Source organism: Vombatus ursinus, unplaced genomic scaffold (genome assembly GCF_900497805.2).
Source record: "Vombatus ursinus unplaced genomic scaffold, bare-nosed wombat genome assembly UNPS02014802.1, whole genome shotgun sequence".
In the NCBI taxonomy this organism is placed as follows: domain Eukaryota; kingdom Metazoa; phylum Chordata; class Mammalia; order Diprotodontia; family Vombatidae; genus Vombatus; species Vombatus ursinus.
This window is the reverse complement of record NW_020954580.1, coordinates 30,838,833-30,895,267: the sequence shown is the minus strand read 5'-3', so window position 1 is coordinate 30,895,267 and position 56,435 is coordinate 30,838,833. Positions and strand designations below refer to the sequence as shown.

Here is a 56,435-nt window from a genome sequence, read left to right as displayed (position 1 = left end):
GATGACACTTTCATATATTCACTACTGACCTCAAATGGCTATTTTCCCTCAGTCCTTATTCCCCTGTCCACTTCAAAAGAGATAGGGAAACTGATCTTCATAGACTTTGACCCTAATCTCTAAAAGCATTACAATAAAACGATAACCCACAGGTATGAACCCCCTACTTATATCCCAGAGTTGTTGTGAGTATCAGATGATATAAAAAACGTGAAGCTGGAACTCTGAAAACTCTACTGGTATCAACAAGAAAGAAAACATGTATAGAATGCTGGTCAATGCAGTGACCAGTGTGGACTCTAGAGGTCTGACAGAGAAACTTATTTTCCTTCTCTTGGCAGGGACTTTGGTAGATTACAGGTGGTTAATGTAGCTTACATTTTCATACATAAACATAAAGATTTCATGCAAGGTTGACCATAGTTTATATTTATTTGCACAGTCAAGGTTGTTAAGCCAGCTGTGGCTGAATAAGTCTATTATTTGCTTTTTTGTTATTGTTCCTGCTTGCTTTGGAACAAAACCATTTAATGCCACACCCTAGTGACTAATATGTGGTGTATTTAGTGATTTTCTTTTTTTTTTTTAATTAAGGGAGAAAAATAAAAAAGCTGTAGATGTCTAGTTGAGTTTGCTGGGATTTGACCTATTTGAAGAGTTCAGTAGGATTCAGTTACCTCCTGAAATAAATAATGTAAAATGCTACATTTCTGTTAAAGCTGAAAAAGAAGATAGTTCCACAGACAATGCTATAAATGTCTTTGGGTACTTTCATAGAAATGTGAACATAAGCCAAGAAAACAGAATAGAATCAGGTTAGAGAATATAATATGTAAATCTCTTCTTGAAACTTACTAGAACTAACAGTTTACAGGGTCTTCTTTTCTGAATTAGCCTTTGGAGAAAAAAAAAACAACTCCTCCAACGGAAACTTTTTTTGCTTATCATTGTCAAATACAGTTGCTAAAATCCTTTCTCTGTTTTCCTTTAAAACACATTAATATAGTGAAGTAAGAGTTTGTGTGTTTTTTTTCTAGTACACCAGGATGCTGTGATTAACCTGAAGTCAGTTCAAGAACTATGCAAACAACTGGGCTTTGAATGGACAATTGTTGCTAATGAGCTGGGATTCAGCAGAGTGGAAATAAGTGAATTTCACGCAACTAGTGCTCAGAAGAAGATTCAAGCAAGAAAGATGTTGGAATGCTGGTATGTTGTCTAAGAAGAATAAAAGATAACTTCTTCCTTTCTCCATTTTCATTTTTATCTTTACCTCAATCATTCTGATGGCTTTTAGTTATAAAACTATATTTCATTTTCTTTTCATAACTGGAAAAATTGGTGTTTAAAATCCATTCAATTTTTCTAACCAAAACTATACTTATAAAAAAGAGATACTATTTTAAAAGAGATAGGTATTAAAATGTAATAAATTGTAATGTCTTACACTTTTATGCTATGTTTCTCTGGCAGGTTTTAAATACAATAGCTCTAATTTTGTTTTGTTTTGTTTTTTACTAATTGAACTCCAGAAATAAATATGAGGCACACATAAATGCAATCACTCATAGCTAACAAGTGTCAGAATTTAAAGTCAGACTTAGGTCCCTTGGCTTCAAGTCCAATGCTTTGAAAACAAAAATTCACTATACAGGGATGAAAACATACCCTCTCTTTCACCAATGTCACTGGCTAGTTGAGCTGTCAGTCACAGAGTGACAAATGTAATTAGTTGTTAAAGCATCACTGATATTGATTGACAGCTCATCCACCCAGGCATAGAAAATTTAAAAAGCTGCTCTCCAGGCCCCACTCACCCCTCTTTTGATTTATAACAGGAAGGTGCCAGGGGAAAATCTGAGGATGCAGCATCTAATGCTTCTCTAAATCTGCTGTTAATGTCTCCCTCAGCTACTACTAAGTGGGCAAGGGAGATGCCCAGAGGAGATTTCAGCATCTAGAAATGCCCCCAGCATCGTAATGACTATGCCCTACATAAAATAATTGACATTGGAACTGCAAATTCTAGAACATAAAAGTGCATGTATATAGGGCAGGCAACTTTTTATTTTTATTCGAAAGCCAAGTTACTAAATAATGATCCTAAGGACAACCCACAGGTGTGAACGATCTCGAAATGAGCTGAACAAAACAAAGCTTCTTTGAAATGCCCTAGAACATGCTGGAAGGAGAGACCTAGCTGACAAGCTCAGCTGCCTCCACTGGGGATATCAGAAGTTGAGTAACAGAGTGGAGCTACCCTCGGCTTTCCCCTTTCTCATTATTGTACACAAAACCATTAATAACAAAGAAGGGCTGAAAAAGATTAATGAACTTCGCTGAAATTTTGACCAAATACAGCTGGATAATTGGTTTTTAATGACTCAATAAACTCACCACTCTAAAAAAAAGTTAGCATCAAGGAAAATCCGTATTATTCCATTACAAAATCATTTGGCCTTCTTAATTTCATGTCATGTTATCTAATATTTCAACCAAAATAACCCAGGTATGATCTAGGCATTGATTTTCAAAAATATGGTGTGCCCTTATTTTGCTTCAATAACTGTCCTCGGAGAGATCACACATTAGAAGAAGTCTTATTTTATAGTATAGTTTCCATATTTAATTAGCTAAAGTTATTGCTACAGCCAGATCTTAATTACTTATTATAATGAGATATAATAAATAGTTGCAGATATCAGCCCACAGATACCTAGAATCAATCAACTTCATTTCAGAGGTATGTGTTTTGCCCATAGAAGTTTATGTGTGCCTGTGTGTGGGTCTGTCTAGATTAAAAGGGAGGGATGAACAGATACCTGTCTTTACAGGTACTCACTCTAGTCTATTCCAAGGGAGTTTGATTCCTAACAACATGGAAAGTAGGAAGTTGGAGGCAGAGGCTGGTCACTCTTTTCTCCTCAGAGAAAAGGTACTGGGCTGGAATTATATCTATCTCTTTTATTATATCTAGGAAAATAATTTTTAGGTTCAAGCTGCACTCCCAATGTTATCCCCCTTAATGGTGAAGAAGTATCCCCAAGCTATACATAGAAAGCTTGACTCCCTTCCCACAAAACTACAGTTTCACAATGAACAAAAATAACAAATAAATACACCATTTATCCAAACTGATAGCAAACAGAAATCAGAGAAGGTATACAGATGAGAATAAACCAGACAATATAGAGTGAATGAGTTCTTCTGGGAGCAAGTTACCTCAGCTCAACCTAGAGAGTGTTCCAGATCTTAGGCAAGGAAAAATTTCCTAAAATCTCTAGCTGAGCACAAGAATGTGACTGAAGCACCAGTTCCTTTCCATAATGGTTTCTTCTCAGTCTTTCTTTCCCTTTAAAAATCTTTCCCTGAAGAGAATCTGGAACTGCTGGTCTTTTCCTCAAAGCTGTAAGCCAGTAGATGAAAATCTTTCTCCTCTCTCAAACTCTGGTCAACACCAACCCTCTCCTTTCCATGGAGGACTGAGTAATCAGACTTCACCAATGAGAAAAGTCTTATACAAATGGGCTTTAAGCTGGGGGTTCCAGATATGCATTGATTGGCCAACAGTAGGACCCTGGCCAAGCCCTATTTGGGCTTATTTGGGCCCTGATTGACTCAGTTCTGTTTTGGCCAGAAACCCTGAGGATCTTCCCCTCCCAGATGGATTTTTTTTTTTTTTGAGTAGGTAAAGAAGCCATTCTCTGCCTCATTTTTTTTTTTTTTTTGGTGAGGCAATCAGGGTTAAGTGACTTGCCCAAGGTCACACAGCTAGTATGTGTCAAGTGTTTGGTCTGCGGCCCGATTTGAACTCAGGTCCTCCTGACTTCAGGGCCGTTGCTCTATTGCCTCATTTCTTATTAAGCCTTAATCACTGAATGGGCATTCCCTTAGTCAAACTGAGACCTGTTAAAGACCTTAGATTGAAAAGGCGAAGGTCTTTCATTGCATCAGGACAACTCCAGTTGTCCTGATCTATGTAGAAAGTGAGGCTGTTGACTTTCCACAGCCCTCCCTCATTTAAATCCAATTCACTTGCATGTCATGGCGTCACCTACCTGATGTCATGGTCCTCTTTGAGAATGAAGGACAAACAACAACAGATTTGTATGTAGGAAATATATGTAGCCAGGATGCACCTTTCAGTATCATCACTCTCTAGGCCTGCAACTGATATCTATGGCATCTCTTGATGGCTTCTGAGAACAGAAGAGCAAGAGAATTCTGTGGAGAACTCTGCTGGAAAAACTGCAACCTCTTTAGTAAAAGTCACCATATCCAGCAAACAAAAGCCAGGCAGAGGGGCAGCTAGCTGGCGCAGTGGATAGTGCACTGGCTCTGGAGTCAGGAGGACCTGAGTTCAAATCCAGCCTCAGACACCTGACACTTACTAGCTGTGTGACCCTGGGCGAGTCACTTAACCCCATTACCTAGCCAAAAAAAAGCCAGGAAGAGTGGTCCCAGACTCAGCTTAAGTTTTATCTTTACAACTCTTATGTCCAGGATAAAGACACTGGTTCTTCACAACGATTTAATTTAGGGCTAGACATTCTATAATTCTTTCTGGTTTGCACACATATGAAATTAAGCCAAAACAAAATGTAAGCTAAGGAGATAATATCTACTCATAGAGCCAAATTCCTGCTTTTGTTATTTATGCATGTCCTACTGGAACCAAATCCCTTTGCTTTGATGCTGTATTTTGGCCAGAGAGAAAAATCCAAAAGCTCCTATATTAACAATGATGAAGGTGATGATGACAATATAATATTTTAAGGTTAACAGTGCAATTTCCTCATTAGGGAACCAAAAGTGCTCTTACTTTCATTTTGTGTTTGAGGAAATTGAGGTTTCAGCGATATTGAGCAATTTGCTCACTTTTCCTATTAGTGTTAGAGTGAATCCAAGTCTTGCTTCTAAGAATATTATTCTTTCCATCATATGGTGTAAATGTGGATGACATTGGGAAACTTTTCTGAAAAAATACCCATATATAAGATTTTTGTTTTGTTTTGTTTGTTTGTTTTTTAAATGAAGACGTGAGAGGCCAAATGGTATAGTGGATAGAGAATGGTCTTGGAGCCAAAAGGACACGAGTTCAATTCCCACCTCTGTCACATACTGGTTGTGTGACCCTGAACAAGACTTTCACTGTATGTGGCATCTTTCTAAGACTAAAAGTTGCAGCAAAGGTTTCAATTTGCATTGGTAGAGTGAGTTTTCTCATTCAGAAGTTCCGTATACCAATGATATCACAGCTGCAGTCACTATCAGTATCCCTTTCTTTATATGGGAGAAAGAACATGAAGTAATAGATAGTGGGCCCTGGAGCCAGGAAGACCTAGATACTCTTGACTGATTTGTTTTATCTCTGGATAGACTGGAAAGTGTGTGTCTCTTCTCTCAAAAAGAAACTCTATTGAAGTGCTAGCAGCTAGGGTCAGCTAGGTGGCACAGTGGATGGTGCATTAGGACTTGAGTCAGGAAGACCCAAGTTCAAATTCAGTCTCAGACATTGATTAGCTGTTTGATCCTGGGCAAGTCACTTAACCCTGTTTCCCTCATTTTCTTCATCTGTAAAATCAGAAGGACATGGCAAACTTCTCCAGCAGCTTTGCCAAGAAAATCCCCAAAAGGTTCACGAAGAGACTGACAGGACTGAAAAAATGACTTAACAGAAACAATTAAACTACTAGATGGAGTTTCTCTTACTGTACTAAACTTTAAATTTTTTCCTCTGCTAAGCTTTATGGTTGGTGGTAGATGGAGCTGCCCTCTTGCTCAAAGTTCACATTCCACATAGTCTAGACTTCTAACTCAACATTCTTTTGATGGTCACCCTGGGTAAGGCCAATAATTATTTGTCTAATTAATCAATTGTTCTATCAATCAGAGAAAAGTATTCATGCTTCTTAAAGGGAGTAACAGGGATTTAACACCTTCTGTTGTTGTTCAAGTCATTTCTGGTCCTGTCCTCATTTGGGGTTTTCTTGGCAAAGATACTAGAGTAGTTTGCCATTTCCTCTATGCTGCAGCACCACCTAGCACCTTATTAACACGTTAATACTTAATTATCTGTGATTAAATCCTGAGATTGTGAACTCAGAGCTGGGGAGGAGGGGGAGGTAGGGAGGGGCTCGGGGGTTAAGGAGAGGTGATAACCAAATTTTCCTCAATTTCTCCCTCCCAAATTCATATCTCTGTCCTTTACAAGTCCAAACCAATCCCTCTCAATCATTTACACAATTTCCTTCTGCTTTTTATTCAGCTCAAGTAGTCTCTTCTCCTTTTCTTTCTCCCACAGAAGCCAGAAGTAGAGGATAGTATTTCTAGCCTGTCAAGCTTTTGTTAAATTCTTGCTCATCAGGTTATTAGCTATTTTTTTTCTTCCAGTTTTGTGTCGTATGCAAACAGCATAAACATACCACTCAATCAACAAGCATTTATTAAGATCTTAACTCTGTGCCAGACATTGTGCTAAGCTGTAGGAATACAAAGAAAAGACAAAAATTATCCCTTACGTCAAAAAGCTTACATTCTAATCATGGAGACACACACAAACATACATACATACCAATACATATATAAATATACAACCTACATATAAAGTAGCCTTAAAAAGAAAGAGCTGCTTAAGCTGTAGAAGTTTTGAAAGAAGCCAGGGACAGAGAGAGCTAGGTGGTGCAGTGGATAAGGCACTAACCATGGAGTCAGGAGGATCTAAGTTCAAATCCACCTCAGACACTTACTAGCTGTGACCTCCGCAAGTCACTTAACCCTGATTGCCTCAAAAAAAAAAGAAAGAAAGAAGCCAGGGACTCCAAAAAGTGGAGAAGAGGAGGGAAAGCATTCCAGGCATAAGGGACAATCAATGCAAAGGCACCGAGATGGGAATTGGAGGGCCGAGATGGGAATTGGAGGGCCGCGTGGAGGAACAGAAAGTGGGCCAATGTGTCTGGACCATAGAACATGTGAAGAGAAGTAATGTATAAGAAGAACAGAAAAATAAGAAGGGGTTATCGTTGAAGAGCTTAAAAGACAAACAACTGTTTTTATATTTGACCTTAACAGCAATAGAGAACCCCTGGGGTTTACAGTGTATGTAGGTGATATAATCACCAGGCTTAAGGAAAATCACTTTGGCAGCAACATGGGGGATGAAACGGAGTGGGGAGAGAGATCTGAGGCAGAAAGATTTAGAAGGACTATTGAAGTAGGACAGGGAAGAGGTGGTGAGGCCCTAAACTAAAGCAGGGGTTGAGTAAATGGAGAGCAAAGAGAGTATACAAGAGATGCTATAGAGCAAAGACAAGATTTGGCAGCTCTGGATATGTGGCTCAAATGAGAGAAAGGAAGGAAAATGACACTAAGGTTGCAAACCTAGGAGTCTAGAAGAATGGTGGTGCTCTGGACACTAACAGGGGAGCTCTGAATAACAACAACATTTACTATGGGCCAGGCACTGTGCTAAACACTTTACAGTTATCTCAACAACATTTACTATGGGCCAGACACTAATTATCTCTTTTGATCTTCACACTACACAGGGAGGTAGGTGTTATTATTATCCCCATTTTGCCAATGAGGACACTAAAGCAAACAGAGTTGAAGTGAGTTGCCCTGGATCACACAGGTAGTAAGTATCTGAGGCCAAATCTGAACTCAAATCTTCTTCATTCCAGGCCTGGGGCTCTATCCCCTAGCCCACCTAGCTCACCTCTGAAGTGTGGAGAGGGTGTGGGGAGTGGGGGCTGGGGAAAGATAATGAGTTTTGTTTTGGATATATTGATTGAGTCAGTCAGTCAGTTAATAAACATTTATTAATCACTAAGCACCTACCTGTGCCAGGAATTCTGGGTGAGGCCAATAATTGTTTGTCTAATAATGTTTTATTATGATTAACTGATTGTAGCACTAGGTGCTAAGCATTGGGAATACAAAGGCAAAAGACATTCCCTGCCCTCAAGGAACTCACAATCTAATGGGGAAAGACAACAGAGAAAAAAGAAACCAGAAAAGGAAGTGGGAAGAGGGAGGACATCCATGGAGACAAGATGAAATCCTGTAGTCAGGTGGGAAATGATGAAGCATCTGCTCTGGAACTTCTCCTTACATAGAAGATCTGGGAAGAGCTCTCAGATGCCCACCTTCTACCTTCTCCAAGTCAAAGGGAGAGAGGGCCCCAAGAAGAAAGAAGGTACTGAGGAGGTATCAGTCTCAGAGTTTACTTGATCTTGCAGGAAGGGATGAACAGTGAGTCTGAGATACCTATTAGACATCTAATTGTAAATGTATAAATACATAGTTCATGACATGAGTTTGTCTCTAGAGCTTAAGAGAGGAACTAGGATTGGATAAATATGGATCTGGGAGTCATTTGCATAGAGGTGATAACTGAACTCATGGATACTGAAGAGATCAACATGTCAGAGCCCTGAGAGAAAAGAGAAGAGGAACCATGACAGAACCTGAAGATCCAACAAAGAGAATTGAAAAATAGCAGTCAGAGGGGCAGCTACGTGGCGTAGTGGGTAAAGCACTGGCCCTGGAGTCAGGAGGACCGGAGTTCAAATCCGGTCTCAGACCAGATACTTGACACTTACTAGCTGTGTGATCCTGGGCAAATCATTTAAACCCCAATTGCCTAACAAAAAAAGAAAAAAAAAAGAAAAATAGCAGTCAGACAGGAGGAACTAATAGAAAATAATCTCTCTCTCTCTCTCTCTCTCTCTCTCACACACCCACTAAACCCCCCCCCCCCCAAAAAAACCAAACAACTTAGAGGAGAGAATATTCAGGAGAGTGTGGTCAATGATGTCACATGAAGCAGAGATACCTATAAAGGTGAAGATTGAGAATAGCCCATTAGATTTGGCAATTAGGAAATTCCTGTTCTCTTTCCTATGGCATCTAAGGCTGAAAAACTCATTCACTCTTAGCAAGCACATCATGCAGTAAATGGAGAAGGGCCTAAGGGCCACCTTTCCTTCCCCTTAGGTTATGTGGCCATGAAAAAGGTCTTGGAATTTAGGTCCTGTTCTGCTTATCCTTTTCAGCTCTTAGTGTGGGGAATGGAATTGGTGACCTGGAAGCTTGAGCAATAGGGACCTTGGAACCCAGGATTCTAGATTGGAAGTTGCGGCCAGACTAGCAGGGAATCCTTGAGAAAGCCAGAGTGCCAGGAAGCAAACTCAGGTTGGGGGAGGAAGTCTTTGTATTTGGAACTTGAGAGAACTAATGCTATATAAATCCAGAGCTAAGTTATAAATCTAATATCCCTTCCCTCCTCAGATACCTAGGTAAGGAAGGGAAATTTTATTTGATGACTTAAATGAGACAGAAGAAAAAGAAGAAAAATTAGATAACTTGATAAAAGGAAGAAATAAAAAGGAACTATTAAGTTAAGCAAAGCTCAAAAGGGATAGTAAATGGGAGCAAATAGGTTGAAGCTGAGGGGAAAAGAGTTGTTGGGAATAGGATTGCTTTAATGTAGACTAATCTAAAATAAATGAAGAGACAAAGTGCTATCTTTATGGAGGAAAAAGGGAAAAAAACAAATAAAAAATACAATAGTGAAGGCAAATAGAAGAAAATACAAACATAATTCTCATAACTTTAAATGTGAATGGATTAAACAATCCAGTAAAACGTAAAAGAGCGACAAACTGAAGGAGAAAACAAACTCCCACAATCTGTTGCTTACAAGAAACAAACCCAAAAAACAAAAACATACAGAATAATCATTGAGGGACTGGAAAACCATTTACTATATATCAGATGAACCAAAAAAATCAAGAGTCAAAATCTTGTTAACAAAGCATAAACAAAAATTCACACCATATGTATATCTTTTGACCCAGAAATACCACTTCTAGGTCTATATCCTAAAGAGATCATAAAAATGGGAAAAGGGCCCATATGTACAAAAATATTTATTTTTTTGTGGTGGCAAAGAATTGGAAATTGATGTCCATCAAGTGGGGAATGGCTGAACAAGTTGTGGTATATGAATGTGTTGAAATACTATTGTTCCGTAAGAAATGATGAGCAGGCAGACTTCAGAAAAACCTGGAAAGACTTACATGAACTTATGCGAAGTGAAGTGAGCGGAACTAGGAGAACATTGTACATAGTTAACAGCCACTTTGTTCGATGGCTAATTATGATAGATTTAGCTCTTCTCAGCAAAGATCTAAGACAACTCCAAAAGATTCATGATGGAAAATGCTATCCACATCCAGAAAAAGAACTATGGAGTCTTAATGCAGATTGAAGCATACTATTTGCTCTTTTTTTGTTTGTTTGTTTCTTCCTTCTTGTGGTGTCTCCTATTGATTCTAATTCTTCTTTACAACATGACCAATGTGAAAATATGTTTAATATGAATGTAAATGTATAGCCTATATCAAATTGCACGATGTCTTGGGGCAGGGGGAAGGGAGGATGGAGGAAAAAATTTAGAACTCAAAATCTTATGGAAGTGAATGTTGAAAACTAAAAATGAATAAATAAATAAATTAACACCATAAAGAGATAAACAAGGAAACTACACCATGTAGAAAGGAATCATAGACAACAAACCAATAACAATATTAAACTTCTATACTCCAAATGTATTAGCATACAAACTTATAAAGGAAAATTTAACTTAATTATAACAATACATAGTAATACAATCATAATAGTAGATTTCAGTGTCTCAGTTTTGGACAAATTTAACAGAAAGATAAAAAGGGTATATAAAGAATTGAACAAATGGCTTAGAGAAACTATGTATGTGCTGGTAAATGTTTAACAACTAAGGGGAAGGAATATAATTTGGACACACTTTTAAATTTTGTGCATTTTTAACACTTCGTAACCTTCATTTATTTTTGAGGAGTAAATGATCACACTAACAATTTAACCATCAGGGGCAGCTAGGTGGTGTTGTGGATAGAGCACTGGCCCTGGAGCCAGGAGGACCTGAATTCAAATCCTACCTCAGACACTTAACTAGCTAGCTGTGTGACCCTGGACAAGTCACTTAATCCCCATTGCCTCAAAAATTAAAAAAAAAAAAATAAAGATTTAACCATCAGCTCTCTAGTTTCAGCACACTGCTGAAGGAGGGTAGTAAGGTAGCTGGAAAGGTAGGAATAGGCCAGGATGTGAAGGGCTTTAAAAGCTAAAAAGAGGATTTTGAGCCACTGGAGTTTACTGAATAAGGGAGTGACATGGTTAGACCTGCTTTAGGAAGATCACTTTGATAGCTTAGTGGAGGACATACTGGAGTGGGAAGACTTGAGGCAGGGAGACCAAACAGAAAGGTATCTCAACAACCCAAGTAAGGTGGTGAGGGACCACACCAGAGTAATGGCAGTGTCAAAGGAGAGAAGATTATAAAGGAGACATGCTATGGAGGTAGAAACAATAGGAACTGGCAATTGATTGAATATGGTCAGTGAGTGTGAGAAGATGAAGATGAAGTTAGGAAGAGGGGTGAGGTCTCTGGGAAAAGATAATGACTTCAGTTCATAGTTCTATGAATTCAGTCTATGTTTTTTTCACTACAGATACAAAATCATGATGGAAAAAAAATCAGAAAAAAAACATCCATTCATGCATTACCATGTGTTCTGTAAACAAGTTAACTTTTTAATTGTTCTGGATTTTATTTTATGTGATCCTACAATATTAGCGCATATAAAGAAGTGTCAGCTTATAACTCATCTGTCCAAAATGGAATGTATTTTCTTCTTTTTTACTTTCTAGGGAAGCATCTGTTGTGACTCACCAATTAACCAGCATTTTAAAACTGTTTATTCACTGTTAGTAAATTCTATGAAAAAGCTACAAAATTATTTTGCAGCATAATGGTTTGCCTCGTCTCCAGTTCTGGAACTACGATCAAATAAACTCTATCACAGATTCTAGATAGAGTGTGTCATTCTGTACCCTCCCTCCCTGCTTTCCCCTTTCCTATCTACCCCACACCCCCACCCTCATGATCTCACTTTCCTTCCCAGTAACATTCTTTTTTTATTACAATATAGGTTCTGAACTGTTTCCTTCTCTCTCTCCCCAACCTGCACTAGAGCAGGCCGCCATTTGACACAGCTCAGTAACATTCTGAAGCAAAGTGCCCCACACTGGTCATCATTATCCAAGCTTTGCTTTCTCCCCTATTTTGCGATATCAGATACTTGAAGGCAGGAATTATCTTGTTTGCTGGAATTTATGTTCCCAGGGCTTGGTACAGTGCTTAGCACTTAGTAAGCGCTGAGTTCAAATCCGGCCTCAGACGCGTGATATTCACTAGCTGTGTGACCCTGGGCAAGTCACTTAACCCCGATTGCCTTGCAAAAAACAACATCAAATCTGTTTTTGGTCCAAATCAGCATTGGACCGGAAACTTTTCACTGAGAACTACACAGAATATTATGTAGGTATTATAATTTAGCCGTGTGTACTACATAGATTTTCCAACTTTTTTGACTCAAAATCTGTCTTCTTCTGCAGGACGAATGTCTACCTTAATTATGGTCTTTTCCCTCTGATAATTATCTCTATCCTGTGTATAGATAGGTCCTTTGTGCATAGTGGTTTGCATGTTCTCTCTACCATGTGACTGTGAACCTCTTGAGGGCAGGAACTGCTTTTTGCCTTTGTTTCTACCCCCAGCACTTAGCCTAGAGCCTGGCACATAGTAGGTGCTTAATAAATTTTTATTGACTGACTGACCAGTTGTCCTTCCTAAACCATGATTTTATACAATGTTGATGAAGTAATATTGTACTGATTCATCAAGATTTTCCTACGCTCCTTTTCAAGCCCCACCTCCATTTTCTCTTCTGAGGCTAACCCAACTTTCCTTCACCTCTCTCTTTAAACCTTCACAAAAGAGGAGTTCTTACAGCTTCACAGGCAGGAGGCAGCATGGTGTAGTAGAATACAGGCCTCAGTCCAGAGGACCCGGGTTCAGATTCTGGTTCAGGTATGAGGTGGGTAACTTCGGAGGAATCATTTGTAAAATCAGGAATTTGGACTTGGCCCCTCAGATCCCTTCTGGTTCTGATTCTGTAGGCCTCTATTGTTCTGTTTGCATTACGACAGCATATTGTAGTACTGTTCTGTATGATGCTTTATTTTGCCCTCTGTCCTATGGTAAATTCCCCTACAAAGCAGCTTCCTCAGTTATCATCATTCCCATTCTACAACTTAAAATGGGGATGATAATTATGGTACCTACATTTCAGGGTAGTTGTGACAATTTAATGAGATTTTGGTAAAGCACATGCAGCTCAGATTAGGAGCTTAATAAATGCTTGTTTCTTTCCTCTCTCCTTTCAATCTCCAGCAAATTGCAAAGCAGTTATTGTGCTCTTGGGATTGATGCATGCCCTTAGAGGAGGAGTTCATGTCACTGACCCCTTGGCAGGCTGAAAAAACTGGATTCCTTCTCAAAAGTTTTTTTTTTTCCTTTCTAAGTTCATACTTGAAGGAAATGCTAAATTTTAGTGAGAGGTTATTTATTTTTTGCCATCCAAACTCACATATCCCCCTGATATCTAACTGCAGATTCTTTACTGGGCCTACCTCTACTCATACCCCACTGCAAAACTCCTCTGGTTCTGATGCTTTTCCCATGTGTTTACCAAGTCACCGATTTCTTACTGGCATGTATAAAATTGTCCGTGCTGGCTACTTTTTGCCCCCTCAATTACTGCCCCTCCTTTTGCTCTTAACCATCTTCTCTCCCCTGTCCCTCCATCTCTCTTCTTTCTTCCTCACTTCTCCTCTACATAGGGAGCTTGGCTTTTATAACCCTTGGAAGCCAATAAGAAAACTCGTTTTCTTCTGGGGGTGGAAGCTTACCAGCCAGTCACAAGTGACAATCTTTAGGCCTTATGCTCTCATCTGTCATTGTTTCTTGCTTAGACTCTTTTAGGTTTCTGTATTTAGCTGTCCTAGGAGATCAAAGCTGCCAGAAGCCTAGGCACCAAAAAGGTGGACCTTTTAATATTCAGTAATCTCTTTGGGAAGAAAAGAAGCATCCCGGTCCAACCGGCCCCTTTTCTCTGTTAATCTGTCTTCTCTGAGACAAACAGCCTATATTGCTTTCATTCACTACTTGCTATGCAATAGTGATGCTGTCATTAATAAATATTTTTCGTCTGGTCTCACCAAACCTCTAGCTGTTTTGGATGAACAGATCTAGTTAACTTAATCTCTCTAAGAGTGATAAAAAACATGACTGCCAAAATTGCTAGGGAAGGAGGATTAGAGGGACAAATGCCAATTTTTAAAATGTAAATAGTATTCTATTTTTTCCAATTACATGTAAATATCACTTTTTTTTTTTAAGGAAATAACATTCCACATATAACTGTTTTCACATTGCTTGAGTTAAGGAATAATACTCCTATTTAATGGATAACATCTAATCACCCACAAAAACAGTGCTTACAGGCCCATGATGGGGCATTGGTCGGCTAGCATCTTTCTTTCCAAGTGTTATAAGAATTTTACAAAAATATTTGTCTTGAAAGGAAAAAATGGAGCTATTACAATAATGTACTTAGATAAATTAGCAAAGATTTTTCATAGAGGTAGGTAATCCAGATATTATTCCAAATTACAGATGAGGATCTGGGGTCAGAGTTAACAAATTCTAAATGAATGGCACTACCCCTAGGTTCAGACTTTTTCTTTTGCTCCCTTTAATAAGTCAGCTGATACAGAGGATCTTATATAATCTAAAATCTACACAGTCATTACTTTTGGAAACTTCAGTGCCCTTTACCTTTGGAGTTGAATATTTTTGTTACTTAGGAATTATATTCTTTAGTTCCTCAGATCAAACAAGTCACATACATACATAGGACAATTAGCATTGGATTAAGTTTAAGGAATGGTGGCAATCACAGAGTTTTATTGAAAGATGTCAACATTAATCTTGCCATCTGGAAATTAGACCAAGGATGTTTAAGTGTCACCAAAAACCAAAGTAAACCAAAATAAAAAAACTCCACTGCCAGTTTTGTAACTAGGTGAGCAAGCAGGAGGTTTTCAAATATAATACTAGATGGGGTATCAAGGAACCTAGGTCCTATAGATAATTTTATTAGTAAGTCTTTATTGTCTTTAGGCAAATCATCCTACTGTAAAATGAGGCTAACATCTCTTATCTCAGGGGAATTTTAAAAGTAAATTGATTTAAGCTTCTTCCACAGAACTTCATTAGAAAATATAGGTCCTAACCTTAAATTCTTTTAAATAGTGGGTATGACGTATTCATAAGGATTTTCCTCCAAGAGCTGATATTGTTGCTTATTTACCCTTGCAAATAACTATTTAAGTTGGGCACACAGGGATCTGGTCATGATCACTATCTTTTGATTATACTGGCATTTTAATTTTGTTTCAACACTCAAAAACAAAGGCTAGACCTGGCTGGAAGCAAATTTCTTGCCAAAAATATGCTTGCACCGTTGAAAAATCATTTCCTGTGGGAGTTTAAGTTCAATGGCAGACAAATAAGAGCTATCTGGTTGGTTTGGTTGGTTGGTTGTTTGTCCTTTGTCCTTGAAGAGAAACTAGTGAGGTGAATTGGATTTGAGTGAGGCAGAGCTGCACAAAGTCCTCAGTACCCATACTGTTAAAGGACAAAAATCTCCTTTGACTACAAATTACTTTCAAATAAGAGCTTGTAGTTTGACTTTTCATAGAGATGCCAGGATTTCAAATTCCAGTTAGGATGCAGAGGTTTTTAACCTGGCTTTGGTGAACTGGTTTTAAAAAAATATTCTGGGGGCAATTAGGTATCGCAGTGGATAAAGCTCTAGCCTTGAAGTCAGGAGGACCCAAGTTCAAATCCAGCCTCAGACCTTTAACACTTACTAGCTGTGTGACCCTGGTCAAGTCACTTAACCCCAACTGCCTCACCAAAAAGCAAAAAAAAAAAACATACATCGTCTGATAACTCTATTTCAATATAATTGGGTCTTTTTTTTAATGCTATGTAATTTGTGCATTTAAAAAGACATCATTCTGATTAGGGGTCCCTAAGTCCTAAGTTTTTAGAAGTCTAAGATACAAAAATGGTTAAGAACCCCCTTGATCAGGTCCATGACCAAGGCAAAAGTCAGTATTAAAAGTTTAGCCCCTGGCAGACTGAAGAATAAGGGCTGAGTAACCAAAGACCACCCTAGGTCAAATACTACAATGTTTCTGAGAAGGTAATTATTGATAAATAATATTTATTCAATGCATAATTTATATTACTTAAAATGTTGTATCAACCAAATTAGAGAAAAGCCCCCAGAATATAAGTAGCAACAACACTTTGGTCTATTCAGAAGAGGGAGTTTCTTGCAGTGCTGAAAGAAGTCTATACTTTGGAGTTTCTCTTGATATTATTCTTTCCAGAAGAATAAAAAAAGAAGGGGGTACATAGTTCACAGAATTAACATAAAACAAGTCCACATACCCTAATAAAAATCAAAACATGTAATCTTTCAGAAGTTAAACTTTAAGAGTCTGCAAGGGAACATTTAAAAGGAAAAATATGGATCAAAAAAAAAACCCCATCATCAAGTTTGTGTTCTTAAATTGTCAACTTTTAATAGAAAAATAGCTCATAGCTGATAATCAAGAACTTTTATAGTGTTTTTACAAACCTGGTGGAGTATTTTTCAATGCTACAGGAAAACAGGCCTTATACACAGCATTTTTTAACATGTTCATATTTGCTGGCACTTGATGTTATAGTCAATAGACACAATTACTACTAAATTCAATAAAATACTTAGTTTATACACACCTTCACATTCAATATTCTCTGACATTAACCATAAAGTAACAAGCCATCTTCCACTGAAAAGCTCTCTAAAACCATCACCAAAATTGTATATCCAAAGTCTCTTAGGGAAGTATATGAGGTTTATGGTAATTCAAGGAATGACCACTGCAATAAAATTCAAAATACCCTAACAATTGTCTTGTGAAAAAGTTGTTGCTATGATTCAAATGTATATATACATATATATATATGTATAGCATATAGTTCAAAATATCAAGGTTTTACAAGGCAAATCAATTTTTGGTTTAGGAAGGTTTTTTTAAATGATTTCTTGACATTAATGGAAACGAATGTCATTTTAAAGAAGGCAAATATCATTTGGCAAATTCACAAACTTTCACATTTCACAAGTGATCCTCAAACTGCTTTTCCAATAGTGGAGTCCTGATTTTTTCCTTAGGCTAGTGAGTGTTCTATTCTAAACTTCGTGGCAAATAAAATCACCTTTCCCTAGCCTAAATTTTGGGGATTAATCTAAAATTTCAAATATTGTATTTTACTTTTAAGAAAAATTATGTTGGTACTTTGGATAATCCACTATTTTCATTATCGGAAGGAAAAAGTATACCTTCAAACATTCTTTCCATCAAATCCTACCAGGTTCCTAATATAAAATCACAATTCAATCTTTCAAAAGTTACATTGCTTATGGCAATTCACAGTTTTAAAATGAACAGCAAGCTAAATTCTTCAGGCTTATCAAAGCATAAACATACTAACAAAAATCAAATCAATCCATGAGTGCAACGGCTGATTAAATACTGAGAAAACAGAGAGCCTTGTTAAATTACCATCTAGCTTATTTTGCATAGCATTTTACTATTAAAGGTAAACCCTGGACTTCTTTCTTTAGCACAGTAAATTAGTAAATAGGTTGCATTTCTTTGATCTGTAATGTTCTTTAAATATTTACGCTTAAATCTTGTAATAATACATTAATATTTCCAAACACTGTCCCCTACTAAGCCAAATCATTTGTTTCAACTTGTTTTTTAATTGGGTGGTAGAGGGAAAAACGATGGGTGGGTGGGGTAACTATTAAAATACATTCCATACCAATAAACTATTCTTCCCAATCAACATCTTTATAATGAACCCTGCTGCATAAATGCATTCCCTCTGGGTGCGACCTGGACCCAGACTTCATCTTCTGAGAAGGAGCTGGAACTCCCGGACTCTGAGTCCAGTTCACTGAGTCCTTCTAAGTCCCAGTCTGCACTGGATTCACTCCGAACATCATCTTCCTCCGTGATGAAACTCTGTCCTGGCTCCAGGCAGGAGGGGTAGACCCGGGCAGAGAGGCAGATGAAACCCGAGTCATACTGCAAAAGTCCCAGCATAGTACCTATGTTAACCCAGCGGTCATCACTGGGTTCATACTCGTGAACCGTGACCCTGTTCTTCTTCCACTGCGGGGTGGTGGAGGTGATGAGCAGTAACTTTTGCCCATGCCGGACGATCTGGTAGTTGTGGGTATCTGCATCCAGGGGAATGTTGCTGATGCGCCTCCACTCTCCCCGGGCTGGGTTGTAGACCTTCATGACTGGGATGTCACAGATGCAGTAGATCTCCTCGTTGAAGACACAAGCCTCCTGGAAGTCGCTGCGCTTGAGCGAAGCGCAGTTCAGCCACTGGTTGCGGCTGGGGTCATAGCAGAGCATCCGTTTATTATTGACTGCATACAGATAGTCGTGAACCATGATTAATTCGAAGGAGTAGAAGGAATGTGGAACCGGGGCCACCAGAACCCACTGGTTCCTCTGAATACTGTAGCATTCCACCTCCTTCAATTTCACGCCTGTCACAGGGTCTCGGCCCCCCAAGATGTAAATGTAGCCGTTGAGGTAGGCCAAATCCATGCCCTCTCTGCACATCAGACGGTCAGCCAGCTGTTGCCAACTATTCTGGGCCGGATTATAGACCCAGAGCTGCTTCTTGGGCTGGGCGGCCAGGTAGATATCATTGTCCGGGGACACACAGACAGCTGAGGAAGTGATGGTCTTATTGTGAGCAAGGCTGGTCAGAGGAGATGGCATGGTATAGATGTCTCCCGAGTAAGGGTCGTAGCACAAAAAGGGGTCCTTGGGGTGTCCGAAAAAGATGACCATCTCTTTGGCCATCATGCCTATCCTGCGGGCCGGGCTCTCGGCCACAGGACCGGTGGCACTGCTAGGGGCCGGCAGGGCGGCCTGTGGGGTCTTGACCATCACGTCCCCATAGCGGGTGCGCAGGGCGGCCTCGATGAGCCCTGGGCAGTAGCGCTTGACGAAGGGCTTGGCACGCAGCCCCTCCAGGTAGGCACGGTCTCGGTCCCCGAAGTGGAGCCAGCGCACGCAGCGGAGGACGTCGGGTGCACTAGGGCCGCGCTCCAGGGGGGCAGCCTCCAGCCACTGCACAGCCACAGTGCACACGATGCGCTCGCTGTCCACGTCCAGGCTGTCCAGACGCAGTACCTCCTGCAGCTGGGCCAGGCTCAACTCTGCCAGAGATTCCTCACCCCCGGGGCGAGGAGCCCCGCTGAGCTGGGAGAAATTGCGGGCCACAAAGGCCAAGGCCTTGGCCCGCAGCTGCGGGTGGTCGAAAGCATCCGCGAACTTGAGGATGGAGGCACAGTTGGCCACATCTAGGCGGCGGGCGAGGAAAGCGGCACAGGCCTCGCGCACATACTCGAGCTGCAGCATGTCCGCGGCCGCGTAGAGCCGCTGCACGTTGGTCTCGCTCACCGACACGCGACCCGTGTAGCAGTAGTCCAGCAACAGCGCCAGCGACTCGGCATCCACGTCGTGCATGGTCACGCGTGGCTGCTGGCTCTCGAACAGGCCGCCCGTGAACATGCTCTTGAAGTAGGGGCACGCGGCCGCCAGCACGTTGCGATTGCACGAGAACAGCCGGCCTGCGCCAGGCCCCCCGCCGGGCACAGCCACCTCGATGGTTACATCGCACAGCAGCCGGGCATCGTAGAAGGACTTGAGCTGGGCCAGCAGGGCCGGGGCGTGGGCCGCGTCCTCCAGCTCCTCGGGTCCTGAGAAGAAGGACGAGACCGAGGGTCCGGCCATCTTCCTGGGCCGCCTTCCCCCGCGGGGGTTGGGCAGGCGGCGGGGGCGCGGAGGCTCCTCTCGGGACTGCGTGGTGGCGGTGGCGGAGGCGCGGGCGCCGGGCCGAGGCTGGTGCTGGTGCCGGGACTGGCTACGGGGATTGTCTCCTTGCTCCGAGGCCGGCCACCGCCACCCGCGCTGGGCTGGCTGCAGCGCCCGCTCGAGTCCCGCCGCTGGCTCCGCGCCCTCGCTGAGCCGCCCCAGCCAGACGCGCAGGTTTCTCTTTTCCGCCGGCTGCGTCCCGCTCGCGTCTCTCCGCTCTCTCCTCCTCCTCTTCCTCCGCTCTTGGCAGCAGCGGGCTGAGAAAGCTGCAGCTGCTGTCCTGGTGACGGGGGCGGCCCCCGGGAGACTACAGTTCCCAGGTGCCTCTGGGAGGCGCAAGGCATGCTGGGGTCAAGGAAAGGTCAGGAGAGGAGGGCACGTCGGGAATTTTCCTTTCATTGTGTTGAGTAGACGAGGCCGTTTGTGGAAGAGGAGGTGTCAGCCAAATTGGGCCCTTAATTTGGTTATAACGACAATTAAGGCGTGGTTTGTTTTTTTTTCCTTAATGTGAGGTGGGGCACGCTAGGTGTGAGATATTGCATATACTATCAGACATTTGCCTTTTTTTCTTTTTCTGTCAAAAAACCATTTTCTTTTTGAAACAAGGAATGGTCCGCTGGATAGGGGAGGGGTAGGGCTGGCGTTAGATATGACGTCACCACAGAAAGCAGCAACCAAAATAAAAAAATCAGTGTCTTTAAGGATATACTCTAAAATTCTCTTAAGGAGTTTGGTAGACCTCTAACGTCAATCACTCTCTATTAAGCCACCTAATGATTCTTCTTTCTTAACTGCTTTGGGGTCAAGGATATTGGCGATCCGTGGCTTAATGGACCTCCCATAGGAGAAATGGCAGCGAAGCTTTAGCAACTCCTCCCCCCACCTCCCAGAAGCAGCTGGTTAATGATTTCCTCGGATCCGGAAGATTTCTCCTAATTTAATTTTAAAAATCTTAGAATTTTAATCTTAAAATTTAATTTTAAATTTAATAAAATTTAATTAAAATTTAAAAATCTTAGAATTTAAAATTCAGTAAAATTCCCAGGGAGAACCCATGTACAGTATTTAGAAGCCGGTGCCTGATTTGTGATACGAGATAGCTAAGAATGCCCATTTAAGCATAAACTTATTGACACTTGAGGGAGTCTCTTACATGTGAAACAGATGATGAAAGCCTGACAGAATGTTTTAAAAAGCCTCTGAGCCTGTTGCAGATGGCTATAGCATTCAAGCCCCCTTTTCATTTATTCACAGCTACGAACTCCTTTTGCTTATAAATACTGAGTCCAATGGATGGAACTATAAAGCCATTGTTTCCAGAGTCAAAATCAGTTCTCAGCCACTTACTAGCTGTGAGAACCTGGGCAAGTCACTTAACTGCTATTTGCCTCAGTTCCCTCATCAGTAAAATGGGGATAATAATGTCCTCTCTATCCCAGGGCTGTTGTGAGCATCACATAAGATAATATTTGTGTAAAGCACCTAGCACAGTAACTGGCACACAGCAGGCACTACATAAATGTTAGCAATTACTAATTATTATTCCTTCAACCTACTGTGTGACTGTTAGTTCCTTAATCCCCTTGAGTCTGGAGTCAACCGAGAAACCAGCATTCATCATTAGTGTGCCAGAAAGAAAAGATGGCTGCTTTTTAAAAGTTCCCAATTCCTGTTTTTACATGACTTAGTCTTAGCTAGATTGCTTCTCAAACTGTCATGCACCTTTAAAAGTAGGTCTTTTAGATAGCCTGTTCATACTGACTAACTTTTTATAAGTTTATTTCAAAATATTGGTCAGTCATTCACCTTGTTTCATAGTCCACTCTTCTTTTGTCACCAAAAACTTTTTAGGTTTATTTTTTAAATAAAAGCTTATTTCCACATATCTTGAAAGTTTTGTATTATTTGTATGAAGCTTGGGTTTTAGAAATTTATTTTGATGTCTCCAGTTTACTTGAGTATCCTCCATCTGATGCCATACTAGACAGACTTGAAAAAAAGCCAGCCTAAAACTTTGTTGAATTGAAAACCTAATATTTAGAGTTTTTCCAAGACTCAGCATGGTAGAGAACTTCCTCTAAAGTAAAGGAGGGGGGCAGCTAGGTGGTAGAGTGGATAGAGCACCAGCCCTGAAGTCAGGAGGACCTGAGTTCAAATCCGGCCTCAGACCAAACACTTGATACTTACTAGCTATTTGACCCTGGGCAAGTCACTTAACTCCACTTGCCTAAAAAAAACTAAAATAAAGTAGGGCTTTAAAAAATCCTTTCAGAAAGAAATTTTCAAAATGGGAGATGTACTATGGCATAGTGTATAGAGAGTTGGCTTCTAATCCCCAAAGACCTGGTTTTCAGTCCCACCTCAGGCACACATTGGCTGTGTGACCCTGGGTTAATCATGGTCTCTCAGTTTTCCAGGCAATCCTAAGACTCTAAATTGCAGAGAAAGTTCCGATCTGCACGTCTCCCAAAGAAATCATAGGCCCAGTCCCTCTCCTTGTAAATATTTGAGGTGGTAAATAAAAATATTATAACCAAAATTTACAGGAACAAAATTTCTTTAAAACACTTAAAGAAATCAAATGATGTTTCCATAGCCATAGAATCAATTCAATTCCACAATTAAGTGTGGATACAGTGCCAGGGTGGGAGGGATAATGTACACAAGTATAGTACAAGGAAAATTGAAAAATAAAGCTCTAGAATTAACAACTGGGAGGGAAGATAGGGGCAGGAGGTTTGGATGGGAGGATGTGGCCAGAGAGGAGGGGACCTAACAGAGATGGATTCAGGGAGAGGTAGGACCTGCACTATGGAAGGAAGGAAGATGAGGATTCTGAGAAGTAGAAGTGAAAAAAGATAACTCTACAGAATGGGAGATGTGAACATTGAGTCTGGGCAAAGTGACTAATTCAGTTTGACTGCAATGTAGAAGTCATGAAGGGCAGTAGTATGAAAGAACACTAGAAGCGTAATTTGGAACAAAATCATGAAGGGCCTTAAATGCCAAGTTAAGGAGTTGTGTTGTGTTTTTTTTTTTCCTCACCCTCACAGTTTTTGAGTAAGGGAGTGACACTCTAATTCAACAGACATTTATTGAGTGTTTTCTATGTACAAGGCACTATGCTATGCACTGGGCATACAAGGACAAGAAATTTAAAATATGGCCAGACCTATGCCTTAAGAAGTTTATTTTCTCAGTTGTGTGGAAGATAGATTGGAGACCAGAAAGACTGGAAGCAGGGAAAACAACCATTTAAATAATTGATATTCAGCATTTTAACATTTGACAAAGCAATACGTATAAAATAATAGCTAGCATTTATATAATACCCACTATGTGCCAGGCATTGTGCTAAGTGCTTACAGTATTTCATTTGAACCTCATAACATTAGGAGGTAGGTCTTATTATTATCCCCATTTTACAATTGAGGAAGCTGAGGCTGAGAGAAATTATGTAACTTGCGCAAGGCCACAGCTAGTAAGTTTCTGAAGTGGGATTTGAAGTGAGGTGTTCCTGACTCTAGGACCAGTGCTTTATCCACCATGCCACTTAGCTGCCTCATAATTATACGGCAATTCTCCTCATTTTATAGAGGAGAAAGCTGAGGCTTTGAATGGGAAAATACTGGTGCCCTCAACAGAAATAGAAAAGTATGGAGGAAGAGTAGAGTTAGATGGGGAAGATAAGTTCCACTCTGTACCTATTGCATTTGAGGTATTTATATGGCAGTAACTAATTGAGGGAAGAAATTTGACTAGATATATGAATTGGGGAGTCATCTGTCTACAGATACTTGAATCCATGGAAGCTAATAAGATTTCTAAGGCTAAAGAAAAGGGGAAAGGATCTATTTATACAAAAATATAGCAGCTCTTTTTTGTGGTAGCAAAGAATTGGAAATTAAAAGGATACCCATCAATTGAAGAATAGCTGAGCAAGTTATGGTATATGTTTGTGATGGAATACTATTGTATTATAAGAAATGATGAGCAGGGTGGTTTCAGAAAAACCTTGGAAGTCATATACAATCCGATGGAAAGTGAAGTGAACAGAACCAGGAGAACATTGTACACAGGAACAGTAATATTTTAAAGATGATCAATTATGAAAGAGTTAGCTACTCTGATCAAAACAATGATCCAAGACGATTCTAAAGAACCTGTGATGATAAATGCTATCCATTTCCAGAGAGTACTAACAAATTCTGAATGCAGATTGAAGCATACTTTTAAAAATTTATCTTAAAAAAATTATCTTTATTGTTTTGTTTTCTTTTGCAACATGGCTAACATAGAAATGTTTTGTATGACCTCACATATGAAATCAAACTGCTTGTCTTCTCAATGATGGGGGAGGGAAGAGAAGAAGGGCTGGGAAAAGACCATTGGTTTTATCTGTTAAGAGATGGTGAATATGGAAAAAGCAATTTCAGTACAGTGGTAGGTTTGGAAGTCATATTGCAAAGGATTGAGAAGTAACTGGTGCTGAAGAAGTGGAGGTAATGAGTATAGTGGATTCTTTCTAGGAGTCTAAGAAGAAGAGATAGAGGATGATAAGAGTTTTTAATAAAATGTTTGTTATACTGTTCAGTCACATGATTGATAGGGCAAGCTCTCAGAAGAGATGGGGGAAAGAAATGGGATCAAGGGCATGGGTAGAGGAGTAGGCCTTTGTATGGAAAAGGGGCATCATCTCCTCAGGGACAGGAATAAAATAAAGGTAGTGCCCATGTTTTATTTGGTATTTATCTCCTGTATTTCCTAGCATTGTTCTCTCAACATTTTAGCAACAGCTTAATAAGGATGTGTTAAATTATATTAAAATTATTATTTAAAGTCATAGATTAAGCTTTCTAGTAGTACTAATGTCAAATGCAGGAAATGGTTTCAAAGTGTATCCGGATCCAAAAGGAAAAAAAAGACTTAGAAATAAAATGGCCTTTTAGCTGCATTTTCTCTGACTATTTCAGTAGGACTTGGCAACCTACTAAGGCAGCTAGGTGGCACAATGGATAGACTGCCAGGCCTGGAGTTAGGAAGACGGCTCTTTCTGACTTCAAATGTGGCCTGAGATATTAGCTGTGTGACCCTGGGCAAATCACTTAACTCAGTTTGTCTCAGTTTCCTCATCAGTAAAATGAGCTGGAAAAGGAAACAGCAAACCACTCTAGTATCTTTGCCAAGAAAACCTCAAATGGGGTCACAAAGAATTGGACGTGACTAGAAAAAAATCCAAAACAACTGAACTGAACAAAGCAACCCAAGTTTTAATCTTTTATTTGTTTTTCAAACAGCGTCCATTTTACTTTCTTTATTCAGAAGATTTAACGTGATTATTCAAAATTTCAACAAGGGCTTCTTCATTTGCTGACACTAGCAATCTTTCAATCAGCATATCCAGAGGTCTTCCACCACATAAAAATTCCTGACAAAAGAATATTAATTACTCTGAAAGTTATTTATGAAGAGCTGGTGAACAGAAAAAGATAAAAGTCAAAGGGAAGAGTCAAGTGACATATTTGGTTCTTTTTTTCACCTGTGTTGTCACATAAAATCAAGAAGAAATCATGAATAAAGTTGACTACAACTCTGTAAAATTACAGAAAGAACATTAGCTCAAAAGTGTTTTAAAAAAACTCAATCTGAATTCTAAGCAGTTCTTAAAAATTATAAATTAGCAGTCTAGTTTATCAGTCAGTTTTCCCTGATGTTGGTTAGTCTATCAAGATTCCAGAGCCTTCGGTAAGTGGATAAAATGTAACTTGCAAAGCTGAGGATCAGTTGCTTTGGGCTCAAAGGTAGGAAACAGCAGCCATAGGGCTCAGAACACTTGGGTTCTTTCTGCTCCCAATTACCTGTGTAACTTTGGATAAGTAATTTAACTTCTCAGGATCTCATTATCTAGAAAATGAAGGATGTGCTCTAAGCATTGATCTAGCTTTTTAACATTCTATGATTCTGCCTCTGAATAAACTTAAACCTTTATACTTACTTCTACCAAAAATGTCTTTTCTATCTCAGATTTCTCAGGATTCACTTCCATTCTACCTCTGTTCTAAAGAGGTTGTTTGCAATCTCCCTTCAACCACATACCCACTTTTATCCCTATCCATTTAAACTTTTCCAGTGTATATTACAACTAGTATTCTAAGTATTCTACAATTAGTATTCTAAGTATATTACAACTAGTATTCTAAGTATTCTACAATTAGTATTCTAAGAGACCGTTGTCTATCATCTAAATTCAGATACATAAACATATGATAATAAAACCTTGTGGTTTGTGATACTCTTTACGTTATCTCATTTGATCATCCCAACAATCCTGTGAATGCACAATCTGTTGCAGGCAGATTGTAATTTTTTACATTGTATTTAATTAATTGTATTTTACTTTGTATTGTAATATTTTATAAACTGAATTTGCAGAATAACAGTCAACTTGGATTTACATGGTTTGTTTCAATCAGAAGATTTCAAAATTACTTTGTAAACCTTCTCTGACTGCAACTGCTGAATTTAAGAATGGATTGGAAGACAGAGACCAAGGCTCTGATTCCAAGAGCATTTACTATTCAGTGAGTGACCTTAAACAAATCATAGGTTTGTTGCAAGAATTTTCTGTGTCCTCACTGGCTAATGCCCAAATAAGCCATCATGGGATGGATGCACAGAGAGGTAAACTGCAGTTTATTCACTCAAGAGTATGACCCATACCATCAGCAGGAAATGGACATGTGTCAACATTTCCACTGATCTCTCTCTCTCTCACACACACATGCATTCACACATGTCATCTTCAGAGTAGGGACTTTGAAATATATATATGCATACATAATATGTGTATAATATGTACATATTATATGTGCATTCGTAAATGTGCACACACAATTGCATATGTATACACATACACACATATCTCTTGAGCAGAGAGAGTCACAAAAAAGAAGATGTTTCTTACAAATCATTTTTAGTAAGAGCAGGTACAACAGAGTAATGAAAAAGGTACTTATGAAAACAAAAAGAGGATGGTTAAATTGTTACAAGGAAAGAATATATCCTTGTTAGCCTATCCATCCCCCCCTTTCAAAAGTCACTTTACTAGCCTACTCAGCAGACAAAGAAAACTATCTGTGCATCATAATTTTTATTTGAGTATCTGTGGTGCTTTCTAGAGGAAATCTCTTCAGTCTTGAGTTCTAACTCTATTGTCATACTTTTGAGACCTGTACTGCTCAGCATTAGTACAGCATCAGAGTAAAGATTCACACACTGTTACATTCTCATATTGGACAGTAAAGAAGTAAAACAAAGATGACCTGGCTACATACTGACATACCAAGTCAACAAACAGGTTTTTTAAACAAAAGCACTGATACTTTAAAACGAGGCACCTATCCAGGTATGGTGGTGCACACCTATAATTTCTGCTGCTGCCGCTGGAGGCTATCTGGTGAATCCCTTGAGGTCAGGTGTCCAGAACTAGTAATATAGTGACCCACATGGAACAGAGGACCACCAAGCTGCCTAAGGAAGGGTGAACTGGTCCAGGTCAGAAAAATGGAGCAGGTTAAAACTTCCTAACTAATCAGCATTGAGGAGGCCTGTAAGTGGCCAATGCACTTCTAACCTGCGTGAGATGGGAGACCCAGTCTCAGACCAAAAAAAAAAAAAAAAGGCATCAATGTAAGTTTTGACTGAGACTCCTTACATCTCCAAAGAAAGGCTTGTAAATACTAATGGTAGGACTGTTCTTGGGCTAATGAAAGCATTTACAAATTTTGGGGGACTGATAAATACTAGTACATTGACTCCAGATCATTTGTTAACATTTAGAATATTTTCTAACATTGTTAACATTTAGAATACAGCCACATGAAATTAGTTTCTTAACTGGAAATGAAGAGTAGGTAAAACAAATTCAGAAGAAATACCTTAATATCTCTAGCTTCATAAGAGATTCTATGGTCAGTGACTCTGTCCTGGGTGAAATTATATGTCCGAATTCTTTCTGACTGGGCTCTTGTTCCCACCTGTGTAACAACAAGCAGTAATCATTGTCTTAATTATATTGTTTTATAGCATTTTCACCTACATATACTGCAACTTGGCTAGTTCTTGTTATTGATTTTAAATTTCAAAAAGCTTAAATTACTTTCAAAGAGGTACATTAAAACCCAAAATCTTAAATCTTGAATGGACCTTAGAAATCATCTAATTCAACCTATTAATTTTATACATGAGAAAACTGAGGCTTGGTAAGAGTAAATCATTTACCCGAGGTCATACATACTTATCAAGGTTGTGGCAGAATTGGCCTTTTTCCCCCTACATAACAAAAACAAGGAATGGGTGGCAACTTTTTTTTTCAATTAAAATTATTTTTTTAGAAACTTCCATTTAAATACTTCAAGGAATCTATGATTTCATCAGCAGAGGCACCCCCCTCTACTAATCATCAACCCCTCTACACCTTTGTTGTCTTTATGAGTCATTGTGCCAGAAAAAAAATGCATCCTCTGGTGGTTAAAAACCATCCCAAGGAGGGAAAAATCAGTTTGAGAAAGTAGCCAGCTTACTTCTGCTACTGGGAGGAGAACATCAGGTTGAAGATCCGCCTAATAATGAAACTAACCAGCAGAAATACAGGTAGAATTCTAGACAGCCCAGGAATAACCCAGGCCAGAGAAAGGCAACACAGCCTAGATGAGAACAAGTGTTCAGCAAAGAAGCAAATTTAACCCCTTTGGATGAGAGAGGAGCTTTCACTCCTAGGCAAACTGAGGGGTTTGTTGTTGTTCAGTCATTTCAATTATGTCCAACTCTTCATGACCTCATTTGGGGTTTTCTTGGCAAAAATACTGGAACGGTTTGTATTTCCTTCTCCAGCTCCTTTTACAGATCAGAAAACTGAGGCAAAGAGAGTTAAGTGACTTGCCCAGGGTCACACAACTAGTAAGTCTTAGGCCTGCACTCAGGTCCTCTTGACTTCAGGCCTGATGTTCTATCAACTGCACCATCTAGCTGCCCAAATAGAAATGCTAGCTGTTATTATGGATGATTTGTATACAATACAATACACCATATATAACATAATATTTATGTAATATATAATAATAATCATTATTATCCTATTTAGCCTATTTACAAACGGACAAGTTTGCCTTTATTATTATCATATTTAATAGCCTTTATTATTATATTATTATTACATATTATTGGTATATAATACAATATACCATATATAACAATATTTATGTAATATATAATACTAATTATTATTATCCATTTAGCCTATTTACAAATGGACAATTTCCTGTTAACAGAGCATGACATTAACATTTAATATGGGAAGGGTGTTACATTTGATAAACACTTAAATGTTTAATTTTTATGCACTAGGAAGAAGTACATTACCTATATCTTACCTGCAGTTTTCGAACACTCTGTCTTTTACTTTGCTCTCTCTCAAGAGTCTGCTGGTAGAGTTTAGCTCTTAACACACGCAAAGCTGTATCTTTATTTTGGATCTGTGATCGTTCTTGCTGGCATTCAACTACTAGTCCTGAAAAACAATCAGAGATCCCAGAAGTGAATGATGGTCATGTGAACTCATAATAAGTGTACTGTATTATATGTTACAATATTTTGGTAGGTGCTGCACTAGAAAATTTTGGAATTGAAAGTATAATTCAAGTTAAAGAACCTGATTTCCAATCCTGGCTCCATTACATTTTACCTGAGCAACTATGAGGCAAATCAGTTCACCTTTGTGGGCACAGAGTTCTTCCTCTATAAAATAAAGTACTTAGACCAGATGATCTCTGAGATGCCTTGCAGCTCTAAATCCTATGACCTCTGGGGTCCTTTCCAACTCCTAGGAACTTCCAAAGACAGAAATGCTTTCTACAGAATGTCTCACCTCCAGCTGTAACGTAAAGACCTCCAGTGACAGGGAACCTGTTACCTGCTCAGAGAGCCCCATCCCATTTTCAGACAGCTCCTATTGTTAGAAAGTGTTTTTTTCTACAGAACTGAAATCTGTCCTTTACCAGCCTCTACCCATTACTCTTAGTTTTGTTTTCTGGGGCCAATGGGAACAAATATCTAAGATTCTCAAAAATAAAAAAGAAGAAAAGGAAAAAAAAAAGGCCTTTGGCTAGAATCAACATGCACATAAAAATCACTCAGAGGCCCAGTGGAAACAGAGAAAGGGACAAGCATAAGTAATGTCATAGACTCCCCGTGCTGGAACAGGGAAGACATTTATATCTACATTTTCACACTCAGGGTTCCACTTGTTGGATGCTTCCCCAAACTGACTGAGCACAAGGGACCTTCTCACGATCTTATGGTCTCTCCTCCCAAGGCAAGAAAAACTGAGCAAAGAATTGAAAGCAAAATAGATGCCCATCAACCAGGGAAGGGCTAAATGAACTGAGGTACATGAACATATGGGAATAATTACTATACTGTAAGAAATGACGATAGAGATCTCCATAGACTAATGCAAAGTGAAGTACGCAGAGACAAGATAACAATATACACAATGACTACAACAATGTACATGGAAAGAACCACCACCACAAAACAATCAAAATGAATGTTGTAAAATTACAAAGAACAAGCATGGCCCCAAAGGAGACACTTGAGAAAATACCTCCCCCACTTCCCTACAGAGGTGGGAGGTCCGCAGCTGTGGAACACTGCATATATCTTCAGATATTTTTAATGTATTGATTTCATTTGAGATATTTTCTCTGATCTCCATGACCATTCAAACCTCACCAAGACAGTACTTATGCACTAAAGATTCTATTTGCTGATTTCCCCCCATTCTTTCTTTCTTTTATTTTTTTTGGCGAAGCAAGTGGGGTTAAGTGACTTGCCTAGGGTCACACAGCTAGTAAGTGTCAAGTGTCTGGTCTGAGTCTGGATTTGAACTAAGGTCCTTCTGACTCTAGGGCCAGTGCTCTATCCAGGGCGCCACCTAACTGTACTTTGTTATATAGGATGATTCTCTGGGAGAGGGATGGATTCAGGGGACAATTATTTAGTGTAAAAACAAAAAGATTAATAAAAATTTACTTATAAAAGAAAAACACTCTTTTTAAAAGTTATCTAAGCAGTTAAAGTTAAAAAAAAAAAAGATTTGTAACTAAGGGACCAATGTAGAGGAAAATAAGGGAAAAAAAAGTATGAAAAGAATCTCTAGCACAAAAAGTTCTGAACTGTGTATCTCAAGCTAATCTATGTTCTAAACAGTATAGACATTTTGGACAGTGTATATTTGAACGGGTCTTTACCTAACCCAGATCCCACTGCCTGACCCCCAATATTATCATCTTTTTCCCCTCTTGTTTTCAAGCTGTGGCATGTTTTACTTTGCACCTACTTCCTCTTATTCTTGCCCTTTTTATCTTTTGCTGGCACTGACCTGGCAGTAATCTTTTTGCTGAAGGTTCCTCTGGACACAGGACATTCCATTTTTTGCATGATTTAGTTTCCTTTTTCTAAGCATATGATAATTTGTTGCTTGTGGCTAGCACTATTCTTACTGGGGAACTAAGGCTTCCCCCTTATTGTTCTGAACTAGCACCTAGATCAGAGGTCCTTAGCCTGGAATCCATTAGTCCTCCCAGTGGATACATTTCAAGGGAGTCCATTAAGGTAGATGCGAAAAATTACATCTTTATTTTCACTAAAGTCCAGCTGAAATTTAGTATTTCCTTCAATTATAAATTTAAAAGCAAACATTATTTTGAGAAGAGGGCCATAAGTTTTACCAAGCTGCCAAAGGGTCCATTACACACAAAAAAGGCTAAGAACTCCTGCCCTAGATTCTACCTACCATGTGGTCATAGGGTTGGATTACAGGCATAGACTTGCCTGCCACAGGCATGTAGTTAATTGAAATTCTTCTGCATTTTGCATGCTTCCTTTAACTTTTTTTTTTTTTTTAATTCAAGAATAATGAGCCTTCCTTGATTCATCCTCTGAGTTCCATTTTCTTGTTACTTGACCCTTGCTGATTCTTGCCTGTGAATCACCTAAAGCTCCAGTGACATCTATTCCTATTTACTCAGGTGCAAACTGACCCACTGACTGGCTCAGTTATTTCCAAAAGGAGAATCCCAGAAGACACCTAAATATACTCTTACAATCCAGAATTCTCTAGGACACACATTGAAATGAAATAAAGATCATCTCCAGGACAGAAAATTCATCCCAAGTACTATAGCCAGAAGCAGATAAGCAATATCCAGGAAAGTGGTGCCAATAGTTTAGTTCACAAGAAAATCTTATTATAATAAATGGGAGAGAATAATAGAATTTTCAAAGACCGAATGGACTTTCTTCAGATTTTGCATTCTAATTGTAAAAAATGAAAGGAACTTAGAAATAATTAACGTGTAATTATTTAAGATACTAAGGCAGGGCACTAGAAAAAAAGAATTATAAACTGAAAAGTTTAGTTAATCTCTCTCTTTTTTTTTAAAGTTTTGGGTTTTTTTTAGAGACAATCAGGGTTAAGTGACTTGCCCAGAACTCAGGTCCTCCTGGCCGGTGCTCTATCCACTGCACCACCTAACTACCCCCAAAACAGTTTTTTAAAATTAATATTTCCAACTTGCTTAAGCCTAAACAAACATTTTAGCCTGTCTCTATATTATACATTGGAAAAAAGAGTCGGGTGGATAGAGAGTTGTCAGTTACTAGAGATCCAATAGTACCTGAGCCTGGAAGGAATGGGGGAATCACAGTATCAGGGCTGGAAGGGACCTCAGTCAAGTCCAAACCTCTCATTTTACAGATGAATAAACTGAGGAGGACCAGAGAAGAAAAATGACTTACCCATTGTCATAAAGGTGGTTATAGCTGAGTAGGGATTTGAACCCAGGTCTTTTAACTCCAAATACAGGGCTCATTCCTCTGTTCCACAAAGCTGGAGTTCTAATGTTTTATTCCTAGGAGGGAGGGATTATAGTAGATACTACTCCTTACTCCAGGACCTTAAAAGTACATAAAAAGGTGCTTTTCTACTTCAAGTAAGAGATGACAAACATTTCAGTCCTCCCAGTATAGATATTTGGCCAAAGTCCTTAATATGTGGGCTAGCAGAGATTGATGTATTGGTATAACTTACCTAAAGTGAAGATTTTTTTTTCTTTTTAGAGAAAGTAAAGAATAATTTTTAGGAACTAGAGTGGATGGATAGAGGTGGAGAATGAATGTAGAGAATGAGTATTAGTTTCAATGAGACAATTAACTTTGATCTGGAAAAGTCTTTTAACCTCTTTGCGCCTCTCCTTCCTCATCTATAAAATGAAGGTGTTAGACAAGAGAACTCCTAAATCTGTATTTTAATACTTAAAATTTAAAGCACGCTATCATAAATACCCATCGGGACCAAATTGCTAGCAAAGCCTAGGCACTTCTAGAATTAGGAAACAAATCATGAAAGTTTGGAACAAAAGTTCAGGCAATCTTTCGGGTTTTGGTAAAAGCCAGAGGTTTAAATGTAGGATCACAGCTAGGGATGGTTGGGTCCATGAGGGCTTAAGTCTAGAAAGTAAGTGCAAAACCAAGACATTGGTTCATCAGGAAAAGGAGGGGCATCCATCCAAGCAAGAAAAGAGCCTGAGGCTGACTGAGGTTCAAGAGGCACACAATTACTGGGAATTCAAACAGATACAATGTCTATGTCAGAGAAATCAAGCAGGAAGTGTCAAGAGGTCCAGCCATTGGGAGACTGAAGTTTACAGAGAGTAAACATAGTCCCTAAGGGGCTGGTGTGCCAAGATCCAAGTCAGACTATGAATAAGATTATATTGATGGTGAATCACTAGCATATAAGGACTATAGATACATAGGACTCCTTATATCTTCCTTGCCTAGGAATTCGTATTTGTACGAGCTTGGGACAGGCCTAAGTCCATGGTTGGGGGACAGATAAGATACCACTGACCTTGGGTCAGTTTAACTAATGGATTTTTGGATAGATTTAATGGGGTCTGTGAACCTGATTGGGGAAAAAATTATATCTTTATTTTCACTAACTTTTGATCTCCTTTGCAATCCTATGTACCTTATTGTATGCAATTAAAAAAGATCATTCTGAGAAGGGATCCATTGGCTTCACCAGACTACTAAAGGTATCTATGACACAAAAAGGTAAAGAACCCTGCACTAATCCTTAGGAAGGAGGCCTAGGATGGTTCCCAGGAAGTCTAAAGTCTACGGACTGGGTCAGAGGATAGGTACAGTAGAGGCATTTGGAGCCAAGTCAAGCAACCATGGCAAGAGATGCTCCAATAACTACCAGAAAGATTCAACTGCAGGGCAGCGAGGTGGTGCAGTGGATAGAGCACCGGCCCTGAAGTCAGGAGGACCTGAGTTCAAATCCGGCCTCTGACCAAACACTTGACACTTACTAGCTATGTGACCCTGTCAAGTCACTTAACCCCAATTGCCCAAAAAAAAAACACCAAAATTTCAACTGCCTTTTTAACTGCAACTTAGGCTGCCAACCTTTTCATTCCTATGTTGCCTGTTCAATCCTTCTAGATTTAAAGGGCCTTTGTTGGTCTCTGATCAGGTATCCATCCTGTCTGTATCCTCTGGTAAAGGGTACTCTTCCTAGATAGATAGCATCGGTACCATGCCTTGATCATAGTTGGTGGTTAATAAATATTTGTTGAATTCAGTTAATAGGAAAGACCTTCAGGAAGCCCAAATGCCTTGGGAGTTCACTGGATTCTAACTGGGAAAAAAGTGAAACATCCAAAAGAGCAAAGATAGACTTACCTGTGGGAATATGAACAATTCGGACAGCACTGTCTGTTGTGTTAACATGCTGCCCTCCTGCTCCTTTGGCTCGAAATGTATCTATACGCAAATCCTTGGGTTCCACTTTAATATCTACCTGAGAACAAAGGCATTTGTAAGGGCTGCCCTTAGTAAAATTTCCTATTTAATAATGATAATAATAATTAATAACAAAAACAAATAATATAATAATAAACAATAAAATAATAATATAGTTTTGTACGGAAACCTTTTCAATAAATTATCTGTTTTGCAATAAAGTAATTTATTACCACTACCCAAAACTAATAAGAAAATATTCATAAAAAATTATTACCATAAACATTGTATTTCAACTGCTTGCTATTTAGTGGCACTAATTTGGAATGTTATCAAGTCACAGGTAATCTAATATTTCATAAGCTTTTACTTCTCTGTCACTCACAGAGTTATAATGGAGAATGCTACATTATACTCCTAAACATCAAAGTTTTTTTGCATATCAATATTCTTCTAGTGATATTACTATAGTGTCTAAAAAGCATAGTAAGCGACTTAGTAACTGCTTGCTTCTTTCCTCCTTCCTTGCTGCCTTCTTCTCTTCCTCTCCTTCCTTTTTTCCTCCTCCCTCCTTTTCTTCCTTCCTAAGAACTGAAGCTATAGACAACCCAAAAGGTAATATAGAGGTAAATGATGATCCTGAGCGGTTTGCAACACATGAATGAAAACACAGAAGAAATAGTGTAAATAATGTGGTACAGTGGAAATAGTGCTGGATTTAGAGTTGGAAGACCTGGGTTCAGATCCTGCCTCTGCCACTTACTACCTTCATGCAAGTTATTTCAGCTCTCTGGGTCTCAAGTTTTTTGTTTTCTAAATTTTTATTTATTTATTTATTTGCGAGGCAAATGGGTGACGTGACTTTTTGTGGTCATACAGCTAATAAATATCAAGTGTCTGAGGCCACATTTGAACTCAGGTGTTCCTGAATCCAAGGCCAGGGCTCTATCCACTGCACCATGGAGCTGCCCCCTGGGTCTCTGTTATGTTATAAAAGTCATTTTATAGTTGGCTTCTAAGGTCTTTTTCAGCTCTAAATCTACATAATTCTATGATCCCAGGAAAAAAAAAGGCCCGTCATTCAACAAGAGCAAGGGATAACCAATGAAGTGTCAACAAGCTTAATTAGTATCCATACAATATCAAGAGAATAAGGTGGCCCCAGGACGTTGGGGAGACTCCTGTGGTGTGCTTACAGGAGATGGACAAAAATGGCACAAGAAGGGCAGATAACTGCTTTGATGGATGAATAGATTGCAATCTGCTTTGATGCTGCTCTTGTGTTCAAAGTTTTTACCTACCTTTCCTTCCATACTTTCTATATATCTTTTCACAATCTGAATTTGTCAACAAGTTCCCTGTTTATGTAAATCTCTTTTTTTTTTAAATCTGTCTTTTCAACCAGCTCCCCTTTTTCATCTGCAGAGAAATTATTTCTGCTTGTCTTTAGAATTTAATTCTTGATGGCTTTCCATTCCTTTTCAGCCAACTTCCCCTGCAAAATTTTATACCACTGGACCCCACCTAGCCTTTCTAGGAGCCCTTTGGAATTGGCTCTGCTAACATCTGGGGAGCACGAGACTATGTCCAGCCTCCCTCTCTTTTTCAATCAATGAGGGAATGCTCATTCTTAATTCATCAACAGGTTTCTTCTTGTTGGTCATGATTAAACCCGGCACAGCACTTCCCCACATCACTTCTTCCACCTTTTGAAGGATGAACTTATCATTTAGGCAAGTCACAAATTTATTAGCTCCTCTCCTTTTTGGCAGAGAGTACACCAGCAAGTGCCTGTAGTTGAACTTCTCCATCACTACAATACTGTGTTTCCAGTCCAAGTTCCTTATCTCCTCATTCCCTCCTTCTGTCAAACAGTCTATAGCACACCTCTGTGACAATAGTGTTTTTGTTGCTACCTCTGTTAATCTTCACCCAAATGCTTTTCAAGTTTCTTCTCTGAGGTTCTAAGATGTCTTCTAAGGAGGAGATAGTCATAATATATCATGCTATTATACCCATCTCTTGCAGCTGTTCTATATCATTTGAATAAAGTGTATATATGAATATATACACACACATACATATAACTTCCAGAGCCAAATTACAGTCATAAATTCCATCCAACCAAGTCTCAGTGATACTTATGAGGTCAAGTATCCTTCCTTCCATTAGACTGCCTAGGTCATTGTGCTTCTTAACTATAATCATACACTTCTATTCTTTTTTTTAAAGAGGCCGTCCTTTGCCTAATTTTTATTAAGCCTTAATCACTGATTAAGTGCTTCAGTCAAACAGAGACCTGTTAAAGACCTTAGCTTGAAAAGGCCAAGGTTCCCCACTGCATCCTTGGCCATCTCCAGTTGTCCTGATCTGTAGCTGGCCAAGGACCCAGATGGCTCCAGAGGACAAAGTGAGGCTGGTGACTTTGTACAGCCCTCCCTCACTTAAATCCAATTCACTTGCACGTCATGGCGTCACTTCCTTGACGTCATGGTCCTCTTCGAGAAAGGACAAACAGCAACATATACTTTAATATAGACAACTGTGAAAATCACAGAAGGGATAGAACCATTGTTCAGGGTGGATGGAATTATGATAATGGAGCAGAGAGAAAAGGCAGAACTATACAAATTTTATTTTACTTGCTTTCTATATAAAAGAAAATGTTCTTCAGACTAAGGATAGAGCAAAATTGGATAACAGGAATTTCATATTAAAGACAGATGAGACTTATGGATAGATAAAATCTTGACTTGCTTATTGATACTTTCCTTCTTGAAAAATTAGAGAAAGTGATAAAAGGAATTGCTGTTATACCTGATCCTAGTCATCATGGAGAAATGGGTTGCCAAAAGAGAAAGGAAGGGAACCTTAGGAGATTCCTGATGTACCCTTTAAAATAATGGGCTACCAAACTCTGAGTGACTGCGCTGATTAATCATGATCTTGAAAAACGGATGATGAAACATACGTTGCTTAGTGGAGAGGTGGGAGACTATGGGTATGGAATTTTGTATACATTGTTCTTTTTTGTTATAAAGGAGTGTTTGATGAGTAGAGTAGAAAGATACATGTGGTAATAACTGTGATGTAAAAAGGGAGGGAAAAGGGAACAAGTATTTATTAGGTACCTAATATGTGCTAAACTATTTATAAATATTGTCTCATTTGATCCTCACAACAACTCTGCGAGGTACATGCCATTATTATCCCTATTTTACAGTTGAGGAAACTGAGGCAGACAGAGGTTAAGTGACTTGCTCAGGGTCACACAACTAGTATGTGTCTGAATTTGAATATCTGAACTCAGGTCTTCCTGACTCCAGGCTTAGCATTGTATCCACTGTACCACCTACTTGCCTCTAAAAAAAAATCTAACCAACATGACAAAGCAGGAAAATGATAAATGTTGGAAAAGATGTGGGAAAATTGGAACACTAATGCATTGTTGGTGGAGTTGCAAAATGATCCAACCATTTTGGAGAGCAATTTGGAACTATGCCCAAAGGGCAAAGGGCTATAAAAATGTGCACACCCTTTGACCCAGCAATAGCACTTCTAGGGCTATATCCCAAAGAGATCATACAAATGGGAAAAGGACCCACATGTACAAAAATATTCATAGCAGCTATTTTTGTGGTGACAAAGAACTGGAAATTGAGAGGATGCCCATCAATTGGGGAATGGCTGAACAAGTTGTGGAATATGAATGTAATGGAATACTATTGTGCTATAAGAAATGACGAACAGGCTGACTTCAGAAAAACCTGGAAAGACTTGTATGGTTTGATGCTGAGTGAAATGAGCAGAACCAGGAGAATGTTGTACACAGTAACAGCCACATTGTGCAATGACTAATATTGATAGACTTAATCCTTCTCAGCAATACAAGGATCTAAGACATCTCCAAAGGCCTCATGATGGAAAATGCTATCCATATCCAAAGAAAGAACTAAGGAGTTTGAATGCAGATTGAAGCATACTATTTGCTATTTTTTTTTCTTCTGTTTTGCTTTATTTCCTCTTTCTGGTGGCTCCTCCTATTTGCTCTAATTCTCACCTACAACATCACTAATGTGAAAATATGTTTAATAGGAATATATATGTATAGCCTATATCAGATTGCGTGCCATCTTGGGGAGGGAGTTGGGGGAGAAAAATTTGAAACTCAAAAGCTTATGGAAGTGATTGTTGATAATTCAAAATAAATTAATTAAAAATTTAAAAAAAACCCTAAAATACTTTACAAAAATTTAAAAAAAACCTAAATTAAATGATGTGCCCAATCTAAAAGGATGAAATTTGCATCAATGCTTAAAATAACCCTATAATTTCACAGATGTGGAATTCTCTTCACCTAGCAGATCACAACCCTTTATAGCTTAACAGATAGTTTTATTAGTTGCTATGGACATATCTTAACCTGGTGGCTCAACTTTTATGGGTGAACTTCACTGAATTTTGCTCAACTGGTCCATTGCTGGACCTCTCCATAGTCTTTCCATCCTTCCAGGGCTTGTATAGAGCCTAATATATAAAGGTTGATATAGAACCTTTGACAGAGGGTCACCTCCATACTACAATTAGGCATCTAACCAGGACTTCAATGGAAGATAAATGTAAAGTTTTACCTGGGTTAAGAAAAGCAATAGCACAAGTATACACTAGGAGAGGCATCACTAGAGCACATTTTGTATGAAAAGGGATTTTAGTGGACTGAAAGTCCAAAAGGAAACAAGAATATAATGTGGCAGCCAAATGGCTAACACAAGGTTAGGAAGCATTAATAGAAGTGTAGTATCCAGAGTAAATGAGGGTGATGCTCCCGTTCTACTCTGATACATTTGCAGTATTGCATTAAGTTCTGAGAGCCATAATTTAGGAAAGACATTGGTAAGCTAGAGCATTTACACAAAAGAGAGTGACCAGAAAAGTCAGGGAACTTTAAAATCTGCTGTAACATGATCTTTTGAAAAACAGGAGATGTTTACCCTGGAGGAAAGAAGCCTTAGGGAAACATGACAACTGTCTTCAGACAAGCTATCACAAGGTAGAGGTATTAGATTTGGCTTGTTTGCCCCCAGAAGGTGGAACTAGAAATAGCAGGCAAAGTCACAGAAAAGCAGATTTAGTCTTGATAGAAATATAACCTTCTTCTTAGAAGTGTTCAAATGTGGAATGGTCTGCCCCAGTGATACTGAGCTCCCTGTCATTGGGAGTTTTCAAGTACTGACTCAGTGACCACTTGGGCTAGCATGTCATAGTCATCTAGTCAAAACTAGGTGCTTTTACAAATATTACCTCATTTGATCCCCACAACAACGTTGGGAGGTAGGGGCTATTATTATCTTCCTCATTTTACAGTTAAGGACAGTTAAGGAAACTGAAGCAGACAGGGTTAAGTGGCTTGCCTGGGGTCACACAGCTAGTAAGTGTCTGAGGCTGCATTTGAACTCAGGTTTTCCTGATTCTAAACCCAACGTTCTATCCATTGTATCACCTAGCTGCCTCTATACAAAGGAAACCACTTATATTAAATTACAGTTATGAAAAGATGTTTTTCAGTTCATAGACCCAAGTTCCAGACCATATACTATTTTTTTTTTTAGAGGCAATCAGGGTTAAGTGACTTACAGAGGGTCACACTACTAGTAAGTATCTGAGGCCGGATTTGAACTCATGTCTTCTTGATTCCAGGGCTAGTGCACTATCTACTGTACCACCTAGCTGCCCCAAGACCACATACTCTTAAGATCCAATAAACATTGGCCTCCTTGCTGTTCATCACACATAACACTCCATCTCCAATTCTGTCCCTATTCACTAGCTGTCACTGTGCCTGGAATGCTTTCCCTCCTTACCTCTGCCTCTTAGCAACCCTGACTTTCTTCCACACTCTGGTCAAGTCCCACCATCTTGTAAAGGGTTTTCCTCATCCCTTCTACTGCAATGCTTTTCCTCTGAGATCACCTCCCATTTACACTGACTAGATCTTATACATATGTAGCTGTCTGCCTGTTGTCTCCCCCATTAGAATGTGAGCTCCCTGAAGACAGGGCTCCTGTTTTTGCCTTTCTTTGTATCCCAAGAACTTTGCACAGTGTCTCACATATAGTGAACACTCCATAAATGCTTCTTGGCTGACTGACAATATTCTTCACACTGAGAAAAGCTGAAGGCTCCCATGTTGGATTATGGGACCCATTTTGAGATCATGAAAACAGCCGATTCCCCCAGAAAAGGAACATCGTGTACATAATGCCCATTTAGACTGACTTCTTGGTGAGGTTACCTCATCTGGCTGAGGAAGAACAATAACTGACATTGTTCCAGTATGAATACGCTGCATCCTTGAGGAGAGGCCAACCTCTGGAATTCGCTGAACTCGGTGAATCCCACCTTCATACTTCAAATACTTATAGACGCTATCACCAGAAATTCGAGCTGCTGCATGGTGCAACCCACCTGCCAATACAAAGAAATTCAGAGGTTATACATACATTCAATTCCAATAGCACACTGATTTGAGACCTAGATGGCTCTTATTTAAGGTCTAGTTTAGTACATGGTAAAAAACTGGAGTTTTGTCCAAATTGAGGTGCTCTGTTGATTGGAGGCTTGCATGCAAGGCGGATGCTCAGTAACGTTATTTGATAATGTTGACTAATCTAACAGGTCTTAAAATTCCTAAATGAACTATGGTATAATCAACTCCTGATTATTTCTAGGTGGATCAATAGAAAATTTAACAGCATTTAGCTAGGGCTGACTTCTTGTAATATAAGAGGGATCCAAGTGCTTCCCCCTACTTTCAATTTCAGTTCAATGTACCAAGTATTGATACAAACATGATAATGATTAATAATAATAATAATAATAATAATAATAGGCATCTATGTATAGTACTTTAAGGTTTATAAAACACATTATAAATAAATATCATGTCATTTTATCTCCCAACAACCTTGGGACATAGGTGCTATCTATCCCCATTTTACAGATAAGGAAACTGAAGCAAACAGAGGATCACATAGTTAATAAATATCTGAAACTAAATTTTAACTCAAGTCTTCCTGCTCTCATTTCATATATACAATTCAACACATAGCTTATATTATTTCTAGGATTATTCATCATGGTTTCACAGTTTTGTTTGTCACAAATGAAACAAAGGATAGGGACAGGAATGGAAGCTGTGATCTTAGCTAGGTGGTACAGTGGACAGAACACTAGGCCTGAAGTCAGGAAGACCTGACTGGACTCAAGTCCAGCCTCAGAAAATGTCAGACAAAGGTCTTCAACCTAGGTTTTCTTGGCTCTGAGGTCGGTTCTCTTTTACTATGCCACAATGCCTGTCAATAGAATCTAATAAGCATTTAATCAATACTTTTTTATTTTAATTGACTTTTAAGTTTCGAGAGGGAAGGGACCAGACTGTACGGGCATTCCATATCTCCACAGCCTCTGGCACAATGCCAAACACATAATGGACATTCAATTCATACTTATTCATTGTTTTTCCTATTCAAATTATAAACTCCTTGAAGGCAAGAATCATGTTTTTTCTTTGTTTTGTAAAGCCTCATATGTAACTCCCCTGCTAGATCAAAAATTGTTCAAGTCATGGTAATGATAAAATTGGAGAGAGGATGGGCAGATTTCAAAAAGGGGTAGAATACTGAGTGTTCATACCATAGTCAGCTGTGGTGTAGTTTAGAATCTCAAAGTTCCAACCCTTGTAAAACGAATAGCTCTGGTACATTTCAAATATTTCTCCAGTAAACTGTTGGCAGATATCACCTTTAAAAAAAAAAGATATACACTTGGCACAAGCTTTTTAGAAAGAACAAAACAAAACAAAAAACCTTTTATATCTTCCTTCTCTGAAGTCCCAAGGGCCCCTGGCTTAACTGAAAGAATCCAATGTTTTGCTGGTGTGAGTACTAGGTCTACTTATGTGGACTGCGATCTCTATAGCTTTAATAGATGGCCTTTGCCATGACTAAAAAAACCAATCATTTTGTGGCCAAACTGATAATGAGTTTCTCCAAGAGAGCTGGACTGGTCCTCAGCCACCAAGGCAAGTCAACAAGTATCTCTGAAGCACCTACTATATGCTGGGCACTGTGCTAAGCTCTGGATACCAGACACAAAGCAATTACTGGGACTGGCCTGGAAGTCTTTACAGCTTGATTGGAACTTCTAGAACCTATACACTGTCAGTTATAGCCAGGGGTAAAAGTGCAGTACCTGGCACATAGTAGGTGCTGTATACATGGTAGCTATTATTATTATTGTTACTGTTATTGTTATTTAGCTTTTGTACCTGTTAGATTTTCCCAGTGACTCAAGAGGCAGAGATCAAAGAGATAGCTCAAAGGGAAAGGTTTTTGAAATGCAATTGAGACTTTCGGGAGCCACAAGAGCAGGAATAAGCAGTAAAAAACCATAGCTCTCCTATATTCACCTCCAAATAATCATAAAATAGCACCCCAGAACAAATCCTGGAACAGTGAAGCCAGTGGAAAGATAGGATGGAAAACTCTTTTAGTCCTGGAGACTTGGAGGATTGGCAAGAAATGCAATTTAAAGTTTTAGAAATTTTATGTGAATAAAATGATAGAATCAGAAACACTGAGGGGATCGTGCTTTAGGAGGGAGTGTGTCTCATTTTCTCAGGAAAGAGATAGTGGACTAAAGTGTGAAATGGAGCACATGTCATCAAACATGGTCAGTGTGTTTTTGCCTATTTGTTACATGGAGATGGTTACTGGGAAGTGAAAGCAATGTTTCCAAAAAATCATTAATATAGTTTTGTTTTGTTTTTTTAATTAAAAGATTTTTTTTTTGCCTTTTTTTTTTTTTTGGTGAGGCAATCGGGGTTAAGTGACTTGCCCAGGGTCACACAGCTAATAAGTGTCAAGTATCTGAGGATGAATTTGAATTCAGGTTCTCCTGACTCCAGGGCCAGAGCTCTATCCGCTATGCCACCTAGCTGCCCCTTACAGGTTTTTTTTTTTTTAAAGAAAAGAAAAAAAAAGGTAAATGATGGGGAAATATTGGAAAGGGGATCCCTTAAGGTTCCTTTTGCTTCTATGAGAAGTAGTGTTAGATGTGCTTAAGATAGGAAAACTTTGTGCATTTTCCCTCCCACTATCACTGGTGAAGCAAAGCAAGGCAGTAGAGTACAGGGAGGACGGATGGAAGGGAAGACTTAGCATCTGTTGCAGGTAGTCAACTGAAAAACTGCTGTTGCCTTCCTCCCCAGACCGACCTCTTCCCCCTTTTATTTCATCTTTTTCTTCCTTGGAAAAAAAATCCCATAAATTAGGTCATTTAAGCCCATTCTTTTAAATAAGTAGTCAATTTAAATTTTAGTGCATATTAAATTTGGAGTACTTTTTAAAAAAACACAAATAAGCTTTTTTTTTTTAAAAGAAGAACTGGAGGGAAAGCTCAGTGTACTAAAAAGTAAGGACTTGAAGAAAATTTTGGTCAGTGTTATCAGTACCATGTAAAGGGGCCCGGGTATCCTTGCTGGCTGACTGTTCAATATCCCAAAGGGCAGCATGGCCAACAACTACCTTGCTCATTCTGCCCTCAAATGACATTTGCATTCCCTTCTTAAACTCAAAAACACTGGCATTAATAGAAACCTAGCCCATACAATTTAGGATGCGATAACAAAAATTAGGTATAGTGTCCCCACATTCTGTTTATCCCTGACTAAATACAGAAATATAGTTATCTGTATATGTTATATATATATATGTAATAACATTTTATATATATATATATATATATATATATGTATAATAACATATTATAACTGTTAGATGTCCAGAAACTTTCCCTCTAGATACTTTACTTAAGCACAGTTCTATGTGTCATTTCAGCTTCTTACCTCCCCCAAATGATGGGGCAGTTTGGTATTTCCCTAGGGCATAACGTCAGCTGGCCAATCATGCAGGCTCTGCCTACATCCTTCAGACATTCTTCCCTTTTAATCTTCTTCAAGTCAGCTATAGCAATGCTCTGGTTACAGCTGAACTCCAGTTTCTGAGCATATTCTAACAGAAGCCAAGAGAAAGCAGTTTGCACTACCTTTCTTTGTTCCCCACATACCTTTCCGGCTGCCTCTTTATTATAAAACTCTGAAAAACAACAAGGCACTAAACCACTATATGGTATTGTTTTTCTTGTTCCATTTTTAAAGATGCTCTTTGTGTTCATCTTAACCTGATTTAAAATACATTAAAATGTTGGAATATAGGAAGAAACCATGTAGTGTAATTCACATCAGTTTCCACAGTCATGTATTGCTTTGATTTGTATCCATTAGTTTTTCTTTTAAGCTTTCAAAACATGTATTTGGTTTTTTAAAAGTTTACCTTTCTTCAAAGAGATTTTTTAAAGTCTGAGTGAAGGCAAATAAAAGAAAAATAAAATCGATACTTGGGAAAATCAATGTGAATTTTCTTCATGAAATGATTTTACTGACCTCCAGTTGTTCTCCCAGATGTTACTTCTAAAATAACATCACTCTTGTCATCTTTCTCCTTTGGCACTAGAGCCTGGAAAAGCTAAAAGAGGGGGAAAACACATTCTAATTTTTATGTGCTATGAGTATATGTCCATTTTCCCTCATTTACACTTTGAACAACACTTGTACCTGACTAAGAGATGCAATGCAAAAATCTCAAAGCACTTAATTAGTAAGGTAACTAAAGTTCATGATCTCTAAGTGCCAAATAGACTGTGATAAGGAAGATATTGGAAGTGAAATAAGCAGTCATTTCCCATTAACAATTCACTGACAATGAATTAAAGATATTCTATTTCCCTGCTATCATATTATCTTAATTTTCTAAAATGTTGACTATTGGCTCAAATGACAAAGTCTTTTATTCAATTTCCCTCAGTTTGTGTTTATTATAATTATTTCCAAAACACCAGGTTCATTCATCCAAAAGGAAAAAATAAAGCTTTGAAAATTCTTCCTTGGAAGAGATAAAGGCTTTTGTGATAGGACTGCTCATTTTCTCTTCCTCTGGGTGAGAGCAGGGACACCATGCCCTGCCTTGACTTCTCATTACAGTCACTCTCTGTTTCAAGAGTTTTCTTGGAATCCACCCTCAGAAAAAAAGGCTCAAATAGAGAATTTCTGAGGCACAACTAGAAATGGAGATTTCCTAATAAAAATATAACCCATCGAAGAAGGAAAAAGGTTTCACAGCTGCCCAAACACTTTTCCAAATGAAACTAATAGGGGCTACCAAGACTGATTGAGATTTTCCCAGCTATCTCTTTTCTGAGATATAGAGTTCAAATTGTAAATTATATGGTCTATTAGGAAGAACACTGTATTGAAAACCAGAAGTCTTGGCTCTGTCTTGATGTTGTAACCTCATTTTAAAGTCTATGATAATAAAAAACTAACTCCGCCACCTCTGCTTCATCCATCTCTCTACCCAATTTCCAGGATTTCTAGTTTGGTGGGAAATAATAGCAGGTTGGTGGCCACTGGGTACCAGAGTATGTTTTCTACTCTGGTTTCTTAGTCAAGCTAGCTTTTGAAAAAGAAGGGATTCACTATTGCATTATAAATTGGTAGATCCAGGAGGGATCTGGTTGAGTTGGTCTGGAATTACAGTTGAAGAAATGGAGGCCCAGAGAAGGGAGTGTGAATTAGCTGAGGTCACACAGGTAGTAAATGACCCAGCCACGATTCAAGTCAAGGTCTTCCAACTCTAAATCCATTGCTCTTTCCACTAGACCGTACCAAAACCACCCCCACTGCCCTATTTTTATTCTCCTCTTGAATGAGCTGCATGTGGAGTCTGAAAGACCCGAATTTAAATTCTTCCTCAGAGGCTAAGTAGCTTCATGACTTTGTCCAACTCACTTAACTTCTTTCTGCCTCATTTTACCAAATGTAAAATGGTGTGAGTAAAAGCACCTACGTCCCAGGGCTATTGTGAAGATAAAATGAGACATCTATAAAGCACTTTGCAAACCTGCAAATACTATATAAATACTACCAACTATTCTTATTGTTTTTACTAACAACAACAATAATGATAATGGTAAATCATTCAGTCTCTGTAAGACTTACAATGAAGTAGTATCTAGAAAGTAATGTGAACTCCAAAGCTGAGAGCTCTCAGTAAAAGCATTAATCTGTGTGATGTCTATTAAGACTAGAAATTACCTCTCTGTATAACCTGTTGATCTTTTGATCAATGGCTTCTCTTTCTTCTAAAGCAAGTTCAAGTAACTGCTTCTCTTCTTGTTTGTCCAAACCTAAAAAAGCAACAACAGAAATTATGGTTACACCTTTTATTTTGCTTGGAGAAGCCATAAAAGGGCTAATTTCACCCATTAGAATATTTCTATTTCAGTGGTTGTAGAAAGGGATTCAACATTTGTTAAGTGGTTATTATGTGTTAGATCCCAAACTAGATTGAAATTTACATTCCCTTCAGAGATCAAATTTTTTTTCCTTTTTTTTCTTAAAGACCATCCTTAACCCTAAATCATTCTGGCTCTCACTGATTGGCCAAAAATAGGTCGGCTAAGCTGGATTTGGTCATTCTTTGGGTCCCGTTGACTCAGAATGAATGTGAATAGCACTTGTTTCTGCTTTTGCCAGAAACCCTGAGGGTCTGCCCCTCCCAGAACAGATTTTTTTTTTAAAGAGGTCATTCTTTGCCTCATTTCACCTCCATGAGTCATGATCCTCTCGAGATGGAGATGAAGGACAAACAACATCAACAACAATTAAGCCCTAATTACTGAAACGGTGTTTCCTCAGTCAAACTGAGATCAGTTAAAGATCTTAGCTTGAAAAGGCCAAGGTCCTCTACTGCATTCTGGGCCATCTCCAGTCGTCCTGATCCATATCGTGCCACTGGACCCAGATGGCTCCAGAGGAGAGAGTGAGGCTGATGACTTTGCACAGCCCTCCCTCACTTAAATCCAGCTCATTTGAATGTCATGGCATCACCTCCCTGATGTCATAGTCCTCTTGGAGGGCGAAGGACAAACAGTAACAACAGGTGCTAGAGACACAAAGACCACAAGGAAAATAATCCTGCCCCTCAACGGGCTTATTTTTTGGATTTTTTGGATGGATTTCTTTGGCTACAGCCGTGCCAGTCACTATGCTAAGTTTTTTTACAATTATTATTTAATTTTATCCTCACAACAGACCTGGTGGGGAGGGGGGAGGTGCTTGTTTCCTTCCTTCCATCTATAATTCCCTACAAAACTTAATATAGTCCTGTGAACACGGTGGGCAGGAAATTCAGCTAACAGCTCCCATGTAAATGTTTAAATACTTATTGCAATCAAGTAATTTTTCTCATAAGACTATAGATTATGACAAAAACCCAATCTAGTATATTTGATCACATCATGTCATAGGACCTAGATGTGTGATATCTTTGTTGTAGGTTACTCCTGGAAGAGGAAACTCCCTCTACCTATGCAGGTTGGCACCTTCTCTGCAAAACTTAGCCTTAGAGAGTTTCCCAGGACATCGAGGAGTTAAGTGACTTGTCATGGGTCACAAAGCCAGTAGGTAGAAGCAGGACTTGACTCCAAGTCTTCCTGGATCCCAGCCCAGCTCTCTATTAACTATGCCACACTGCCTGTCACCTAATTCAATGTGGGATATAAAATGTTGTAAGAAACCTTATCAAATCCTGGAAAGGGGTCAGGTTTGAACTTCTGTTTGGGATGGGAAGGCAGTTTTTGGAAGTCTTTATTGTCAACCTGAATATACTTATGTCCTGACTTTAAAATGTTCTGGACCTGACCGCCAGAAGGACCTAGTTCACCAGAAGACCTCAGAATGAGGGCCTTGTCTGAGTTAAGCAGCTATGTACAGAGGCTCACAGTGACACACACAGAAAAATGCTCACATATATTATGTGTTGATCATGATGATAACCAAGATGCTATAATTGTAAAAATGTCTATGAAAAGAGTTTTTTAAAACTTGGCAAATATTTAAATCTAGCAAATACAAAGAATTTTCAAACTAGCTAAAATTATAACTAGTATAAAATACAGAAAACCTAATAAAGCCTCTGAAAGTGTCAGTATTAAGTTGAGCAAACCTGAAATAAGAATTTTCTACCCATTTCACCTAGTACCAGTAGTGTATTGCTAACTCGAAAAAAAAAAAAACCAAAACCCAAAACAAACAAACCCAAAAATCTATTTAAGCACTTCTAAGTTTAATCTTCCTTATTAACAGTTTTCCCATCATTTTCTTAAGTCTACAAATCAACAAAATTAATAAATTAAGCCCTGATTTGTAGCATTTGCTGATTTCCAAAGTAGCAGTGCTCACACTGAAATTAAAGTTTGGACTGTCTCCAACACAGCTCTGCCTAGTAATATCCTCTATCCTACTGCCTACCTTGAATATCATGATTGGTTCATCCCATACTCTCCATTTGAGAAAGCATTCATGCCAAGCATGCCCACTTCAAACATGACTCAGCCTGTGATTCTCCAAACTACTCCTCCACCCTGTCCCCTTGCTCCCTTTTATGGGAGGTCTTCCCACGTTAGAATTTGTCCCTTGAAGGTAGGGATTATCTTTCTTTTTGCATGTATTTGTATTGCCAGTGCTTAGCACAGTGACAGGTACAGGGTTTAATAAATGCTTTGACTGAATTAAAATCCAGCTTCAGACACTTACTAACTGTATGACCCTGGACAATTCATTTAATCACGGTTTGCTTCAGTTTCCTTAACTGTAAAATGGGGATCATATCAAATGAGATATCTGTAAAGTGCCTGGCACATAGCAGGTGCTTAACAAATGGTTATTCTCTCTCTTCCCCTTCTCTATATTAAAATGCTTAAATGACACAATGCCAATAATTGCAACAAGATTATGGGCAGATAGTGACTTTCAACCAATAATCCCCAAAGACTTTATGATCATTACATCAAATCTCAAAAATGCTTTTTGAAAGGATTATTTTTCACGAGCCCTATGACCCAATGATAAATACACAAGAAATAAACGGTCATTTTACATTGACAATGAATTTCTATTTCAGATCAGCTTTGCTGGCTACTATTACATCACATTTTGAATTACCCCAGACACAAATGTAAAGTTTTAGAGTTGAGACACCTATCCTATAATCTCCTGAAAGGAAGGTGGAAGCATGGTACTGTAGTAGAGATCAGAAACATGGTGCAGTGGAAAGCATGTGATCAACATGGTGCTAGATCTGCCATCAGAGAACCTCTGACCAGAGAGGCAGGGTAGGGTACAGGACAGAGCACTGGGCATAGAGTAGGGAATGTTCCATGCTGGACACTTATTTATTGTGTGGTCCTGAGCAAATCATTGACGTCTCTGGGCCTTGGGTTCCATAGCTGTAACACAAGGAAGTTGGACTTGACTTCTAAGGTCTCTTCCAGCTCTAAATCTGGGACCTTATGGTCATGGTTTTAATTTTGGCTCTGCCTTTTCCCATCCAGATCTTGGGCAAGTTCTAATCTTCTCTAAGTCTGTTTCCTCATCTGTAGAATAAAGAGGTTGGACCTGGAAAGCTCCTACCATTTCTCAATCTATGAGCCTATCAACCTCAGTTCTAATGTCAGTTCAGCTACCAGCTCACTGTGAAACCTTGGCAAACAATTTCACCTTCCGGGGCTCCAGCCTCCTTATCTATACATAACATAAAGAGTTTGGACTAGAGCAGTGGGGTCAAACTCAAACAGAAACCTGAGGCACACTGACTTAAAAAAACCACAAATTAACATTAATCATGTTGTGTTGTATTTTTACTTATTTTGTTAAATGTTTCCGAATGACCTATTAATCTGGTTTGGGCCACATGAGTGGGGCCAAACTAATCTTCGGCTCGATGAGTTCTAAGGCCCTTTTTAGTGCTAACATTCTATGAAACATATAATTAGAAACTACTGTAAACATGGATAATTGACTCTTCTCCCCCCCAGAAAAAAAAAGCTATAGATGTGCATGTTAGAGATGTTGGCCAGGTTGGATTAAAATTAGAATGGAGATTGGATTATTGTACTTGGTTGGAGAAGGTCTCTTAAGGTCAGCTTTTAAAGTAGAGGGAAAAAGTGAAGAAGAACATGAAATTCATCTTTCTGTGTGTCAGATCTAACTGTGATTTTTGGGTTAAGCTTCCTCTTTTTGGAAGGATCTGAAGAAGAAAACATTATAACTACTCATATTCTTTTGTAGTTTTGTTTGTTTTCTGGGGACTTGCCCAAGATTACAAAGTGGGGACTAACCAAAACCTAGGTCTCCTGCCTTCTAGTCTAGCACCATTTTTGCCAAATCATGTCAATACAGCTATTATCAGTCCCCCAAGTTTCATTGTGCTTTGTCATTTCTATGTATGAGCCATGATTTAAAAATTTTAAACTCTTCACAATGTTCTCTGCACACAATATTCCATCTGGGCACTCTGTGCATTTTCCATGGCTGTCCCTTCTGCCTGGAATTCTCTCCCATCTCATCTCTACTTCCTGGTTTCCCAGGCTTCCTTTAGGTCCCAGCTAAAATCCCCACTTTTTGCAAGAAGTCTTTCCCATGCTCCTTAATAACAATGCCTTCCAAGATTATTGCCAATTTATTCTCTATATAGCTTGTTTTTACAGAGTTATCTGCATGTTGTCTCCTCCATTAGACTGAGATCCTTGAGAACAGGGACTATTTTTTGCCTTTCTTTGTATCCCTGGGACTTGGCAAAGTGACTGGCATATAGCAGGCTCTTAATAAACGCTTTTTGAACTCATTAGGCTTGATTAAGTCACAGAGTCAATCATAGGAACTGACCACAAAAGTATGCAACATTCATGTAGTTCTGAATCTTGGTAAATATGATGGAGTTTGGCTTTGCCAGGTTATGATGCTTTAAGTCTAAATGGCAAAGCTGGAAAAATTTATGATTCTACCATGGTAATCATCAGTACCATCATCAAGCAATACAGAATATTTATACTTTGATGGACGATGTGTTGTTGTTGTTGTTAAGTAACGTCCAACTCTTTGTGAGCCCGTGTCAATGCTGTTCATGAGTTTTCCTGGCAAAGATACTGGAGTGGTTTGCCATTTCCTTCTCCAGCGGATTAAGGCAAATAGAAGTTAAATGACTTAACCAAGGTAACACAGCTAGTAAGCATCTGAGGCCAGATCTGAATTCAGGCCTTCCTGACTCCTGTGAGCCATACCACATTATTAATATGTTAATCAGAGAACACATGCTTCTTACTGTCAGAATTTACATTTTCTCCACTTGTTTTAACTTGGAAGCTTTTAATAATTTTGGTACTCTGAGGCACTAATATTTTTTAAAACGTCCTGTATTTGACTATACAAGGCAACAGTGGATAGAATGCTGTACCTGGAATTGGGAAGTCCTGAATTCAAATTTGTCTATAGACACTAACTATGGCAAGTCACTTAAACTGTCTGCCTTAGTTTCCTTAGTTGTAAAACAGGGATAATCAAAGTACTTACCTCCCAGAGTTGTTGTGAGGATAAAATAAGATTTGTAAAGTGTTTTACAAACATTAAAGCTCTATATAAATGATAGCTAATATATGTATATATATTTTACACATATATATTACTTACTTTTACACATTGATTCTAATTCTTCAATTGCTCTTTCAGACTCTTGAATTTCCTTATGAATGGCAGTAAACTGAGCTAACTCAGCATATCTTCTGCTCATAGTCCTTCGATCACCTTCACTCACAGACACATGATGCAACAGTCCATCGAGCCTCTGATATTCTTCCCTCAGGTCCTCTACATATTTCTGTAGTGCTTTATGTTTCCACATTATCCTGGTGTCTTGCTGACAATATCTCCTTGACCAATTTCTATGTAATGGAGAATAATATATGTGGTTCCAATTTGGCCTAAAAACACACTGCTTTGGGTTAAGTCTGTTCCTTTTGGATAGATGAGGAAGAAGGTGGTAGAAGCAACATTGCTGGTAATAATTAACTGAAAGCATCCATATACTCAGGTAACGACCCATCTCAGCATCTGAAATATTATAAACACAATCGTTGAAACAAAACCCACTGCTTCTATTACATTAGCAAGAGAGTTATAAGCTAGATGGACCTCAAAAATCTTTTCTAGTTTCCTCACCCATTTAAAGTCTTAATATTTGCCAACCCATAAAATACCCCCTCCACACTTCAAGTAGTAAAATATTGAAAACAGTATTATTTTCTCTCTGCCCATTTCTGCTAACCAACCTAGGCAAATGTTCGGGGCTTCTGATAGAAGGAGAAGGAGAAGAAGGAGAAGGAGAAGGAAGAGGAGAATAGAAACCATTTATATAGGGCTGTGAGGTTTATATATAGCATTTTTCTCTATTGTGACCTCCACTAACAAACTTATGAACAGAAAAGGTTAGAAACAGACATTTTAAAATCACTGTTAAACTTTTAAGCCTGGATCTTACTGCATTGGTGAACAAGTGGAAAGTATTTGACACACAGTGTAATATATAAAACAATTATCCAAACCTATGGTCACAGAATTTTAGAGCTATAAGAAACCTTTGAGATCAACTGATGTAATCCAAGTTCAGAGCTCTTTCCCCGCTATTGTAATGATTTTCTGCTTCTTTAATTTCAACCATTCTGTCACCCATTCCATAATAAGAGTTGTCTTGTTCCTTAGCCCTTATGCTGAGAGTGGTCAGAAAGGAAGAAAATTCCAATGAGAGTAGTCCTGGTAGTAGATCTGTTAAGAGTGGGGGGTGAAACTATTTGTTAAAAAAGAAGTTTGAGGATTTTTTTGTGTAGGGGAAACTATCACTTATTACTATAATAGGTTAACTAGTATATAGCATATAGTGGTAGGACAGTAAAAGGAATAAAATTTTATTGAAATGGGTAATATAAGAAAAATATATCGTGTCTGGAACCCATAAGTTCATAGGTTGATGGAGTTAATAGACATAATCAGATTGATTTGAATCACAGGAAAAATTCAGTTCAGAAATAGAAAGTTAACCAGAAATCAACTATGGAGGGCTCTGTGATTAACAGTGACTGAGGTTGGTGAAGACCCCTCATAAAATTTAAACTTAAATAAGTAAAATAAGGTAAAGACCCCTAATAATAATATATGTGTACCCAGGATCTGAAATGAACAAAAACAAGATGTACTAAGAGGATACTTGAAGGAGGGCAAGGCAGGTGAAAACTACGTAAGATTCTGTAATTTCCACTGCTGTTGCTGGGGTAGTTTTTTCATGTTTGGATGGTACCCTCTGAAGCCCAGCCAATGGAATAAGAGGTAGGGGGCTAGGGAGGGGTTGCGGTTAGAAACTATAAAAATGCTTACTTGGCTGACACCACCTGCGGTCTTGCATTGAACGGTCTTTCGGTGTGAATCGCCCTTTCGAGATCAAAATAAAATCCTTTCTACTTTCTACCTGGAGAAACCTCTGAATTAATTTGGGTAAGGGTCATTGCTGTCCCACACAACAGTATATGAGCTCTTATTTATATGATATTTTACATATTATATATAATGATATAAAATATATAGAATATAACTTTACATAATATTTTGTATATTATACAGCAATCAACATAGTAAAATTATTTTTAATAAGCTGATTGATTAAACAAGACATTTGATTGCCACAATAACTCTGTGAAGTAGGTAGAACTATTATCGTTCGCAATTTTAAAGATGAGGAAACTGAGCTTCAGAAAAGCTTAAAGTGCCAAGGCTCAAATCCAGGTTGTCTGATTCCAAGCCCAGAGCTCTTTTCATAATACCACTATCTCTCATTGAATTTCACTTAGAAGGAGCCTATAACCAATGATGGAAAAGAGGTAATAGGAAACTAAAAGCTAAAACCACTCAAAACCCATAGCTGATGTTTCTGTGTTGCTTTATACAGGGCCTCAAGCCTATTTGAATAACCCTGTCCCAAGGACTCTTAGACAACTGTTGCATCAGAGAAAAAAGGAGGGAACCATGCATTTAAAAAACTATTATTTCAGGTCTTCAGGAGAGGTTGTAGGCCTAGAGACTCCTCAAAGTCATGAACCTCACTGATAAGAAACATAAACTACAATGGTTACTCTCAAATCTAGAGCAGGGTTTCTTAACTTTTTTGGTATGCTATGGGTTCGTTTGGCAGTTCAATGAAGTCTGTGGACCTCTTCTCAGAATGCTGTTTTAATATGCATAAAATATGCAAGATTTACAAAAAAAAAAAAAAAACAACAATTATATTGAATTTTTTTTTTAAATTCACAGACCCCCCTCCAGGTGAAGAACCTCTGACCAGGAATAGCAACTCTGCCCAGCCCCACAGAAATAAGACTGCTTGGGCATTGACAGCCCTCAGATTGAGCATCACTTCTGACATGCTAAGCATAAACTCTTCATGTATGCAGGAAGAAGAAAGCTTCATTGAGCAAAAGGCTTATGCATGATCTAGCCGTCCTTAGGCATAAGAGGCATACAGTTCCCCAAGGGGGAGAAATCACTCAATATTTCAGGCCCACCCATGATGTAACTTTCCTTCTGGAGCCTAAAAAGCTGAAGCATTAATAATGCAACCTCCGCAAAGCTTTCCAGGTCCTTCACATGAACAAAGGAAATTAAAAAGCTGGGCAGCTCAGGAACGTGGCAACTGTCCCAGTCTTTTTAAGTGACAGCTGACCTCGCCATCCTCCTCAATAGCTATTACATTCCAGACCCTGACATGCCTCTCTAAGGGTCACTTTCATTTCTGGGGAGTCCTCCCAAAGACCCTCTTGTATCTCTTCTTTCAGGACTTCATCTCCACCCATTTCAGGGCTACTGAGTTAGAAATCTGGGGTCATTTGGGCAGTTCTTTCCCCAAGAGGAAGCAGAGGGAAAGCACAAGGCCCCAAAGGAATATAAATAACAAGTACAAAAGAGGAAACACGGCTAATACCTGAGACTGTACCTTTATCTGAGCGCAGCCATTGCACAGGGAGGGGGAATGGGGAGGTAGACTACATCTCCCAGAATTCCTGATGCTAAAGCATGAACTACAAATCCCAGCATGCTGTAAGAGGAAGGAGGAAAGGGAGACTGAGTGTCAGTCATTTTAGAGGAGGTACCTTACTGTATTTAGATGGTACTCGTATTTAGGGCTAATAAGCACTGTAATATCAGGGAACTATTACTTGGAATATATTTTTGAAATATTGCGGCATTTGAACTCAGTTTTTCCGTCTGAGAATTGGAGAGAATATCCTTTGCTTTTAATATCAAAAGGATATCTTTGGCTATATAGAAACATTTAAAGAGAAAAATGAGTTTGCTTATTATCTGTGAATAGATAGGGACTGGATCTGTGATTGCATAGCACAACCAGAAGTGCTTAGTAAATATTTGACTTATTTCACTGATATAGGGCACTCCCAGGTAAAGAAATTCCTACCAATGCAGGTCAGGTTGTTCATTCATTTGAGTCCCGTTAGAGTCTTCTTGACCCCATTTAGGGTTTTCTTGGCAAAGATACTGTATTTGAACAATTAAGTCCAAAACACTATTT

General features: G+C 38.9%; 2 protein-coding genes across 3 annotated transcripts; both read right to left on the bottom strand.

The window, feature by feature from the left end:
• Positions 1-16,601: 16,601 nt before the first annotated feature.
• KBTBD7 (kelch repeat and BTB domain containing 7) lies at positions 16,602-21,598 on the bottom strand. Its single transcript, XM_027873535.1, has 3 exons — positions 21,537-21,598; positions 20,773-20,863; positions 16,602-20,325 (listed from the first exon to the last, which is right to left on the bottom strand). Exons 1-3 carry the CDS (start codon positions 21,596-21,598, stop codon positions 17,929-17,931), a joined length of 2,550 nt encoding a protein of 849 aa, XP_027729336.1. The 3' UTR covers positions 16,602-17,928.
• Positions 21,599-25,248: 3,650 nt separating this feature from the next.
• On the bottom strand, positions 25,249-55,897 carry MTRF1 (mitochondrial translation release factor 1). Of its 2 annotated transcripts, none has more exons than XM_027873708.1 (10): positions 55,842-55,897; positions 52,496-52,915; positions 47,063-47,154; positions 45,353-45,434; positions 42,544-42,651; positions 41,144-41,316; positions 34,792-34,909; positions 29,412-29,548; positions 27,918-28,016; positions 25,249-25,408 (listed from the first exon to the last, which is right to left on the bottom strand). In XM_027873708.1, the coding sequence occupies exons 2-10, from the start codon at positions 52,905-52,907 to the stop codon at positions 25,295-25,297; spliced, it is 1,335 nt and encodes a 444-aa protein (XP_027729509.1). In that variant the 5' UTR covers positions 52,908-52,915; positions 55,842-55,897; the 3' UTR covers positions 25,249-25,294. The 2 variants fall into 2 exon arrangements, with proteins under 2 accessions (XP_027729509.1, XP_027729508.1); XM_027873707.1 differs by having other exon boundaries at positions 55,830-55,888.
• Between the last annotated feature and the right edge of the window lie 538 nt (positions 55,898-56,435).

Excerpts from the sequence above, each read along its gene's own strand:
- KBTBD7 (XM_027873535.1), bottom strand. The coding sequence starts at position 21,598 with ATGAATGCTGGTTTCTCGGTTGACTCCAGACTCAAGGGGATTAAGGAA. Across the intron at positions 20,864-21,536 it reads AAGGAACTAACAGTCACACA|GTGGGGGGAGGAGTTGCTAA; the intron begins GTAGGTTGAAGG and ends TGCTTCTGGGAG. Across the intron at positions 20,326-20,772 it reads ATATCCTTGACCCCAAAGCA|CATGCCTTGCGCCTCCCAGA; the intron begins GTTAAGAAAGAA and ends CCTTGACCCCAG.
- MTRF1 (XM_027873708.1), bottom strand. The coding sequence starts at position 52,907 with ATGGGTCGTTACCTGAGTATATGGATGCTTTCAGTTAATTATTACCAG. Across the intron at positions 47,155-52,495 it reads ATTAGAATCAATGTGTAAAA|GTTTGGACAAACAAGAAGAG; the intron begins GTAAGTAATATA and ends TTGCTTTTTTAG. Across the intron at positions 28,017-29,411 it reads AGAGTGTTCGAAAACTGCAG|GTGGGAACAAGAGCCCAGTC; the intron begins GTAAGATATAGG and ends GTTGTTACACAG.